This window comes from Semicossyphus pulcher, unplaced genomic scaffold, assembly GCF_022749685.1.
Source record: "Semicossyphus pulcher isolate SPU_LCO1_2020_fin unplaced genomic scaffold, fSemPul1.0.p SCAF_17, whole genome shotgun sequence".
NCBI lineage: Eukaryota > Metazoa > Chordata > Actinopteri > Labriformes > Labridae > Semicossyphus > Semicossyphus pulcher.
Window position 1 is genome coordinate 7,852,894 of NW_027211681.1, and position 63,630 is coordinate 7,916,523.

At 41.3% G+C, this 63,630-nt stretch overlaps 2 protein-coding genes across 2 annotated transcripts; one reads left to right on the forward strand and one right to left on the reverse strand.

Annotated features, from left to right (window-relative positions):
• Nucleotides 1-5,524: 5,524 nt before the first annotated feature.
• On the reverse strand, nt 5,525-27,751 carry ugt8 (UDP glycosyltransferase 8). Its single transcript, XM_069666130.1, has 6 exons — nt 27,575-27,751; nt 22,848-23,680; nt 18,834-18,976; nt 9,246-9,322; nt 7,312-7,531; nt 5,525-7,002 (listed from the first exon to the last, which is right to left on the reverse strand). Exons 2-6 carry the CDS (start codon nt 23,676-23,678, stop codon nt 6,621-6,623), a joined length of 1,653 nt encoding a protein of 550 aa, XP_069522231.1. The 5' UTR covers nt 23,679-23,680; nt 27,575-27,751; the 3' UTR covers nt 5,525-6,620.
• Nucleotides 27,752-40,882: 13,131 nt separating this feature from the next.
• spock3 (SPARC (osteonectin), cwcv and kazal like domains proteoglycan 3) lies at nt 40,883-59,022 on the forward strand. The gene is made up of 11 exons (XM_069665693.1): nt 40,883-40,989; nt 41,137-41,259; nt 50,493-50,532; nt 53,023-53,131; nt 53,751-53,859; nt 53,984-54,092; nt 54,356-54,469; nt 54,574-54,795; nt 55,313-55,375; nt 55,478-55,615; nt 56,776-59,022. The coding sequence occupies exons 2-11, from the start codon at nt 41,137-41,139 to the stop codon at nt 56,931-56,933; spliced, it is 1,185 nt and encodes a 394-aa protein (XP_069521794.1). The 5' UTR covers nt 40,883-40,989; the 3' UTR covers nt 56,934-59,022.
• The last annotated feature ends 4,608 nt before the right edge of the window (nt 59,023-63,630 follow it).

The window sequence follows — 63,630 nt, forward strand, 5'->3', positions numbered from 1 at the left end:
GCTGCGGAGCCAAGAGATTCAGATAATATTTGTGATATATTTCCAGGTGTAAGCGCACATAAAAACGCAGAAGTGGAAGGTATTTGGCTGGAAAAAGTAAGTAATTATAGGAGGTTTAGCGAGGGCAGCAGTGGGTGTTATGTTTCTAATCAAGCATGGCATTGACTTTATGTTTATTTAGTGCTTATTTATTGTTTACTTCGTCACATTACCCTCTCCACTGTGCCCCTGCAGTGACACAGCTATAATTCACTCCTATAATTAAATATCTGGCTCAAAACTCAAAAGCCTGATTTTCTCCAATTGAATTCCCAATTCCGCACAGATACGCTGCATCAGCTTACAGATTCACTCAGGCTCCGGGTTGGACGGCGATGGCAGGCATGCAGGGAATAGAAGTGAGTATAGAGCGAGGGAAAGTGGGAAGGAGCAGTAGGAGGAGGGAAACGGGATTCAAGAGGAGTAAATGAGACAGAGAGAAATGGATCACGGAGAAGCGAAAAGATGTTGATTTTCGTGCCAGGACAACATTTGGCTAGCTCTCTCCTTCTGGGTGCTGTCCAGCCACTTAGAAATGGGTGACACACACTGGCATCTGTCTATTTGTGTGTCAGAGCTTCATGTGTGTGCACGCGTGTGTGTTTACGTGTGGTCACTGGAGTTTGGAGATTGCGGCGAGAGGTGAGGCCAAACTGACAGCAGCTGTTGACATAAAAACCACATGACATTGATTTATTTTTGATTCCGGCTTAATACCCTCTCCTAACCCCGTAACTTACCGACACACACTCACACACACGCGCGCGGTTATAAGTCAGTATGATTGATATAAAAGCTGTCATTCTCTCTCCCTCCCTGTCAGGCTTCTCTTATCTCCATGGAGACACAGTGACAGGGTTCCATCTATCTTTGACACACACGCAACGCTCGCAAACACACACACACACATAAAGCACATGCCATTTTTTGCTTGTTGTTATTATTTAATACTTTTTTTCTTGCTTTGTTTTATCTGTTAGGCTGCTGGAGGGGCCCTGTTTCTCCTCATGGATCATTTAACTTTCATTTAATATCTTACAAACACACGCCGCACTTGAACGCCTCTTTTGTTTGAACTGTTTTTTTCTACTGCTTCTTGATGCAGAGTTTGGGATTCGGATGGGCGAGGGGGGGGGGGAGTTTCATAGAGTTACGTCTGGGTTTATACCAGGTCAGATTGACAAAAGCAGCTTGACTCCTCCACACAAGAAACTACAGGAAGCGACACACACACACACACACACAAGTTTGAGATATTGCAAGACCTTTGCATCAGAGCCTCTTAAAGTTGACACTTCAGTCAACAGGTCCATCAGCTGTTGGTGGAAGCAGAGAGGCAGAGAAAAGCAGGGAAGAGAGAGTGGCTGATAAAGAGAGACGCATAAAGTGTCCAGAGAAGGTTGATTATGGAATACTACCTCCCTCTAGTGGACATAAGAGGACCCTGCAGGGTTATTCCTCCTTCACTTTGTCTTTTCTTTGCCATGAACTTACACACCTACACCTAGAACTGGAAACACACTTGAAAGCCAGTGAAAGACTAAGAGTTACATAGGACCAAAGAAAAGGCTTTTGTAGAGTCTCCCACAGGCCCACAATGATGAATGCATGAGTCATTACATGCGTGAAGACCGTATTCTTGTTCCTCTAGTCCTTATCCCGGAGGTGACAGGGTAACACGCAGTGAAGCTTAAGTGCTCGGTGATTTTCAGAAGAAAAGCAAATATTTTTAGCTGAAAGAGCTGGAAGATGCTGAACACACAGCAGCACCTTGCTCTGCTGTAACAAACCAGCAAAATCCAAATATACACGTCGAGATTTGAGGTATTTTTGTTCAAGGGAACAAGTGTGTTTTACGGATAGGCAATGCAAATGTGAATGATTCAGCAGGAGGAAAATCCAGGGATGTGTCAGGTCGATCTCACTTGAGAGCTGTGCAATGTTGTCACCATCGAATTGAATTAATTGATCTTGTTAGATACGTTTCTTTGTTCAAGTGGGCAAGGTGATTATTTCAGTGTTGAGTTAGTGATAGGAAAACTCTTTCCATCCCCTCAGATAAGTTACATCTGGGCAGTGTCTGACTGAGGCTGTTGGAGGGGCTTTATTTGTTAGGGAGGCAGCATGCACAAAGTTGTGGTACATCTATGTGTTTTCTTCATTTCAACCGAACCAATAAGCAGATCATTTTTTCCCCTATAGAAGGACACCTGATGGGATCAGTTTTTCTTGCACACTGGGCCAACATAGAGTGCACTTCAAAAAGTGGGCCACCTTAGAGAACAATATTTTTTCTGTAGATAGGGGGGGGCGACTGAGAGGGGATTTTTTTTTTTTTTTTATGTTTTTTTTTTTTCAAAATGGGCCACCACAGAGAGCTGTTTTTGTTGTTGTTTTGTTTTTAAGGGGTGGGGGTGGGACACCTGAGAGGGCTTTTTTTTTGTTGATATTTCGGGTTTATTAAGTTTTTCCTTGCCAATGTACCGAATGTTGCTAAGAGCTGCTCATGGTGATTCATGTTGGGCCTCTCTTTAAATAACATAACAAAGAGTCGGTCTCTTTGTAAAGTGTCTCGAGACAACTCTGGTTGTGATTTGGCGCTATACAAATAAAATGTGATTGATTGATACGATTGATTTTTTTTTTTTAGATGTTTTTTATTTTATTCATTTATTTATGTTTTTGCAAAATGGGCCACCACAAAGAGCTGTTTAAAAAAAAATGGGCCACTTTAGGGGCAAGTTTTCTTTTTTCACAAATCTTTTCTTTTTTTTTTAAAATGCGCACTGGGCCACCGTACTCGGCATGTCATGCTTTCAAACCACAGGGACATCCAAGAGGGCACTTCTGCTGCTTTTTTCCCCTCTGACTAGTTGGGGATTGCCCTCCTACATCTACTAGTGCCTTTTGGCAGATCCATATGTGGACATCTCGGTATATATGTGCTGTGACAGAGATGAATAACACTGAAGGGAAGCCTTGATAAAATAGGTCAAACAAATGAAATCAACTATTGTAAAACTGGGAGGGACCCTTAGGCGTGTCACTCACACAAGCTTAGTCCTTCATCCTCAGTGAAGTGCACACTTGAAATCACCTCTAAATCCTTTCAGCCTTCACTCACCTGAAGATGCTGGATGTCAGTGTGCAGGGGATTAGAGCACACCCTGTTGTCAAACTATTGGCACATCCATCACTTAGATCTTGAGCAAAGTGGGAGGACTCTGACTGCATACAGTGAGCCCACTTAGTTCAGCATAAATTGGTTAATTGCTCCTGATGATCATCCTTTGAGGTGGAGAGGAAAGGTAGATAATAGGTACTTAGAAGGTCTGAGGAGGGAGGGCTGGCTGAGGATGAATGAAGGATGTCATGAATGATGCCCGCTTTGCTTTCTGTGATATCAGATTCCTCATCAGCAGAAGGCCGGCCCTCCATTTCTTCCCCCCTTCCTGTCTCAGTTAACAGAGCAGTGCCCGATTTGGCCACCAGCGACAACAAAAGAAAAACAACTTCAGGAACGTAAATTAAACATACCTGCAGATGCTTTGGGCCGCGAGTGTGTGTGTGTGTGTGTGTGTGTGTGTGTGTGTGTGGTCTGCAGGCCCCTGCAGGCGGTGTGAATAATTAACAGGGCCAGTGAGCGAGGCAGGGTACCGGGCGGGGTGTTCGGTTACCCCCGCCTCACTCAGCACGAGTATACAGCATTAGATAACACTATCTATCCACCCGGCCTGTGTGCTTGTGTGTGCAGTTGGCTACTTTAGATGATTCGACCATTTGATACCTACAGAACCTCTCGCTGCTTGGTAACAATTCCCGACAGAAAGCCTATACATCCCTTATCAAGCGGAGACTGGCAGCTTCGTCTGCTGTCATCAACATCAGTCATGTCGGCGTATAAAGGAATGTGGAGTAGACGTAGTGTGAACATGCAATAATCAAAAAGACATTATTATAGTCTAACCTTTTTCATCTGTCTTCTTTAAACCTCAAACATAAAGACGATCCAATTTGAGAAAAGAGTTGCAATCATCTCTGCAAACAAAATATGTCATTTTTATTCAGCATTAGTATTTTGTTTACATCGTTCTATTTACAACATGGACACACATGACAGGGAAATTGAGGACTTTATGTCATTTTAAAATCAAAGTAAAATGAACGCTTTCGTTTTAGAAAAGCAAGTTAAATGGAGACACTAATATTAAGGGGGTGGACAAGAAGGAACAAGACAAGAATACAAAGACATGCGGAAAACACCAGGAAGTCAAGAGCGAGAGAAAGAGGTGGACTAATGGAACGAGCAAGTGCACTATTGACGGCGGAACAAAGAACGTCTTCAAGCTGATGAAATACAAACATGACAGGAGCAGAGACGTGTCAGACTTCAAAGTAAGTACGGACACATACGAGAGACGTACAGGATGGGCTTTTAACTAACATTAATACTTAAATAATAACGGAAAAAGACATCTTGAAAAATATTTTCTTTCCTTCCTGACTCTGTTCATAGCTTGCTCAGCACCTGCAGGCCCGCCCACCTTTTTTATTTTTATTTTTTTTTTTACAACAGCTGAAGTTGTTACAGGTGATAATGATGATTCAAGTATAACAGTCTGTGTTTTCAGCAGGGCTGAGTCGGACTCTGCGGGTGTGATTGTAGCTCACAGAGAAAGGAAGCTTTTCTTAAGTATCGTACAGGATGTGTAAACATACTGCAAGCATGTCTGTCGGATGTTAGGTCCTCAATAGCTTTGACAGGTTATGTAATAGTATTTCTTTACATTTACATTGCTATATTGTCCATGTGTGAGCAGTTCTTTGCTGGGATGTTATTGTGGTTGCACTTTGCAACGTTAAAGAGCAGATGATGGACAGTATGTGTGGCCTGGTGGTTTGAGGAACAGGAACTAAGATACCAAATCCCCACACACTCCAGAGATACTCTTCCAGCTCGCCCTGCACTTTGATCTCCTTTACGGGGGTTCAAGAAAAGAGAATTTCACTGCAGGGATCAGTGTCACTTTGACACATTAAAATTCAATGTAGAAGTGGTCAGGTTTGCCTTTGGTGTAGGAACTAAGTCACTTTTTCCCCCTGTTTAACACTGTCCCCTTATTTGCATTGAGCAGTAAAAGACATAGTGGCTGAGAAACAAGAGTAAAATAACGGAGTCATAATAATAAAAAAAAAAGCTTCATACTGATGAATCTTATAACTTTAGAATCCTTTGCATGGGCATCATGACTTCACAGAATAGCAAAAAAAAAGCCAGTGGATGGTTTTACATGGACCTTCATAGTTTCATTCACCCATTCAGTCTAAAGCTGTACAGGTCTATTCAAGCATACTTCATCCACAGCCTTTAAAAAGCCCACATACACAGAACTCAAAGTTAATATGATTACATTGTCAGCCTAGTTCGTACAGGAACATCTAAACCTCACATTCTTACAGTATGTTAAAAATGAATTGAAGCACAGAGGAATGATGTAAGAAGTAAGAACTAAAAATGGCAATCAAGTGGTGAATCCTTCCTCATGAATAAATAAATAAAAGAGGGATGCAGAATTAAGATATGGGACCAGCAAAGCGAGTAATCATGAATCAATAATGCTCTGACTCATCCCTGATCACCTGACTGGAGCGGCCCGAGCACATCTCTGTTCCGCCTCGGCGCAACCGCGGTATCCTTGGTAGTTATTGTTATAATAATAACACAATCACCGTTTTCACGCTGACGAGCCAATCAGATTTCAGTGGCGCTATTATCTGCCAACACAATCTGACACATGTAGTCACGGGTTGGCACTACCATGTGAAAAGGTAAGAATGAATTTCAAAATAAAGCTACCAAGAATACCAAGGATAACGCCACAGCAGAAAAGAAAAGGTGCAGGCTTACAATGACTGCTTTTCATCAATATGAAGCACACAAAGTTAGCTAAGTGGATGGAGTGCACATCTACCATCATGCTAGCACACTAAAGAAATAAATTAAAAATAAGATTAAGGTTAAAAGGTCCATCATTAAAACGCTTTTGTACAGTAATAAATAGATTTGTCCTCTATTTACAGTTTACCAGACGTTTTTTTTTTCAAGCAGATCTGCAGTTAAAAACATTAAAATCCTAAATAATTCAAAAGTTATCTGTTTGTTTTCTTGTTCTGTTCTGAGGATGAGGGGTTGGCGCTCAGGATTTCCCCTCTTCGTCGTCCTTCCAGTGGTTGAGGAAGACAGAGAACACGCAGGAAGGGAAGACACACATGAAGAAGCAATGTCCTCCACTGTGTCTTTCCCCTGTTTCATCCCCACTCCATTTTGGTGTCGTCTTGCTGTAGCTGCTGCTGTTAGGAGCTTTCGTTAAATTCGCCTCAGTGCACTCATACACATACATCAAACACACACATACACACACAGATTTTGAGCACCCATTGCCTTGCTCTGTCACCCTACTGCCTCTCGACGCAGACCTAAGAACAGCTTTCTCTCAAAGCTTTTATAAAACCCACTTAAACAATCCTAGCGCTGAGTCCTCGGGGCAGCTTCCTCCTCGTCCCTCTTGGCCGTTCCAACATTAATTTATCTTCTTTTCATTTTTCAAGGAGCCGTTGCGTTTGTGTTTCCCGTTCACCATGCTCTCGCTGTGACAATGTCCATTAGCAGTGTTACCATCATCCCTGCTAACGCCGCCGCCTCGGCCCTGCACCTCGACGTTCCCCCTCAGCAGCCGCGCCAACCGTCGCAGGGCAAAGATGATCAGAGCTAAGGCAGCCGCTACAGCGAGCAACACATCCACCAGGAAGTACTGGTAGGGGGAGACGTCGTATACGGCGGAGCGCAGGTGGTTGGCACCTTGGTGACGGAGGATGTAGCTTATCCAGTAGACGGCTCTGGTCACTGGGTGGCCTGGCTGGTCTTTGTGAATATTGGAGAGTATATGGGCTTGCTGACGATACCTAAATGAGGAGAGATAGAGCGATGAAACAAGGATATAAGGAGGCAAGGAAGCTACAGTTAAGACTACAACAGGGCACATTAGAGTCCTACCATGTGTGAAAGACCAATAAAGATTTATATTACACATCTGTGTTGAAAGCTCAAATCTGATTGGTCAATTACAGAATTCAAGAAAGAGCTGAAGGGACTATTTTTTTGCGTTCCATAAAGTCACAGAGTCATGATTCCTTATATGGTCACCAGGTGGAGCTGGTAACAATAACACCAATATAACAAAGCATTTGTGTGTAACTGTGTGTAACTCCTACCTGCTGTCTTTGATGATGCTGGTCAGGGCTGTGTACAGGTCTTCCTCGCTCATGTACTTCCAGTGCAGCATGATACCCATACCTTTGGCTGCCACACGAGTCATGGTGTCATAGTGGTCACCGAACAGGGGCACACCGACCACCGGCACCCCATGATACATGGCCTCATAGATGCTGTTAAGGCCACCGTGGCTCAGGAAGGCCCTCGTGTTGGCGTGGCCTGGATGACAGGAGGGATGAGGGATGTAAATTTGCAGGTTAGGTTTTATTTCTCTCATGCACAAGAAGGGGTACATTTCGATTTTTTGATTATTTACTTTCTCCATGTTAAAGGTCCTATATGTAACTTTCAGAAAATCCTCATCCCTAGCGACACAGTCGACCGTTGAGGGAACTGCGGTCAACCGTCTTCTACACGCTCGGGCGGACACTCGCACGCATGAACGAGCATCTAGGGATTTTGCCAAGGACACACGAAACTGAGCATGCTCAATCTCGGAACTCATCGGCTCTGTTTAGTTTTCACTGCCGAGCCGTGTTCATTGACCAGTATCATGTTGCTCAAAATCAGCACTGTTTGTCATAATACCGAAGTTCATATCATGTTAGGTGGCGAAGTTGTTTGCCAAGCTAGACTGACAACACTGTCATAACGTTAGCGAGCATGCTAAGGTTAGCCAACTAGCTCTTACATAAATACCCTTATTTATACAGTCTGTGATAAATACACTGCATGACTCTGGCATTGTTCTTCGTAACCAAGCGGCAAATTACGCTGGCGAACCAGCAAATCATCACAAGCTCTTGTGCTGTGAGAGAAAAAACAGTGCACCCGGTTAGAGAACGCTGCACCTGCATGCGGGTTTTGTTTCTATGACAACAATAAGTTGGGGGTTTGTTTTGATCCCTAACGCAATCAAAGGTCTCCATGATTTGCATGCCCTGTCGATGTTGACTCTGGTTTTCCCCCTGACATCGATCACATTCCTGTTTGGCCGGACGGGCTTCACTAGATCAAACTTTTAAATTTTTTTATTATTTTGTGTAGTTTGCGTTGGTGTTGTTGTGGGTGCCGGTCGTCATCCAGCTCTATTTCACAGCTTGCATTGTCTCGTGTTGTAGGGGCGGAGAATGAGCTCTTGGCAGAGGTACTCGCGAATGCGCAGACACGTCACATCCTCTTGTTTCGCAGAAAAACCAGCCCAAGTGCTTGACATAAAAATCAGCCCACAGGTTGTTAGGGCCATTGGAGGAAGTTGGTGAAGGTCTCAATTCATCAGTTCGTCAACTATCCCTTCACACATTGGCAATAAAAAAATATATTTGATTGATAAATATATGTAAAATCTTACATTAACCCCTTTAAGGATGTTAAAAAAAAAGATACATTTTCAATGCGGCAAAAGACAGATCTAAAGGAACCAATACAAGCACTATAAACTGTTCCTTTCTCCTCAATACATATAAATCAGTTAAAACTCGCCCAAAAATTAAGAGGGTAAAAGTAAATGAAGATGCTTATTTATGAAATCCATTACTATCGATGCCAACAAAAGCACAACGGTGGAGTGGTCTGAGACAGCAGAAGGATAAGGCTTATAGTTTTTGGTGTGCTGTCACTTTAAAATGCCAGACAGAAATAATGCTCCAGTATTTGCAGCCTTGGCTAACAACGGTGCTATTACATAATTACAGAATACAATGCTAGCTGTCAACATGAATGTAGTTGTACATTCCTCATTCATAAAATCAGCAAAGTTGCTTACACAGTGTCATTCCACACATCACCGAGGTTAACAAGCAGGTATGTGAGTACCTCAACACACAACACTTAGTCTGCAAAATGTCCTACAATAACTTCTGTAAGAAAATGTCACTTCAAAAGAACTACAAGTTGAAGAAAACATAATGTGGTGTCTCGACAATGGACTCACCTAATAAGTCATTCTGAGGCATCCAGTCAACAAGCTTGGTGTTGTTGCCAAGGTTACTGGGCGGAACTCCGGAGAATCTAAGAAAGGAAACAGGAAAATAATGAAGAAAGGAAGCAGCTGAGACAATGTGTCTTTGTAACTTTTTAGCAGGTAATGCTGCACCACAGAGTGTGAACATCAAGTGAACATCGTAAACAGTCATATTTCATTTCACTCATATCGAGTCAGATCAGCTAGTCATGTGGCACCACCACTGATCTAGGGAGTGTTCAAATACCACTTGGCTTTGATACAGATATTGTTTCATACAGCACAGACTAACAATATGAGTTGTATTGAATTTGTTTTCTTTTGTTCTGCTTGGTTTCAGGTGAACATTTCTTGCAACTGGCGACCTTTAAGGATAAGATTCAATAACAGTTGAAGCTTAACTGACACGTTACAGCAAGTCTTTTGTCAGATCTTTGACGAGCAGCTTTTTTGATTTACTGCCTGAATAACCTTTTGGAGAAGAATTGTTCGTACCTTTTTATTGTAACTGATTTGAGACTGTTAATTTGTTGACACTTTGGAACTATATGATTAAACAATAAGCTCCATATCTCACTTTAACACACTTTCATAGAAACAACTTATTTAAGGTTGTTGGCATTGGTTCCGCTAGGCTAATTGTACTTCATTGAGCTGGCACCCAACACTATGTCTTTAAAATAAGGTCTGTGTAAGTTGAAGCAGAGAAAAAGTGACACAAAGGTCAGATGGCTAAGGCCACTTTGTGTCAACTACTCAGTACAACTGGAAGTTTGCTGATTTCACAACACTTCCTCTCAATCGACCACAAGATGTTTACCCTGAGGTGACTACTGTTAGCGTAACCTTACTGAGATTTGAACCATAAAGTAAATATGAAGCTAAAGCTAGCAGCAGATTAGCTAAGCTTTCCTGACTGTCCCAAGATAACAAAACCTACAACTTTCAGCACCTTTGAAGTTGAAGTAACAAACGACAAATGTTATATTTCATTTGTTCACCGAAACACTAGTGCAAAATTAGCATGGCACAGGTACAGGAAGGAGAGAATTGAGTGCTGGACTATTTCAGAGGCAAGCTCCATTACTTTCAGGGGTCTCTTTTTGTAGCCTGGAAACGTTATGGTCACCACAAGACTTTGGAAAGTTACTTTAAACTGAATTAGTATTTTCCCCAAAAAGTGAAAACTTTTGCTGTAAATTGATGTTTCTTGTCAGCAGTTTCCTGCTAACCAAGCTAGCTACTGTCTGAGGCTAATGTGTTGCTAATAAAACATGCTAGGAACTGTTGGGCTAACAGGGTGTATTTTAGTCTCTTATCTTTTGCTCTGGTGGACTCTATTTGTTTTTTTTCCCCCTTTGATATTCTTATAATGAGTACTTAATGACGATACTGCAATTAATGATATTTCATTTTTTTTAAAGACCTCCAATCGCTATCAGTGTATTTGTGTATGTGCGTAATCTAGTAATAACGGTACTTTAGTTTTAAAATACTACAAGTAAAAAATAAAATGAGGGCCGAACATGCACTGTGTGGACAAAAGATACAGTATACAGAAGCTTAGTGAATCTATTCAGTCGAACATTTACATGATGCAGAGTTCAGCAGAGGGAAACTCAATGTAGATCTCTTTATCCCTGCACAAAAAGATGAAGGGCTTCTCTTGTTCATGCAGACATTTAGGTTTTAACCCTTGTCTTCTACGGGTCATGGTAAATGTGTACAGTATTGTGTGTGTGCGTGTCGGTGTGTGTTGTAAGTGTGTGCGGAAGCATTTTCCAAGAAATGCAACACACAATACATATGCATGCTGCATTACAACCCCCATCCGTCCATCTCTGTCTCCTTCCCTCCCTAACTCAGACTCTTTCATCTCTCTTTCTGTCCTCAACAAAGCACCAATTCACTGTCCTGCCAATCAAAGCCTACATTCATGCAGCCAATTATCAATGACACGATTCATTTGGCTCGGTCCCTGTCCCTCTTATCGGCCCTCTTCCTTTTTCATGCTCTGAGTTTGGAACGGTCACAGAAAGTCAGATTACAATCGAATATCACATACAAAGTCTTACATGAGGCTCTTATCACCTGTAAACCTACATGTGAAGCAACACTGTCTGATAAGTCCCTATAAAAGGTGGGTGTACATCCAGGATTAATAGACAAACCACTTTGACCTCAAAAAAATGTCTGCAGAGGGATCATGGAAGTCTGAGACGTGTGAGGATATCAGTCAACAGCAGAGGATGAAAGGTTGCACGTAGTAAAACAGATTTACTCTAAGCTTGTGAGTCTTTTACATTAACTGGGATATAAAGCTATCATCAGAAAGCTAGGAGGGAGAAAAGTCAAGCAGGTGTGGAATATGAGCCCTGTTGTAAAGCATCATACCAACATTTTGACACGCCTTGCCTTTATTAACACAGAAGTTAAAGTGTGTGTCTGCTTTTCGTTCTAGCTTGTTGTAAAAAGCTGTGAACGTTCACCACCCGTAGCAGCCTGCTGTTGCATGTCAGGAGCAGGGTTAAACAAGTTGGTTATGTGTCCTGTGCTGTGTCTAGAGTAATAATAATAATAATAACTTTATTTATATACCACCTTTAAAAACAAAAGTTTACGAAGTGCTTTGACAACCAAGCAAAACAAGCACATCATAAAACAAGCAAATCAAAACCAGCAAATAATCACAAAAAGAAGCAAGCACAAAATCAGCAGATCACAAAACAATCAAAGCACAAACTAGTTTAATAAAAAGCAGCTGTGAACAGGTGAGTCTTCAGGGTTGATTTAAAAGAAGTGAGTGTTTCAGCAGACCTGCATGTTTCTGGGAGTTTGTTCCAGATATACAGAGCATAAAAACTGTTGCTGCTCCATGTTTGGTTCTGACTCTGGGGACAGAAAGCAGACCTGTCCCTGAAGACCTGAGTGGTCTGGATGGTTCGTACTGTGTCTGTAGGTCACAAATGTATTTTGGGCCTTGGCCATTCAGCGCTTTGTAAACCAGCAGTAGTATTTTGAAGTCTATCCTCTGACAGACAGGGAGCCAGTGTAAAGACCTCAGAACTGGAGTGATGTGATCTACTTTCTTGGTCTTAGTGAGGACTCGAGCAGCAGCGTTCTGAATCAGCTGCAGTTTGATTTTTTAGGGAGACCTGTAAAGACACTGTTACAGTAATCAAGTCGACTGAAGATAAATGCATGGACCAGTTTTTCTAGATCCTGCTGAGACATAAGTCCTTTAATCCTGGATATATTCTTGAGGTGATAGTAAGCCGACTTTGTAATTGTTTTAATGTGGCTTTGAAAATTCAGGTCTGAGTCCAAGACTACACCCAGATTTCTGGTTTGGTCAGTGGTTTTCAACACAAATGACTGAAGCTGTGCACTGACTTTTAATCGCTCCACCTTAGCTCCAAAAACAACTACCTCAATTTTGTCTTTGTTCAACTGAAGAAAATTGTGGCACATCCACTCATTGATTTGTTCAATGCATTTAACCATCCGACTTCGTCTTAATTCCCATCCTAATTGGTTGTTAAGGACAAAAATGTCCACCTCCCATAAAACTACATAAAAAATACAGATTAATATATTTTTCTACTTTTTTCTGCATAAATCTCTCAAACAACTTCAGTCCTTCTCAAAACTAAACATTCAATAATTTTGAGAAGTTTTTAACCCTTTAAATGCCTGTTTGATTACTCGATATCACTGTTATTATTTATGAAAAAAAGCAAAAAAATGAGCTATTTTCCATATAACAAATGTTGGGTGGCTGGGGCATTTTTTTTTTATCAGTCTTGGATATGTCAAGGATTAACCAAAATATTGACTTTGATGCATTATTAGTTTTTGTGTAGCATCAGATTTAAAATTTACTACCCTATTTAGACATTATGGACAAAAATGTCCACTTACAAGAACTGCTATAAAAATAGTACAGATTAATATTTTTTTTCTGCTTTTTGGGTTAAATCTTTTGATCAACTTCAGTCCTGATCAAAACTATCAAATATTGAATAATTATCAGGATTTTAACCCTTTAAATGCCAGTTTGAAAAATGAAAATCATATTTCTTGTGAAATAACACACAAAAAATGGGCTATTTTCCATATAACAAATGTTGGGTGGCTGGGGCATTTTTGTTTAATCAGTCTTGGATATGTCAAGGATTAACTAAAATATTGACTTTGATGCATTATTAGTTTTTGTGTAGCATCAGATTTAAAATTTACAACCCTATTTAAAAGTTAAGGACAAAAATGTCCCATTAACTCCCATTCAAACCACATTTTTTTATCTCAAAGCCATTACTGATTATAATCATGCATTCTGTAATGTTAGGGTTTCATTTTTGAGAAAAATAGTAAAATCTGTCATTTTTACTGTTCACCTCTAAAATCAGCCATTTACTCATTATAGGCCTATGCATACAATTCTTGTTATTTCTTGGTGATAAAACCTATGTAAAATACTGCAGTAATACTATTTCCGCTTTTTTTCCACGTTTCCACTGAAATAATTTTTAAATCAGCATCAGATCTTTCAATTCTTATTTATTTTACATATTTGAACATTCAAATTGAACATTCAAAACAGAACAATATGTTACAAAAAATAAAATGGATGTACAAATGATGAAAATAAACTGTGTGTGTGCGTGTGTGCAGAAAAAAGATGGATGTGCAAATTATGTAAACAAACTATGTACATTTTAACTTTTAGAACAATTTATAGAACAAAAAGTGTGTGTGTGTGCACCGTCAGCAGCTCCAGCAGCTCCAGCAGCTCCAAAAAGAGGGGGCTGTGCTCAATTTGCACAGGAAAAAAAAAAAAAATCTACACCTGTTGCATCAGGTGTGACAACTTTGTGTGCAAAGAGCACACAGTCTCATGCTGCAAGTTCTGCTGGGAGGACTAATCTTGCCTCCACACACACGCGCACACGCACACACACACACACACACACACACACACACACACACACACACACACACACACACACACACACACACACGCACACGCGCACACACACACACACACACACACACACACACACTTTTTGTTCTATAAATTGTTTTATATATATATTATTTTTTGTAACATATTGTTCTGTTTTGAATGTTCAATTTGAATGTTCAAATATGTAAAATAAATAAGAATTGAAAGATCTGGGGCGCTGTTTAGCTCAGTTGGTATAGCAGGCGCCCCATGTACAGAGGCTGCAGTCCTCGTCGCACTGATCGCAGGCTCGACTCCCGGTCTGCCGATCATTTGGTGCATGTCATCCCCCACTCTCTACTCCCAACATTTCCTGTCTATCTTCAACTGTCCTATAAATAAAGCCAAAGGCCAAAAAATAATCTTAAAAAAAAAAAAAAAAGAATTGAAAGATCTGATGCTGATTTAAAAATTATTTCAGTGGAAACGTGGAAAAAAAGTGGAAATAGTATTACTGCAGTATTTTACATAGGTTTTATCACCAAGAAATAACAAGAATTGTATGCATAGGCCTATAATGAGTAAATGGCTGATTTTAGAGGTGAACAGTAAAAATGACAGATTTTACTATTTTTCTCAAAAATGAAACCCTAACATTACAGAATGCATGATTATAATCAGCAATGGCTTTGAGATAAAAAAAATGTGGTTTGAATGGGAGTTAATGGGACATTTTTGTCCTTAACTTTTAAATAGGGTAGTAAATTTTAAATCTGATGCTACACAAAAACTAATAATGCATCAAAGTCAATATTTTAGTTAATCCTTGACATATCCAAGACTGATTAAACAAAAATGCCCCAGCCACCCAACATTTGTTATATGGAAAATAGCCCATTTTTTGTGTGTTATTTCACAAGAAATATGATTTTCATTTTTCAAACTGGCATTTAAAGGGTTAAAATCCTGATAATTATTCAATATTTGATAGTTTTGATCAGGACTGAAGTTGATCAAAAGATTTAACCCAAAAAGCAGAAAAAAAATATTAATCTGTACTATTTTTATAGCAGTTCTTGTAAGTGGACATTTTTGTCCATAATGTCTAAATAGGGTAGTAAATTTTAAATCTGATGCTACACAAAAACTAATAATGCATCAAAGTCAATATTTTGGTTAATCCTTGACATATTTAAGACTGATAAAAAAAAAATGCCCCAGCCACCCAACATTTGTTATATGGAAAATAGCTCATTTTTTGTGTGTTATTTCACAAGAAATATGATTTTCATGTTTTCAAACTGGCAATTAAAGGGTTAAAATCCTGATAATTATTCAATATTTGATAGTTTTGATCAGGACTGAAGTTGATCAAAAGATTTAACCCAAAAAGCGGAAAAAAAATATTAATCTGTACTATTTTTATAGCAGTTCTTCTTAAGTGGACATTTTTGTCCATAACGTCTAAATAGGGTAGTAAATTCATATCACAGTGTTCTATTGGTCTATAGAAAAATGTATATTTGAATTCCAAAATTCCATACTTCCAAAATGTTGTTACAAAAAAATTGTGCCATGTGCATTAACACAGGCAAAATGGTGGCCAGACGACAAAAAAAACTTGCAAAAAATGGACAATAATGTCCTTAGAGCCTCAGAGGGTTAACTAGTGCTTGTATGGGGCCATGGTCCCTTGGTGACATTGTGATGTAGATCTGTGTGTCGTCTGCATAGTTATGGTAGCTGATTTTGTTGTTTTCCATAATCTGAGCCAGTGGAAGCATGTAGATGTTAAACGGAAGAGGCCCAAGAATGGAGCCTTGGGGAACTCCACATGTAATCTTTTCTCTGCTCAGATGTAAAGTTACCTATAGACACAAAGTAGTCCCTGTCCTTTAAATAAGAACCAAACCAGTTTAGTACTGTGCCAGAAAGTCCAACCCAGTTTTCCAGACGGTCGAGTAATATCTTCAACTGTGTCGAATGCAGCACTAAGATCGAATAGTACAAAGACTGAAATTCTGCTACTGTTTGTGTTTAAGCGGATGTCATTAATCACTTTGACAAGAGCCGTCTCAGTGCTGTGGTGTGGTCAAAAGCCTGACTGGAAGACATTAACGCAGTTGTTCACCGTCAAAAAGTGGTTCAACTGTTGAAAGACAGCCTTTTCGATTATCTTACTTAAAAATGGTACATTTGATATAGGCCTATAGTTCTTCATCAGAGACTTGTCTAGGTTGTTCTTTTTTAACAGTGGCTTGATGACTGCTGTTTTCAATTCAATTTTTTTTACAATCTGTATCAGATCTGATGCCATGGCTTTTGAGACCTTTTTGAAAAAATCTGTAGGCATAATATCAAGGCAGCAGTGGGAGGATTTTAGGTGTTGTATAATGTCTTCCAGGTCTTTATTGTTGATTAGATAAAATTGTGTCATGGTGTTTAAATTGTTTTTAGTTGAACACAGCACATATCCCGAACCTGATACTGAGTTACTGGCTGCTTGTCTGATTTTCAGATTTGTTTCTGTAAAGAAGGAGGCAAATTCATTGCAGGCCCTGGCTGAGTGAAGTTCAGGTGCTACTGACACGGGAGGGTTTGTTAGCCTGTCGACAGTAGCAAACAAGGCATGTGTGTTATTATTGTTCTTGGTGATGATGTCAGAGAAGAACGATTGCCTTGCATTCCTCAGTTGTGAATTATAAATGTGAAGTTTCTCTTTATAGATGTCATAATGAATGTGAAGATTTGTTTTTCGCCATCCCGACTTCAGGCGTTGAATATCTTCCTTTAATCGTGAGTACTGCATCTTACAGTCAACACACGCAGCCATTGCTAGCTCCAAAAGCTAAAAACAAGCCGAGTTAGGCTAGCAGCAGAGTTCTTGTGGCAGATTCCACGAACAGGACGATAAAACTCCCGATTTGAGCACCCTGCGTTTAAGATGTTAAAACACACAGATAAAACAGTAACAATCCACAAGTCCAGAATAAAAGTACAGCTTAAAAACTTGATAGAAATTATTATGCCAGTGCTTCCTACTGGCAAAACGAAATGCTGACGCATGTGCAAATTAGCCCCACCTCTCACCATTAAAAGTTGAGGGTAGACGTACGTAGGTTTCACAGACAAGTCAATGGACTGGCCAGAGTTTAACCTTAATTCTTCAATAAGCAACTTTAAAAGGCTCATTTGCCAAACTTATGGCACAACATATTATCCTTGAAAGAAGTTAATGTTTACAAAATGTTCACTAAAATAAAAAAGAGAGGCCAGAGCCAACAACAGTTGACTAATCCGTATCCATTATGGAAATTAAAACACACATTTTTACCTTTAAAACTGACACAAATTTAAATGTTAAGAATTTTCACAAAAAGCTTGGAAGCTTGAATCTAAACAGACAAACCTAATGAAAGGTTACCTGGCCTTTCTCTCAGGTATGACATCATTGTAAGTAATGTGTTTGTATCAGTGGAAACCTCATGAGCCAGCCACCAACCTCTGCACAGACCTTCATGTTCAAACATTAACCCAGCAGCACCATATTCCTCAAGTCAGGTGAGAGGATGGGGTGTGTGTACAAAGGCAAAGGCTTTGTCTGTGTTAAACATGCACTATTTGGACATACCAGAATAGATTGTTACATGAAAAAATCAATTGTGTCAGAAGGGTTATGGGATAGAAATTATACAAAACTGTGTGTGACTAGGGTGGGTCAATCAAAAACTCTATAGAAATAAGAGTTAAGGATTAACAGGTTCATAGTTGGAATTACAAAGCGCTGTGGATCTCAGAGTCTCTTTGTTTTCTTCCTCCTCTATCAGCCCCACTTTTCTCCTCTTAGGTTTTGTGTTTTCCTTCTCGGGTCATGAACAATGGATCATTGCTGTGTCAATGATTATAGGAGATTAGATTTCAAATACACCAATCTCTCTTGGGACTTGGCCGGCACACATATTTTAGATAACTCTCTGAAGGACGTCTTGTTATTTATTCATCCTGAACACTTAAAAGGTAAACTCATATAGTGTCACATGCAGAACTACTGCAACTGATTAAGCCTACTTTGCCCGTCCTGTGGTTGCAGCAAATAACATGCAATGTCACAGACCACTGTCGCTAACCTTCATGCTGCATTCATGTGCGCTAGTTCACTCAAAAGTGAATCTGTGTGAGCTGAGAAACTGGTTTTGATGAATCACTTCTCTTATGTGACTTTGCTCAATTAAATAGGGCAAATTAAAAAAGGCAAAGGTCTATACACCATTAAAATGTGAAGCCATCACCAGTAGTTTCTGTCATAACTCTTCCTGAGATGAGAACTCTTAAAGGTCAGGATCCAATACTCCATGCTGTTTGATCATCTGGGTGACCTAAGATTATACGCCGGAGAAAATTTGAGGTGGGATCGTGGACTTTGGTGTCACGACACAGATTGTCAGAGGAACAAGGTGTTTCCTTTAGTGGGTCTATTAAAACCATTAATAAAGTTTCATATCAATGGAGCAAAGAAGAGAAAAGTTAGTTACTTTAAGGTCACTAGAAAGCCCTGTTAAATTCTGCCACAGTGACAGATGTGTAAAGTACGATTGAAGGAGAGAGAACTTTACCTCCAGACGACACGCTGGGGCAGCCTGGCGAGGGCTCCTGCCAGTTTGTGAGCGATGTCATGGGAAAGGTACTTGACCCCAGCACCAAACGACACAACCACAAAGCCATGCTCCGCTGTGTCATTCACCCATGCCTCAAAGTCCTGCAGAAATATCAGAGAGAGACAATGAGAGTTTATTTGCCCCAGAAAGAGATTTGTGATGTGGCTGTATGTTCAACTTTTTAATTCTAATTTCCCTGTCCTTTTTCTACCTCACCATTCCCTCCTGTCACAGCAGATTAATTTGTGTTTATTAAAAACATTCAAATAACCCAAATTGGACATATGATGTACCTGAACAGCAGAGCTCCGTCTTATCTCAGGTAATTCATAATGCATTGAAGATAAAGACCAATAAAACAGACCTTTTATAAAAGGTGTTGTCTATGTTTAATTGCTTTACAGCCAGACTTCTGTAGGTCATGTTTCTAGCAGTGACTCAGAAGAAGTTTGATATAATCACACAATCTGAATGATTTATGGGTTTACAGATAAACTTAAGATAAGTACTCATTACAGAGGAACTTTATTAATCAGCACAAATAAAAAAGTTTTAATAACGTAGATAAGCTGAGAGACTTCCAGGCTAAAAAACAACTCCCATAACAATTATATTATAATATCCTATCCCAGCAGGTGGTGCAGGTTGTAAGAATACTTGCCTGCTTGAATTTAAATCCAGGAAATGACAAAACATGTCCACCATACAACTGTTAAATAAACATACATATATTTAACAGACTGTTAAATGTACGAATATGCCTCACAACTGCAAGAAAGAATGTGATGAGCCTGCATTTTTCATGTTAATGTAATAACGTTAACAGTCCACAGAGTTACTGTTTGTAATTGACAATATCCTGTTCCAAAAGATTTTACTACTAGATTAACTGTTGAACAAAATCACTCTCTAGTTCATTGTGACATTAATTCTTTAAGGGATAATGTATAGTGAGCAGGTTGATATTTCTCCGCTATAATAACCTGCTGATTATACATTATCCCGCTTATTACACAGCTATTTACTTGTCAAATGATTATTTGACACAAAATATTGATTTGGAAATTATTATATTTCCATTCAAAAATCGACCGTCACACTCACAGTGAGAGCTGCGTCCATAGCAACAGTTAACTCTGTAGCCTTCTTAAAATCAGCTAACTGAGCTGTTTTACTCACATTAAAATGAGCTAAGCTAGCTGTTTTTACTCACATTAAAATGAGCTAAGCTAGCTGTTATTACTCACATTAAAATGAGCTAAGCTAGCTGTTATTACTCACATTAAAATGAGCTAAGCTAGCTGTTATTACTCACATTAAAATGAGCTATGCTAGCTGTTTTTACTCACATTAAAATGAGCTAAGCTAGCTGTTATTACTCACATTAAAATGAGCTATGCTAGCTGTTTTACTCACATTAAAATGAGCTATGCTAGCTGTTTTACTCACATTAAAATGAGCTATGCTAGCTGTTTTTACTCACATTAAAATGAGCTAAGCTAGCTGTTTTTACTCACATTAAAATGAGCTAAGCTAGCTGTTTTTACTCACATTAAAATGAGCTAACCTAGCTGTTTTTACTCACCTTAAAATGAGCTAAGCTAGCTGTTATTAGTCACAGTAAGTGGAAACATTTCTTCTGATGGTGAAGTGAGACACAGTGAACGGGGCAGCATGAATCAGTGCAGCACCTGATTGAGGTTTTCTGTCTCGTCTTGTCTCATCAGAGTCTGTTGACATTTTCTTTCCTGTTCACCGTCTTTAAACACTGCCGTATCCTGTACTGTGTTCCGTTTAATGTTTACTTCATGTGCTGTCGTCAGTTTTGTAGATCTCTCTGACATATTTTCAAGTATTTTAACCTTTATTGCTTTCTCTCCGCTATTTTGTCTCTTTTTTTCCCCTTCTGTAAACAGACTCAAGTCAAATTTACCAGACTTCTTTTGGAAGATTGATATGATCAAAGTATGATCCGGATTGTGTGATAAGACCTGCATCCTGAGCAAAGGTCTGTTCTTCATAGCAAAGATCTGTTATTGTAAAATAACAGACCTCGGAATGCCAAAAGGTAATAAACCAATCCGAATCAAGTATTTAACACAGCCGTGTAATAAATCTCCAATTTTCTGCTTGTTGCAATTTGTTTCAGAAATATAATATTTAACATTAAGCTGAACTGAAAACTTTGATAGATTGATGAATAAAATAGAAACATAAACGCTGGTCTGCTAAGGGGTATGATCTACTTTATTGTATGAGTGTGGAAACTAAGGTGTGTGCAAATTTTAGTATAATTTACAACACACCATAAAACTACACAACCCTCACTAGAGGAGCCAAATACAGAAGAAAGTTTCCACTTGCTGACAATAAAAGACACTCTTACAAACATTCACAGCCAACGCCCCAGTTACTTTGAGTAATCCACTTTCTTTAGGGACAATGTCTACATTAGAGTAAAGAGTAAAGTGATGGAGCCGACAGGAGACCTGTTTCAGGTTTTACTGAAAGAAGTTACCTAACAATATCCTGCCAGAGTGACCTGCTTTTTGGAACAGGACACAAAGTGCCACAACACAGCAACAATCAACGATAAAATGTATCTATAACAGTGGGTGAAAAGGGATCAGGGAGCAGCCATGTTGCAGGGAAAGAAGTGGAGGACAAGTAGAGGGAGGGAGGCTAGTAGTCCAGCTGCGGCAGCTAAGGTCGGCCCTGGCACGGAGCAACCTCAGGGGCACACTGGGCTCTACTGTCCCCACAACGCAGCCTCAGTGACCCCATAAAAGAGTCTCAGTGTCCCCAGAGCACTGCCCGGAACAATGGCCTCGTTCTCCCTCCACTTCCATTATAACTCCTTCCACACAACACGGCACAATGCTCCCTATTGGCCGAGACGGCATTCCTAAAACCCCCCGCAGTAGATACCGACGGTCCTTGCTCTCTCGCATCCGAACGCTAGCTGGACTAACCCCCGTCACCACCCGCCTCTGCTCTTCATGACTCCCCTCCCTCTCTGCTTAAAATCTACCGCGCCTATTCAACCCAAAACCCATCCTCACCCCAGCGTCATCTATGAAGGGTGGCTTTGTAGCAGGACGTGATAATAAGAGATACAAGTGATAAGAGAGACAATGGGTACAAGCAAGGGAGCGTCCAAAAAGACATTGAACTGTGAGGACAGGAGAGGGGAGGCGAAGTCAGGCTGTCAATCTAAAATGAGGGTTTGTGTGCTCTTTTATAGGATGTAAGAGTTAAAAAATGTTTTTCTCTTAACAGCTTTGGAATATTTAACGAACCTTTGTTCATATAAAACTGCTAGCTTTATTGCTCAATTAGAAAAAGAACAGACTGTCCCTGTGTCAAAAAGCCTTAAAATTCATGAGGGTGCACAAACACACAGAACAAACACATGCTGAGAAAGGTAATGAAACATTCATGTATGTGGACTGTTGCTAATGTAGTGGAAGACATGTAAATGTTCTCCCTAGTCTTACAATCAACAAAGGATAAACATTTGTCACGTCAGAGTTGAGCATAACATTATGGCTTCCCATCCTGCCACACAAACCACATGTTTTGCACACACATTACGTCTTAGTCAAACTTGGTCACCCTGAATTAACCATTGTTCTGCACTACCTTTGTTATCAAGGACACAGGGCTGTCACGTTATGTTCCAACACTCATAGTGGGCCCTGAAAGCACCACATGAGGTCATGTTAATGAATGCATTTTTTAACATGTAGAAATTAAGATGATGAAGTCAGACTCCACAGCTGTGCTGGATGATATGACAACACACGGTATATGAAATGTGGTGAGTTTATATACATTTGAGACTTTGCAATATACTTCACTGCAGATTTCACTACTGTTCTTTTAACGTCTCTGGATATATAAGGCCATGGTGGGCTATCTTTCATATCAATGAGCAGAAAAGATTAAGGTTGTTTCTTTGTGTGTACTGACCTGTGGCAGTGGGTTGGGGGGCTTGGTAAGGATGCCTCCTATGTACACCACATGAGGCAGTGTGGGTCTGGGGAACTCCAGAGCCATGTCAGTGCACAGCATCCACAGCCGGCTGCCCTGCACCAGGTCGGCCATGGCCGCCTGAGGCTTCACTCCATGCTTCTTCATAATCCGGTCATACTTGGGCAGTGCAATATAATGGACTCCAAAGCGCTGCACCAGGTAAACAGCTGTGTTGGTGATCCTCTGGAGCAGAGACATGCGGTCTGTCAGCAATGAGTTGAATTCTGGGACGTATGAAAGCGGGGCAGGGGCTCCGGCCTCTGCAGGGTACCACAGGCCTGTGCTGAACACGGCGTATCGCACACCCAGGATATGAGCGATCACAAAACCACACATCTCATTAGGGTCCACCAGCAGCAGGTCAAACTTGGCCTCCTTGAGGCGGGTCATTACCTCCGTGTTACCGACAACAGCATCGCAGTTCTGAGAGTAGTGGTCGAGAATGTCAAACAGTTCTAGAAATGTCAGGCGGCCTGAGAAGATGTTCGAGACTTTGGACTGGAGGAAATTGTCGGCTGTGGTGCTGTTAAAGATCCCTGGGTAGCGCTGTAATTGGTAGTGAGGGGAGGGGGGCACCTCACGACCCTCGGAGATAAGAAAATGGGTTTCGTGGCCCTCCTGGTGCAGTGCCGTGGCCAGCGTTTTGAAGATGTAGAGGTGGGATTCAAACATGATAGGCGGGACCACGATTACCTTAGCGGCCCATGATGCGTTTGGACTCCAGGTGAGGAGGCCGAGGAGGAGGAGTAGTGACGAGGGTAGTAGCATGGCTGAAATGACACATAAAGGAACCATGTTAATGCCTCACATGTACATTAGAACAAGACCATCGTCAAAAAACAATGTTGTAAATACATATTACATTTAATACAAGAGATGTTCTAATACCATGTTTTTCTTCCTGATACTGAGTCCTATACATAGACTTGATTATCCACCGATACGGAGTACCCCTCTGATAGCAGCAGGACTATAAAAAACTACATTTCATAGGTGGAAACACACTGTAGGCTGACATGTTGCGACATTTGACCTCAAATTTCAGGCTCCACCTCAGCCTCACATGAGTGTCGATCAGTCATATACACAGAGAAGCACTCAGAGGACAAACCCTCTCAGCATCTGTGCGGTTACATGTTTTATCCTCACCTCCCCTAATCAACCTTTTCTTGTCTTTCTCCGTATTTCTATCCCACCCCTTCATGCATCCACACTCACAGTGCGCAGCCATCACTGACATGGTGTGGGTAGCACCAACGTCATTCTAAACCTCCGGCCGCTCTATTCACAAACACAAACACAAAGAGCCATTATCGTGCCGCCATGTCGTAGCCTGTGCCCTATATGCCTACACACTCTCTCTTGGATTAATCATCTACACTGGAAACCTCTTTATGGAGCGCCATCAATTATCCGGCCTTTTAATCTGCAATGACTAACCCGCGGTCTCCTTTCACAGGGCGTTACACCTTAAGGGAGGCGCTGACCTTTGGGGGAAAATGTATATAATGTATAAATGACACACCATGATCTTTAGTGCGACTGAAGTCCATCTGGTGTTTCTTTTGTGGACTTTAAATGTTGTTGTGTTTGTGTGGATATGACACCACAATCTAAAGACAAAGCTGCGGATTAGGCGAGCAGGAAATTGAAAACTGTGCATAGGTGTGAATTGTTGTGCTGACCATCCCCCAACAGCATCTCTACAGGATTATATACTGTATCAGCCACCTGTTTATCCACAATATGAAGTTTCTCCACGCAAACAGCTGCGACCTGGTAGGAAGAGGACTCGAGGTGGCGGCCATTTTCTTTAGCATTGTCCTGAGGATAGCGTTACAAACACTTCTCAGCCCAGACTGTTGACGGTAACTATAGAAACCAGCCGCTGTCTACTGAGGACTGTGATGCGTCATGACTTAAGTTACTGACAGTGGAGTCTGGTTACGCTGCGCGCAGGGGGGGCTGGGGAAATTATCTAGATTAATGGAAGTGAAGGACGAGAAATGACAGGATGATCTGGGTGAGGACAAAGAAAGTGGATGAGAAAAAGGAACAAAAGTTCTAACAGTAAAAAAATATATGTATATAAAAAACTACCTCACCGAAGAGAAAAACTGTGCCCAACAGTATGTGTTGGCACTTGTGTGTAACCAAGTACCACTTAGCTTCCACTTAAACAAACCACATTTTGTCGATAATTACAATCAGTGCTCGTATCTCAGCTTTGTTGGTGTATTATTAAAAATCTAGCTAATTACAGCTTCCACAGGACTGAATTTCCTCCATTAACAAGCTGGTTATTATACAGTAATTATCCCCTTCTAATACCATCATCTAGACTAACACGATCTACATTTAGCACAGCAGGAAGAGCAGCCCTGCAGCCTGCACAGCGGGGGGTCATTATCACACTGCACCCTGCTGAGGGGGTATATTTGACGTCAAAGAGCTGATATTAAGTCAAACACAAGTCAGACCGAGCTGTTCATTAAACTCATATCTTTTAAATGGAGTGTGACTAACTTATCTCAGGATTGTTTCCTGCAAAAGAAACCAAATGGTGTTCCTCGAAGTGCAAATCTGGCTCGACTACAGGTGAGTATAGTGTTATTACACAGACAGAATAGGCTTTGACAGACTGTTAACTTGGCTTCCAGGTCACGCAAGTTGTGGACAGATTTGTACTCTTGCAAATGCTGAAAAGGAATGCAATTATAAACTGGAGCATGCATTTTTTATGAAATCTAAGATGTCAACACACATAGCTTGGCCTGGTGGCAGCATTCGGATGTCTGTTAAATGTATGTCAAAGATACATAAGCTCAAAGTGTACACACATATGGTTAATGATGATGAAACTTCTCCCTCGTTTTTTGATCTAAGAAGAAAGGTGGAGCCCCGGGCACTTCATAGATAAGGTGTGACAAGGTTAAGAGCCTTCAGATCTTGAATTTAAGTGAAAACAAAAGGAAAGTGGAATCAAAACATTTGACTTTCCCTTGCCAAGGCACATGAAAAGCTGTTTTAACATGGAACATCATTTCATCTACTTAAATCAGCAGGTCTATTTTGGATATAGATAAAACCTAATTGTAGCCTGAATATAATCTGATGAGTTTACTCCTCATACATAGAGGCTATGGAAATGTCCTTCCAAGATGGCCTAATTGGCCTTTATGAACTAAACTACCCACATGAACGCAATCAAACCGATGTTTCTTGAATGCAACATTAGCAGACAATGCAGTGTTCCACCTATAAGCTTTCCTTCCTCACCTGTCACATCTTTCTCTGCATGCTCTTGGCTGACTTTAAAACTATTTCCTCTCATAACTACACACAACCGCAACCATCAACAACGAAGAACAGGTCAGACAAGCTCTCTTTTCCCCAAGAGTTAATAGATATTGTTCCAAATAAACAAACAAACTATAGACTATTAGAACGCAGCAAGGTTTCAAGTCACCATCAACAAATTATCTAATTAACTTAATGCACTACGGATACAGAAGCACAGAGGAATGTAAAGACAAGCATGTAAACGTCAGTAAAAACATTAATAAATGCTTTAAATTAGCCTTACACTGTATATTTAGCCCACAGTCATACCTCATGAAATGACATTTGTTATAAAACTAAAATTGACAATCCTAATACGTAAGTACACAAAACAATTATGGCAGGCAGTTTAAGTAAATGTGGATTTATCCTTTTGTCTTTTGGTTAAGCTTTGGGTAAAGGCACACCTCAGGATACACACACAGACTAAAGCTCCACCACAAAGGGTCTCTCGAGGACGCATTCATCTCTATCAACATCCAAGTCAGTCTGTTGTTGGCAAGTGAGGCAGAGACTTGAATTTATGAAAGAAGAGACTTCCCTCAGTATTCACCTGCAGAGTCAAAGTTGGTTTTTTTCTTTAAACCATCATGTGATCGTGTTGTGTTGGTGCAACAGGTGCATTCAGATACCGTAGTCTATAGGATAGTACACTGGGCATTTAAGGAGTTGAGGTCTAGTTTTAACGTACTAAAAGCTGATTAAGAAATTGAGTGCACACCTGTCAGAGCCTAACTCATAACAGGCCATATCTTTGCGATGTGGCTGTGTTTTATAACGCCGCTTATCAGGAGTTTGTCCAAACAACGAAGCGAGCGTTTGAGCGCGACTATTATGGTTACAAAAACTCACCCGGGTTTTCGCAAGAGATATAAAGTCCTTTTTATAAAACAGATGAGAAAACTAGCAACTAAAACACCTTAAAACTATACAATTAGTAAACAACAAAATTAAACGGCGGCTTAACAAAATATAAGACTGCCTTATCAATAATATAGAGGATAAAGTAGCTAATACGAGAATGAATCCACGATTGAATGGAGTAGACTAAACGCTAATGCTAACTTTTGATCTTTTTCAGGGTAATTCTCAAAGGACATGAACGCAACACAGCAACCTGCTACTCAGGTGCGTCTCTTGAGGTTTCGACTATGGCACCTGAGCCTTCAGTGAAAACAGCCAAACAGCACAGACTGGTTCCCAGCTGTCACCGCAATAATGATACATTACAATTTACAATGATAACCGTGAAAAAACGAAGAAAAAGGAGTCCACGTTACACCTGTTACCAAAAGCCCTTAGCTACCCTGTGTTGGCCTTACCTTGTCACTTTAATGTTGCTCAGGAGAGGTGGGGGGTGAAACTGCAGTAGTCCTAATTGTCTTGGATGGGATTTAAAGTGTCGGGGAGATAAAACACAAAAATAAAAGTGGTGAGGGCTAAAGTAAAATGGGTCCCCGGGTATCGAAGACGTGCAGAGGGAACATTAAACTCGCAGTCCCTCTCACAGGGGCGGTGAAAGGCGGGACTAGCAGTGTGTGCCGATGGAAGGAAGGCTTCGCCGGAGGGAGGAAAAAAACTGATCAGAGTGGTTGGTTGAGAAGGCAAAATAAGGGTGGAGTATCGGCTCATACAGGTGCTGTGCAACAGGTGACTTCATCCGTGTGGGCTATAAATAGCCTGGATTTTTAAATAGTTTGATTGATAGCTTCAGCGCTAATAAGTTGTTACATACTGAGCTTATGGTTAAAAAAGAATTTACTAATGTTTTAAAGATCAGGTGTACGCTATAACAGGAACATTTTGTGGGTTGCCAAGTTGTGAAAAATCCTCTGTTAGTCTGTTAAAGTAGTTTTTAGAGTTGGTAAATATTTAAATGTTATTGAAAGTAATTAACAAGGTGGTTTATAATGCCTCAAGTCTGCATTTAGATATGATGTGAATTAATTAATTCTGTTTCAAGTAAGTGGTCGAACACCTATAAGGGTTTTTTTTAAGACCTGGCAACCCAAAAGTTGTCCTTTAAATCCTCTATAAATAGTGTTTCATTACAAAGAGGTACCCACAGTAGTTCCTCATCCTCTTGTAACTTAGAGGAGTAAATATAAAATCTTATACCTGTAATCCTAACATACTTTTTTTTTTCTCCTGCTCACCTTTTATGTGTGTCTGTGTGCTCATGCATGTGTATTCCTCTAAAAGATGACTGAGGCTGGAAGATAAAGTTCTGGCTGGAATTCAGCACTTTGTTTTACGGCTGCCATATCTGCCAAAATGCTTTGCAATATATCTTTATAATCATCCATATAACTAGCTCTTCACTGCAAACTGTTGTGCTGAGCCATGTTATTACAGCTCCTGCGCCACACCTTTGTGTGCTAAGGCATGTTTCTCTGTGAGCGTTGTGTTTAGTGCTACGACAGAATTCCCACCCAAGTTCGAATGAGACTAGATGATGATTGTGGACACCCGATACTATCCTAAAATGTGGGGAAAAGCTGTTGTTGCAGATCACCTGCAGGGGTGGGTGGGAAAGGGGCCAGATGCTTATCAGGCAGAAAAAAAGGGGTGGAGATGAAGAATTTAAGAGTTCAGTTCATTGTAATTATGCTGACACGGAGGCCCGACTGTCACACAGAAAGGCAGGTCTGTTTACATGGTAAACACACACACCAATAAACTGGAGGGATTGCAAAGTAATTTAGAAGGGGGGAGGGGGCCGCGGAGTGGAGCCACGCTGTGTGTAGTTAAAGACAAATGGATATTTCTTCTCCAACAGTGAACCGTTTGTGTATGCATCTACAAACACACACTGTTCATCTCTTTCAATGCATGCACAGCCCTCGGCATCCCGTTTCCTCAGCTATGCCCTGACTCATCACAATATGCGGCTCTGCTATTGGCTGCTGGGCTCGGGCATCGACTCAGCCCTACAATCAAAAGAGCCGGTTGTTAGATTTAGAGTTTAGTTTCCTGCTTACTCGCCTTTTATGTGTTTACATGTGTCTCTTTCCCATTTTGCTCCTGTACACTTTTTCTCTCTGTTTCACTCTCTCTTTCCTGTGGCTCTTCTTCTGCTATTCTCTTTGTCCCTCCCTCCTCCCTGCCCAGCCCCTTCAGATATCAGGTGTGTCACCCGAGCTCTGTATCAATAGTTAATCACCCTGGGACACCCAATCTACAGAGCATGACAGAACTCTCCCGTGGAGAGTTGTGGTGGTCATATTGTGTCTTTCTGTCTGTCTGTCTGTCTGTCTGTCTATCTGTGTGTGTGGGTGTGTGTGTGTGTGTGTGTGAGAGAGAGAGAGAAGAGAAAGAAAGAAAGAAAGAAAGAAAGGGGGAGAGTGGGGATGCTAAGACTTGCACATTTTCAGAGAAGTCAAAGGCTGCTGAGAGAGCGGGGAGGGAGAATGGGCGAGAAGTCTGCAAACAAAGAGAGAGAGATAGCAGAAAAATGAGCAAAGATGAGGAAGCGGAGGGAGTTTGAATTATGCAGGACTATGCAGTAAAAGTGGAACACAAGGCAAACGATCTGACATATGCCTTCGTGTTCGAGGGAGCTGCTTATTCATCATAAACTAAATAAATAATAGTTTGTACCCGTCTAAAAGAGGGAAAAAACAGTAAGTACAAAGCAAAAGGGCTCCACAATAAAAAGACATGGACAATACGTAGGTTTCAATGTCTTTAGTGTGTAAACTGCGCTACATTTACAGACTCTTCTTCCAGAAGTGTTCTTTTCTGCGCCCCAGTGGCCAAACGGTGGTATTACAACTCAAGTAACCAAAAGTCACTTGTGATTGCAAGACAAAAAATATCAGATTTTTTGAATAGATTTAATGAAGGGGTGATGTCCATCAGTGAACAGACAGGTGTTGTAATGCACCACCACACAATGATGCCTTCACTCAAGTGCTGACATGTAAAAAGGGTCCCAGGATAGAACTGATGCCCTACGACAGAGGGAGTCATGCGCTACACATATTGCAAAGTCCTCTGAGTCAAAGTTGTGATCAAATAAAATTGACTTGACTGTACTTGAACGCACCTCCTGCCAGGTGATTAACTGATAACAGACGGTTGCAGGAAAGATGGAAAATATGCAAACAATTCTGGTTACACAGTAGTGACAAAAAAGCAATATAAACCCAATTCACAAATACCTCCGAGAGCTTTATTATACATATTTCCTCCGAGCATCTGATAAGGGAAAACTCCCCTAAAGGAACATGTGAGCTTTATGATTATTATGTCATGTCATTTTGTTGTGAGGGTGTGTAAGTGTCTCTGTGTCTGATGGTAGTGTTCCTTCATTCAGCTCTTAAACACACTCTGGTCTCAGCTTTTTTATTATATCAGTAAACCGGATCTCTTGCACGATAAGAGTTATTATTTGCATACGAACTGAACTTCCTCATGATGATGATAATGCTGATTATAATCCTGCAGGCCAGCAACATGGTGTGTTTTCAGCAGAGTGTATGTTAAGACTCAGAGTTATTTATAGGGCTGCCACAGCAGATTACATTAACCATAATATAACTGGTTAAATAAGATATACACAAGACATATTTTACAGATTATGAAAACTATTTTCTAATCACCATCTGACTCTAACAGAGCAAGCAGAGCAAAGCAGTGGGTGTGGGCGACATCTGTTTTGCCCTGCTGGCTGTGAGGGTCGAAGTGTCCTCTATCAATATTTAGAGTTCAGCTGGGGGCCGCAGGGCTGGGCATAGTTTCTCCTAGAATACACATGTATCTACAAATGGCTTTAGGCAAAGCAGCTGATAGTGTGAATAGAGATGTAGGTGCTCAGGTGTACCTCTATACATCAGTCGTGTTATATCTACCTCCATGACGTTCCTGTTGGAAATCTTTCAGGCGTATTTTGGAGGCAGCTGCAGTAAACTGGATTTAGACTGCAGTACTTTTAACCTGGGGTACCGAATAAACATTTATATGTACAGTACAGTAAAGAACAGTTTTTTTTAATCAGGGAGATTTGGATGGAGAGCTTCAGAGACAGAAGTGTGTTTTTCCGTCATGCTTTAACGGTAGTTTCTCAGTTGGAAAGTCAGGAGTCAGTAGTCATGACTTTGTGAAGCAATGACCGCTAGCACAGGGAGAGGACTGCCAAGCATCTGGTAGTGGCAAAATATGAATTAAGTGGCTCATGCGAAGCTGCTGGAAAATAGCCTGGAGCTCATAGGGCCAGATCCGCTTCCAACCTTGTACATGAGCTCAAGGACGGCATGCACTGCTAACCATTCCTGGAGAGTAGAAGAGGTCGACGTAGGAGAATTAGGGCAGGGTTAGTAAGTGGAGTTTGCAGCCTCTTTGATATTGCGACTTTTATGATGAAAGTTTTTTCTGTAGGTTTTTTTTTTTCTTACAGGCTAGACTTAATCTGTCATAAAGTTGTGTCTGATCCCTTGGGTGAGTTGAGTTAAAGATTAACCTATGAAGACCTCATTATCACTCTCTATGACAGTTTCATTGATAAACATGAGAGCACACTTCCTAATTTAACCAGATGTCCATGGCTGGCTCCCTTTTTAACGGATGTAACTCTTTATTTTCCTCGCTGACGGTCGACTATTTGCCTTCATCTGAGTGTCAAATTTGTTTCTTTTTCTTTGGATTTTCACTTATTGTTGAAGTTGTATCTGTAGTCATCGATCTTTTCTTTGTTTGTTCAGCCATAGTACATTACTGTTTACTCGTAACACTTGCAGAGACCGGAAAAGCAGCCGCTTAGCTCCGCCTACCCTCTCTGGCAGACCAACCACTGCTGGGTGATGGAAAACGCGTCACTAACTGGGCGCCGCTTGTGATTTTTTCCGTGAATGTCGCCACAGACACCCAGTTACTTTAGCATTTATTTACATGAAAATCTTCGAGATTATATCTTTAACATGCAGGATCAGTTTGGAGTTGCATTGTGGGTCATGCCAGGTAATAAACTGTCTAGACTTACATGAAAAGTTCCTCTAAGTAGAGATCAAGGTGTCTTGTAGAACAGGACTTTCCAGGGAACACCAGGGCTTTGTCTTCTTACGACTCATACAGCCACTTTGAATCAACAACATTCACACATTGTCTCAAGATGTTAAAAGATGACTTGGGCTACTACAAATACACGGCACAGTGTGCACGAAACATTTATAGATTTACAAGTTATTGTTGGTTAAGTTTATGAAATAAGCGTGCAGGTGGTATGTTGATTTTATTCCGGTTATCCCCTCAGGATTACCTACCTGTAAGTATCAGAACTGCCCAGACCCTTGAAGGTTTTAAATCGCTGCTTAAGACCCACTTCTTTGCGTTTTAATTCTAGTTGAGCTTGATATTTTATGCAGCCATATTTTTACTCCTAATTATTGTGTTTTTATTGTTCATTTTACATATATTGGTTGTTTTATTTGATATTTTCTTTTAAGCCTGTACAGCACTTTGGTCAACCATGGCTGTTTTAAATGTGCTTTGTGAATTAACTTTGACTTGACTCAGGTGAAAGCATTTCTGAGGAATACACTTTGAGAACAAGACTAGGTCAAAACCTAGTAGCCTATGTGTCTGACTGCATCAGGTCAATGTGCGCTTTTGTGGGCAATGTGTTACAAGGACTGTCCTTATGAGAACGTGTTTGAAAGCAGGTGCGCGTTGCGGATGTAGGTGAGGACAGCGGACGAGCAGCAGAGGAGCAGCCCCGCCTACTCCCCCGAACAAAGTATCCAGAGCAGTGTAGACAGAGAGTTGCGTCAGTGGAGGTCCAATATGCGCCATGATCCGCCATTGGGATGTTGCAACTCTCTCTCTCGATGGCTCTGAAAGTACCGTCACTCAGTCAGTCACATACTGACTCGTGTGTAGGGCTGACCCCAGCGCTCAGCCAAAAAAGCTCCTTTTAGTAATCAGATATGTGGTCTAAAATGAGCAAAAGCTTGACATTTGAGACTCCACAATGAATTCACCAACTAAAATAAGCTGATCGGATTTAATGCAAGCAGTTCTTTGTTGAAAGAATACGTCATCACCAAGCCGCCTGGATTTGTAAGACCTAAAGCATCTGTAAGAAAACATTTCTGGAAACAATATAAGAAGCATTTGTGAACGTTTTGACATTATGGAACACAGAAGATAATCTTACACGATGATTGAAGGGTGTTTGCTTTAGAGACAACATGGTATCTTGGACTCACACACTGAAGCCAGACTGGCCATTCAGCTGAACATATTGGGAGAGTTAGAGGCAGCCTGTTTATAGATTTAGAAAGCCAAGATAGTGTGCCATTGTTGTCACTATTCTGAAAGATGTCTCTGCAATTGTATAAAAAGATTATGTGAGTTAATGGATGAGTATTTTGTGTTTCAGTGTTGTACGAGCCAGACAGACGCTATAAGTGTGCCCTGACTTCGCCGTGTATGGTGCAGTTAATTAGGTACTACAATCTAATACAACAGCCAAGTAATAAATCCAACCTTTGTCTTATTACACTTGTTTTTCATGTTTTAAATCACCTCCGTGGTAATGACTTGTGTCGTATTAGATTGCATTGTACACAGCTCTACCTCAGCCACTCATGTATGTAAGTGGGGACTGAAACACGCCGCATATGATAAGCCTGGTAATATATTCTTTACACAGCTGTTAGATGAGTGCCCATCAGACTTCAGGAGTGTATGTAAATCAGGTCTGTCCGTTAATGAGCAATTGTTGATGACGCAATGTTTTGAAGTGTATTTCAAATCTGAAACAGGAGGACGAAGCATCTTTGTCTACAAGTTTACGCTTTCAACAACAATTATGTTAAGTGTGTATTTGAATAGAAGAACAAGAACATTGGTTGGATGCTCATCAGGAACTGTGCTGCAGTTTATTCTGAGGTGCCACGAGAGGGAAAGTAAGAAGGATTTGTGTTGCCCTGGTGAAAAATGTACAACAGTATTTGATCATAATACCAATACAAGAGAATATTAGACATTTGTTTCAGGCCATGTTTTAGTTGAATAATCAAGTGATGCCTCATAGTGGCCTATCTTTTCTGTGTAGTGTAATGTGTCATTATCGCCACAAGGGGGAGAGCAAACACCATGACCAAAAAATCTGCAGTAAGTTCCAGGTAGATTTGTGATATTCAGGTGACTCCATTACCAATCTTTCTCTATAAGTGAAATCATTTTTTATTCCTTACACCACATACAAGGTTTCTGTGTACACGCAGCATCTTTAACATGTTTCATGCAACTCTCCAGGCTGCAGATCAAAGACTTCCTGTTAGGCCCCATGACTTGAAATGTGGGACTGCACTATAAAAAGCAACCTATAGAATGTGCTCGATGAAAATGAGCTAACAGTTTGCACTTCTAAGTAAGTAAGTAAATTTTACCCTATGTTTTGAGTGAAGAATACCTAAATATAGCAACAATGATACACTAAAATAAATTACGTAGATTCTACTTAACATTTCTCGTTAGATTACACATTTCATTACTTAATAAAAATTTGTTATAATAACTCTTGACACATAGAGACAGACGACTTTTCACACTCACACTCACAGGTGATTTAGAGTTACCAATGAACCTATCGAGCATGTCTTTGGACTGTGGGAAGAAGCCAGAGTACACGGAGGGAACCCACGCATGCACGAGGAGAACATGCAAACTCCACACAGAAAGGCCCTCTACGTCCCAACTGGGAATAGAAGATGCTCAAATAAAAATAAATTATAATCATCAACATTAGCCTGCTCGTGTTAATTTACTTATACCTCTTTCCCACTACAATTAGCACATTGACGCAGGTTTTTCAGACCCGGGAAGACCGGCTTATAGATGCCAATTGTCTCTTTTCCCATTGCCAGTGAAGTATACTTCTTCAGTCTCTTTTCTGCCGCGTTAGAAACAGGGTTAGTAAAAAGTGAAGATGTTACGGTGGTTACATCTTTATTGTACCTATTACACATTCAGTCTGTTTATCAAACTCAGTGCCAACAAATTAAGAGCGCTGCTTGGATGAAGACAGACGGAATTTGTAGCTGAGATGACAAGTAGTCGCAGAAGTTACCGACGGAGCATAGCATTGCGTCGGAAAGGGGGCGGAGATTAGCACGTCGACACAGGTTTTGTGTTCCCATGTTTTGTGTTCCGATCGGAGCCGAGACGATAATTACCCGGGTCTGAATGCCTGTAATTGTAACCTTTCCCACTAAGCAAGCGGGTTTTCTGACCAGTGAGAAAGCAGCTTTACTAATATTCAGGAAAGTCAGCCAATGTAACCGCCAAAAGAGGGCTACAAATTAAAATTCCATGTTATATACAAACAAGCCGTCAACAAATCGTCTGATATATCTAACTAATAAATATAACACTTTAATTCATTCTAAGATACACAGCAAAATGTTAAACAGGAATGTTGACTTCTTATATGCTAAGTGAAATATAAAGCTAAAGCTAGATGCTTTTAGAGTTAGCACGTCATACAGATACCAAACAGCAGAGTCAAAAAGAGGCAGAGAGATGCAATATTTTCTACTTTTTGGGTCATAAAAAAGCCAGGTCATCCTCTTAAAATTTGCAGAGAATAATATAAATGTAACTTCCAGGTGATGAATGATCCCAAAGGTCAGATTATCCATCCACTTTCTGCATGGCTTATTCTGTTCTTTCTCCGACCGCCTATCTCTATCGTCTCTCTCGCTCTCTTTAGCATCTTTCCCTCCCTTATTCTCCCTCCCTGGCTCTGTAATCAGGCCCTTTCAGCGATGGCCATTTTGTTTCTGTCGGCCTTATCTCCTGTTTGCAGTTTCCCTCTCTGTCATTATTCTGCTATTAGCTTTTCATCCTGGGGCTAAAACACAGGACTCACACTGACCTTATAGTCGCAGCTATGCTCAAAACGTCTGCTCTGCAAGATAACACACTCACACCCCGCACCCTCTCTCGCTCTCCCTCGACATCTCTCTCTGTAAAACACACATTCACACTTACAGAGCCACGTTCTAAACAAAGTCACTCACATGCACACCCAGGCGTGCAATGTTCTGAACAAGTACAACCTACATCTTCACACAAAACATAATTGTTCCCTGAAACGACATCAAAATGAGTGACAACTGTTGAAGCGAAAGCAATCAAACCCAGATGATTCATGTCACTGAAGCAAAAAGATTAGAAGAAAATGCAATAAAAGATTAAGGCACACCTGAGTCTCTCTCTTGTTCAGGTTTGTTTTAATTGCTTTTCGTCTGACATCATGACAGACTGAATAAGAGAAAGAGAAAGTAAGACGAGGCCTATAATTGCAAAAACTTCTTCTGTCGCTGTAGGAGAAGCTAGGAGAGATATTGACATGTCAAACCAGGGAAACAATAGGTGTAGTTATAAACATTTATTGTGCCTGTGTTCCATTTTGGTGAGCCAGTTTGGTTTCATACCAAACATGGCTCACTTGAAAGACTTCCTGGTATGATCAATGGCATAGAGCCATTGTTATTGTTAGTAGCTTTTCCTGATATTGCTTTGTCAAATGTGTGCTGTGATAAAGGTCTGTTTCAGTGTCCCCCATGGTATTGTAAATGCAGCTTAACTGTCACAGCTGTAATGGCTTATGGGCACGCTTATAGACTAAGACATCATTAATATTATAAGGAACATCAGTACTTTTCCTGCTGTGACAAGTCAAAGTTGCTGTGGTGGAGAAGGCCCGTGTTTTCGAGTTTGTGTCAATGATAAGAATGTATATTAAGGTTACACAAAATAACCAGAAACTAGCTGTTTATTTGCATGCATTTAGTAGCATGTTGGCTCTTTATTAGTCCAAATTAAGCACTTCCTGATGCCATATTCTAGTAGGCCTACTTGTAGTCAATTAAAGGTATAATCTTGAAGATCTCAGTTTCGTTCTCTTTGGCAGCATCTATGGCGATTAACAGTAATTGCAGGAGCACACTTCCCAGATATCCAGATGTGTGATGTCCACAGTTGGCTCCAGTTGTAACTCTTGATTTTCCTTGCTGACGGTCGCTTTCCTTTTTAGACTGTTTGCCTTCATCTGTGCGTCAATTTGTTTCTTTTTCTTTGGATTTTTACGTATTTTTCACTTACCTTTTTCTTTGTTTGTCCAGCTGTAGTAGATTACTGTTTACTCAAACACTTGCAGAGACCTGAAAAGCAGCCACTTAGTTCCGCCTACCCTCTGACCAACCACTGCTGGGTGATGGAAAATGTGTCACTAACTGGGCGCCACTTGGGATTTTTTCCGCAAATGTCGCCACAGACACCCAGTCTGTAATAGTGCAAATGAAAAGGCTTTCATCAGTGGGCCATAGGCTCAATCACCATTGTGTTACCTCATTCAGCGATAGATTGTGACTTAACAGACAATTATTTACGTGTCATACAATCTTCAAGATTATTACTTTAAGGTTACACAAAATAACCATAAATGAGCTGTTTATTAGCATGCATTTAGTAGCATTTTGGATCTTCATTAGTTAATATTGAGCACTTACTGATGCCATATTCTACTACTACCAGTCCATTAACTCAGAGTTTTCCCTCAGAAACGTCCTCATTGCTGCTTCTTGATAGTAGGTGAGTCTTTGAACATGAATTACGACTTTAAAATGCTTTCCTCAGTGGGCCTTATAATACTGAACTCAGCATAGCATTGTAATTTACATACTTCCTAACTGACTGTCAATACGTGGTATTTTATGTTTGTGTATTGTGATGAACCCTGTGAATGTGTATTTTCGATTTTCACCATATAAACCATGCAGACCCCAAGGAAGACTAGCTTCTGCTATTCTACAGGTAATGGAGATCTTAATAAACAAACGTAATAGGCTTTTGAGGGAACACTCTTTGCTAGCTGTATTATACTGTTATGCTAAATAAGGCTTTAATATGTGCTTTATATTATATATTCACATTTTAAGACATCCATATAATATTACAACGTTGGACGTCCAGATGTCGTGGGTGAAGTTTCAAATCTGTAGGTAAAAGCATGTTGGAGTAATCCTCAGGCTTCTCACCTCAGTCTGCAGGCTGCTGTGAACGCCAGGTTTCACACAGTTTTTTCTACACGTTGTGCTTTGTGACATCACAAAGTGCAGCCTCACTTGTAGGGGCAGGGTTTCTTAAAGGGACAGAGCTGACTGAGTGGTTTCAGGCAGAGTCTGTATGAGGGCCTGTGTTCCGGCCTTCACAGAGACTCTTGTAGGAAGCTAATCTCCACAGCCAGGCTCCAAAATGTTGTGGAAGCCCAAAACAGTTGAGACTATGAAATATGAATGCCAATGGTTTTAAGTGAGATTTTGGTGGTGTTTCAGTGTCCACATACTTTTGGCTATTTATTGAACTATGCGAAATGATAATGTATTGCACAGAGGTATTTTCAGTGTAGTTTTTTTCCAAAATTCCTTGGAATAAATTCCTTTAGCAGGCTCGCCCGTTATTCCTTCTTGATGGATTTCGTACTCTCTGTTACCCCTCACCTCTCCTCCCTCTCTCCTCTCATTTCCTCCCTCCCACTGTCTCAGTGAGCAGGTGCACAGTGACAGAGTCACTGGGCTGTGAAATCTCAGCTCCTTGAGACGTTTCATGCCTCTCCCATCCTAATACACACACACACGCACCAAGACACACGCACAAACACATTGCATTGTTTTTCTCCCATTTTTCTCCGACTCCGTCCTTTCTTCACCTCTCCTTTTTCTCATCTCTCTCTTTCTGCCTGTGTAGAGATTGAGTCAACAACGTGTGATGTTCATGAATTTTACTCAGAGGAGGGAAAAAAAGAGAAAAATCAAACTAAAGCAGAATGGGCTTGTTTGTGTGGATGCATGTGTGTGAGCACTCTGTGTGTCTCTCCTGCATATGTCTCTGACCACATCTACATCTTTAATGTCTGAGACTGAATAATGTATGAACCCCTGGGCTGGAAGACACACACACACACACACTTGCACAAAACACCTCTTTTACTACTTTCATCTGCACAAATGTCACAAAGCGAAAGCTAAGAGCCGGCCATAAAAGAGTGGCCGCGTCATCCTCCGTCCTGCACACCTCCCTCTTCACAACTGTCCTGTCAGAACCGAGATGAGATCACGTTGTGTTGATGTGAGAGAACAAAGCACGCTTCAAAGTCGACCGGCTCTTCCTGCTCCTTTGAGCACAATACCTTTTCTACTACCAGTTTCCTGTTTACACGCTGCACACTTCCTGTTGGAGTGAACACAACACTCACATCAAACATTTTATTTACTCTCTGTACCTGAGTGTGTTTGTGCAGTTGACCATTAAGCATCTCAACCGCGCACAGCACATGATACACTCCCGCGTCCCTCTGATGCAGTCATGCATGCTTCATAGGTCTAATCTGACTTTCAAATATCTGCACGCTGTCATGTTTTCCACATGCCCACACACACACACGCACACGTGTCTCTTCCTTTGCCTCTTCTGAAGAAGATGTGAAGCTGAGGTCAAGGTTGGTTTCTACAGCAACTGTGCATAATTAAGGCCGTGACCCTCCTGACCATCAGGCCTCTCTGTGAAGAGCGTGGTAAAAATATTAATGCTCACCCAACTTAAAAATGCTCTCTGCTCTTCTCATCTATCATGTCGTTCAACTACTGAGAGAATGGCAGACAAAGTAAAATAAAACCCTTAAGAATATCTTTATCGGAGACGCTTCCGTCGAGCGCACGACAATGTCATTTTATTGGAATGACAATAGTTGAATCAAATTCTACAGGCCTTTGAGATAACTAGATTTAGATGCAGTCGATCATCGTTGGGAAACATTGACCTAAAATGTTTCACGGTGCTCTAAAACGACTACTATTGGAGATCAGAGACTTCTAGAATCTAAAACAAGGCGCATTGAATCGTCACCCATCTTTACATCTACCTGCGCCAGCTACACATTTCTCAGGAAGAATGTTTTGGGGCTTTGACTGTCCCAGAAAGCACAGACAGCTTGTTCCACCCACCTCTACAAATCATCCAGAGTGTGCCATTAAGGTGCATTTCTGATGGAAACCACCGTGTTATCTTGTAGCATCAATTTACAGTCCTGAGCTCACCTCTGCCAAGAATGTGTTTGAAAGTCCCCCATGAGTCACTACTGTACAAACAAGCCCGGGCAGCTCCCATATGATGGATGTAACAAATCAGGAGCATGTGAGAAATTATAACACACACACATGGACACACACACAAACACGGACTCAAATATGTTTATCTGTTTGTAGGATTTCTTTTGGAACACTACCATTACCTATTGACTTTACAGTATTTTGCTTGCTTTGTTTTGCTTATTTCACATGCTGTCAGTAAATGCTTTAATTTCCCCAACCTTTATCCCAGGATTGTCCAGTTATCTTGTCATAAAAGGTAATCAGAGGACACTTTAGCCGTGGCCTGATAACAGCCCACAGAGAGTCATCATGACTGTTTCCTCCGCACTGAGAAGAGGCAGAGGAGGGGGGGGGGGGGGGGGGGGAAGGAAAAGAGGCAAGAGAGCGCAGGGCGCGCGCACGGTGCCATGCGCAACCCCGCTTTCTGCTGCGCACAGACAGCCGGTGCGGAGAGAGAGAGAGAGAGAGAGAGCGAGCGAGCGAGAGATAGAGAGCGGGAGGAGAGCGCTGCCTGCTATTACTAGTGACAGAAAGCGGCAGCGAGCACATACAGTCTGGAGAGCGGTTGATGCGACAAGGTAGGAGAAACAAACACCTCCGCTGTGTGATCACATTCAGCGTTCACGATCAGCGTCCCTTGATACAGATTGTGTTTTCCACGCGATTGCGGTGTCCTCCAGCCTGCCCTGATGTCCTCTCTCCGTGCTGTTGTTGTGTGCCCGCAGATGCTGAGCGTCGCCTTGCTGTGTGTGTGCGCCGTCGCCTTTGGACACGTCTCCGCTCGCTCCGACAGCGGCAATTTTTTGGATGATAAGTGGCTCGCCGGGAGATGGGATAAATTCAGAGATGTAAGTCATATTATTAGCTCCTTCTCCCTCCTCATTATCTCATTTAAACCCCCCTCCACCCCCTCTCTTTTCCCTCCCTATGGCTACCCCTCATTGGCTTGTGATCATGCGCTCCTCGTTTTCTCGTTGTGTCCAAGCGACGCGTCACGGGGCCCGTTGTGTTGTGGTGTTTGTCACACGTTCGTATCTCGCTCCAGCGAGACAGTAAATACACTAACGACACTGGGATGGCTGGGAGTGTGTTTTAGCGATAGCATGGAGGTAGCTACAAGGCCTCTGCGAAACACACAGACGAACATCGCCATAGAGGGAGCACTGAGTCCCCGAATATGGGCCTAATTATGGGCAGGTGTGAGGGAGGGAGACTGCACTATAGAGGCAGCGAGGATGTACTGTTATACACCTGACACAAGGTAGTGGCAACAAACTAGTCCGGCGTGATGTTGTAGCCATTTTGCGCATGTCTGTGGTATTCTGTTTAAATGAGAGAAAGGCCCATATTCCTAATATCAAAACAAAAGCACAAGTTGTATCCGATAATCTAAAAGCTTATAACAAAACAGGAAAGACCAGATAGTAGAGCAGGTGCACTGTTTGCTCAAAGAATATTGCTGCACTGTGTTACTGTAGGGATTGTGTTGGTACTGGCTTCATTAGGCTGCTGCTCAGTGTCTTGGTGCTGTCAGCCACCATTACCCTGACTGACATGTTTATAAGGTGAGTAATGCTGCTGGCTGGCCGCTGATGGTCATGGCACATACTTCCTACCATGCAGCCTCCGATAGGGCAGGCAGCCCTGCAGGCTCACGAGGCTTAAGCTCTTGAATGTCTGCAGCAAAGCCTTGAATCTTGACCGTTGATCACGCATGACAGTTTGTTGGAGACTAAACCCCCCGATCAAAGCTGAGCAGGAAGGAACCAATGTGTTATAAACTAAATGGTTGGAGTCAAGCGAGCACTGATGGACAACATCAGTCTCTCCCTGGCTCTCCTATGTTAGTGCTATAAGCAGCAGCAGCATGGAGCAGGTAAACACAAAGCCCGACAGCTAGCTAAGTTTAGGCAGGTCTGCAACATAGAGAGTTGAGCAATCATTTTTATAATCGATTAATTGTTTATGTCGAGCATTTGCTGGTTCTAGCTTCTTAAATGTAAGGGTGTACTGCGTTGTCATTTAGGAACCGTCCTTAAGTTTGGACTGTTTGTTGACCAAAGATGCGATTTGATCACTTTGGGCTTTGAGAAATTGTGTTTAGCATTTATCACAATTTTTCGACACCTCATTGACGAAGCAATTAATTGATGAATCATGAAAACAATGGGCAAATCATTCATTAGTTGCAGCCTTGAATTTAGTATCCTTTTAGAGTTAGCAGCACATTTTGCATAAGCCAAGGCTACATGCAGACCTTCTCTAAAAAATTGGGAAGCCAGCCTCCTTCAAGAAACTGAAGTATTGGCACAGTTGTCAAGTCTGAGTCCAACCTGTGAACCGCCTGACTCACCCTGCCTTCTGTGGGTCTTAAACAAGGCCTCCAGAGATGAAGCAGCTCATCAGTTGCGCCTGAATACATAGAAATACCCACATTGAATGGACAATGGCAAGCTGATGATAACTGCTCGTGTATTAGCTCTGAATTTTGAATACAGAGTGAGTGGAAGATCTGTTTAGAGCTGGAGGTAGCACTGTGACCCTATTAAGGCATCTTGTAGAATGTATTACTGTGAGATGTTTTTGGCTCGTAATGAAATACTTATCAGCTGTAGATTACAGATAACAGACAGTGGAAGTCACTACTATCATGTGGCGATTGTTGTCTTCAGTTACAAGGAGTGTCCATCAGTATTTCAGTATATAAGTGCAACGTATGTTTCAGATGGAGTGCGATTCAAAGAAGGATATTTTGCCCCTAAGCACAGTTTGCAGTAAATGGATCTACACAAGCAGAAGTGATTGGTACACGCTTGCACTTGCGCTCATTCACGCACACACACAAGCAGACACACACAAAAAGAAGCAGGCGCTAACAATTACGCACACACACATAAATTATGAGAAACAAAGTTTTACTTTGACGGTGCTTCAAGAACAACAATGCACCAGAGAAAATACACTTTGCACTCAGACCGGCTCTAATGAGTCGTTTTACCACCGCGCTGCACACACAGCTGGATTTTTTTTTTTCCCTCTGAATTAGAGCCCTTGATCTATTTGATGTCAGAGAAAGAGAGGGAGACAAAAGGAGGAGCAACTTTCTCTCTAATATAAGAGCGAGCGCTGTTTCAGATGTAGCAGCCTTTTCCTTTCCCTGCCTCTCCCTGTCACATTTAAGCTGCGTGAACCCAGCCGGCTCAGGTGGACACATGTGATACACCTCAGGTTCAACTATTGAGCAGGATTTGGATTATGCAAATTGAGTGTCAGGAACAAGTGCCAGAGAGGAGATGTGATTGGCAATGTGCTGGGCTATTTAAGACCATCCAATGTGTGTGTGCGAGAGAAAGGAAAAGTTAAACAGATAGGGAGGCAGATAGATAAATGAGAGCAGAGTGACTGGCGGCGAACTATAGGCTCTTTGTGTGTTCACGTCTGAGTTTTAACCTCGAGGTTCAGGCATTAGACGTATAGAGGTAGAGCATTGTCTGCTCTGTATAGTGTATATGTGCATGTCTTTCATTTCCTGTTTTAGTGCTGTGTCCCAGATTGTCTGAGTGTCACTGTGCGCTCGTGAATTCTTTCACATAAGAGTTTATCCGTACAGTGTGCAAAGGTCTTCTACTAAACAGCTTAAAGAAGCAGCGACAGATGCTTTCTACAGCTAATGTACGCTGTAACACCTAACTGGCATGAGGTTTTAATAAGTGGCTTTGTATAGGTGCAGTAGAATCTGAATTTCTAGGCAGGAAGTCAAGCGTGTTTGGATGAATATACAGTGGACAATGCTTCTGCAGGCTCAGTACCAATCAATACGTTTCAACATTAATAGGTTCAATATCTATACATTCGTGGAAGTGATGCCAAACTGATTTAAAAAGTCACGCCTAAGCGCATAGCATCCCAATACTGTCACAGAGTCACGCACTGCATGCACTGTATAGAGGTTACAGCTCCAGGGGCCATTTTGCATTAAAGGGTGGTAACAGTTTGTCATGAGACATGCTGCGCTGGCTGTGAACGTGTAGGACACCAAATTGTACTTCTGGGACACATATTCAGTGTATAGGGGTGTAGGACTGGGGTCTACAGAGTATACATTTTTAAGCCCCTATCTTTCTAAGTTTTAATTTATCCTTATTTTACTAAGATTGAGTGGTGATTTACCCATCACTTAATTTAAACAGGTTGTACAAAAAAAGTAGTTGTTGAGAAAAAATTAATTGAATCTAAATCTATGCTAGCCGCTAGGCGCTGCCTAGCTAACGAAACTAAATGATTAAGCTAGAGTTAGCTTGCTGTAGAACATGTTTAGAGTGAAGAGTCGAAGAGACTAAATGATATGTCATAACACACAATTGAAAGGCAGACAATGAAAACCGGAAACATTTTAAATAACATTTTACAAGCACGCGAAGGAGTTCAAATGACAAGCCAAATCACCTGTGTTAGCTAAAACAGTTATTCACTTACGTCAGCTGAATCATGCAGGTACTCCCTCAACAGTGTGAATTTAGTGTGAGTTTATAGCTACTCCTAACCCTGAAACATACTTCCTCATGTCTGCATTATAAAACAAAGTCATACCTACAATTGACAAGGGTTGAAGGTTAAGTTTAGCATTTGAAACAAGGAAAGAGCAGAGGCACACACAAGTGTTAGAGAGGTACACTACTAACTAAAGAGGAGCATTAGCATGCGAACAATTGTTGCCCACACGTAGCCAACACGCAAAAAAGGTTTCAATACTTTATTCTGGATAACTTTAGCATTTAGTAAATTTTTATTTTTGCAAGTTACGTAACACCTAGTTATGCTAACTGCTAACAATGCTAATTGCTTTTGAACTACAGATGTTTCCTAGCAGCAGATTTACAGGTTGTTATAAGCTGTGTCCTATACCAGGGGCTGCAGCCTTCGTATGCCTTATTTGAAAGCCAATTGCGTCACAGCGGCGCATCGAAGGCTGTCACAATTTGAAGGCTCCTTCAAATGCGGCCAACAAATGCGTACCTCTTTTCCTGTATCGTATCGTAACGTATCCCGAGAATTATTGCGCGCCAGTTCAAACAAGATGGCGGATTCTTACGCGGCAGAAGGATACACTTGTAAATGTAAAAGATTTTGGTTTCAACTTTATCTAATAGCTAGCGATACATGTTTAAAAAAACAAAAGGGCCCTTGAAACAAATGATCTTTAAAATAATAGGTAAAGTTAGGTAACATTAGTTATGCTAGCTAGTTAGCCCATTAGCTACCTGTTGCAAGGTGACATGAGCGGCGTTTGGTGACACAAGGGTAAGGGCGGGGACAGCAGGTGACGCAGACAGAAAATCCTCCATAGACCAGACCGTCTCATTTCAGATCAGCTTTGACGGTCTACACCAGGGATAGCTAACCCTGCTCCTGGAGAGCTACCTTCCTGCATGTTTTAGGTTTCTCCGTACTCTAACACACCTGATTCAAATGTTTCCCTCGTTATCAATCCCCTGAGACGCTTCAGTTGGTTGATAACGAGCAGATCATATAAATCAGGTGTGTTAGAGTGCGGAGAAACCTAAAACATGCATGAAGGTAGCTCTCCAGGAGCAGGGTTGGCCACCCCTGGTCTACACAGACTATGAATGGAGCATGCTGCGTAAACCACATCCTTTGGACGCTGCAGTCCCTGAACTGGGACACAGTTATAGTCTCAACTAGCAAAGATATTTCTTACACTTTAATGCCACACCAAAATGTAGGCCTATAGATATATAATGTAAAAATATATCATGCTGGTAGTTTATAGATAAGTTTGGGTATTTTTTGGGGACTAAAACTCTGTTTTCACACTTCCTGTGGTTAGCAACATATTGTAATCTTCACTCAAACGACAGTACGGCACAGTTCTTATAATTTTACTTTATTCTCTCACGGCTGCAGCAAAACCGTCAAATAAAGCTACTTTTTAATCTTATGTGCTGATATTCTGGGCCAAGCTCTGCTTTCCTGCGATTTAAATTTTACATTTTAGGCATGTGCTGTCGCTTTCATCTTTCAGCGAGACCCATAAGTGGGTCTCCTGTTAAGTGCACTAGATAGGATCTTGGCCGCTGATTTACTGTACGTCCTGTAAGGACGGCTGGAGGGGCCTGGGGCTCTCTGTGCTGCACTGGTGCCATCTCAAGTTTTTTTAGACATTCTGCTTCGCTTGCTGGACCTTGGCTGGCTTTCAGCATTGCCACAGAATAAAGAGAAAAGATGAGGAAGGAGGAAAATGAACGGACAAACACGATGAATGTTGAAGAGAGTGATGCGTAAATGCTGGGTATAGGAGTGAATATTGTTTAGAACGTCTCTATTAAAGCAGATTACACCTTTCATCCTCTTGTCTCCGCAGCTTTTTGTGCGATTTGTACCGTGTGTGTCCGTCCTGTGTTGCTCGGGTTGTGGAGGGTGAATGATGTAGGGGAGGTACAGAGCTGGAGGCCTTTTCCACTTCAAAGCACCTCAGTGTGTATTTGTGTGCGTGCATACAGGCGACAAGCTTGAGCAAGACAAGCAGAGCCAGTACAATGAAAACATGCACATATTTCTCCTGTTGGAAGTTAGGGGGGAAGGCAGCAAGGAGTCAGGGAAGGTGAGAAAAGTGGCAGCTATAGACATGCAGATAACTCAAATGAAAACCTGTGTGCACATTAGCATTAGAGGTGTTCAAATACCTCTTGTTACTGAGTTCTCCTCTGATACGAGTGCACCACACTGTTGTTGTCACATGATCATTTACCTAAAAACCAGATGATTTCTCGGGGCTGATGGTTGTGGTATTGAATGCGTAGAATGACTAGAATACTCGGAAATACCTGATACCGCATTTTAGGCAGTATTGGAGGCCGATACCGACACTGGTAGTGGTATCGATACTGGTATCGTTAAAACTCTAACTTGCATATTAGGATGTCAACATGTGTTTGTGTGCCAGGAGAAAGGGAGGAACAGAGGTGGAAAGAGATGGAGAGATAAATTGAAAAGTATCTATTTTTATCATCACTCAGGAGGCCATTAGACCTGTTGTTGATTTTTTTTGGGTTTTCTGTGGTTTTTCGAAAGTGGGCGGCTGGTAGCATGCATGTGCAGTGGAGTGCATTCATCCGGTTATTTGATGTTTTGTAGCCCTGACAGATTCTGGCACTGCAGTCAGTGTTGTGGTGATAAGTTTGTTTGTTTATGTGTGTGTGCGTGGATGTGCACACGCGCGTGTTTCAGTGTGCCTTTGTGTGCGTGCATTTGCGTGCATCCGTTGATTCCATTATGAAATCTCACCGGGAGCACTTTTGTTGTCTTGACTGGTCTGGAGGGCCCGGCCCCATAATGCAATGTTCTCATTATTCAGACTCCGTGGTCTGCAGTGCTGGAGGGGAACCATCCTGCACAGTTAGAAAAGTACCTCTCTGTTTTTGGCTTTATCTTTGCAGAGCTTTCAGCATGTGGGTTTTGTTCATCTAAGGATGTTACTGTGCAGAAAGAAAGGACAGACATTTCTTTCTTTACGTGGACCTTTAGAGTGGAGGGTGGAGAGGGAGAGATGATATAATGAGCAATGAAGAGCGTGTAGTGAAGGTGCGGAGGGTTAGAAGGTTCCAGCAGTGAGGGAAATTAATTAGAGCTGAGAAAAAAGCAAGCGACGACCCCGTTCAGCTGATGAAGTGCAGGACGTGAGACAGAGGGAGACTCCTTGACAGTTAAATCATACTGTTTGAAAATAACTCTTATTTTGTGCCAAAAAGTGTCTGGGTGTGTTGCACATACATGCACAAGCGCACACGCAACCTATGCAGAAATGCAGACATCTAAACATGTGCTCAACAGAACCAGTTCAGGCTGGTTGAGTTGCAAACATAACAGCAAATGAGGTCATGTGCGACCTCTCAGACTAAGCAGCGTGTGTATCGATGGAGGTGTAACAGATCATTAACTGCAATGACATGTCGGGTATCATCCTCATTCAATTAAAGACAACTGATTTAATTACTTCGACAGTTAAAATGAAATTGTTTAGTCAACCAAAAAGCATCAGTGTTATGAAATGCGGGACAGTAAGTCTGTCGTTGTTTTTATTTCCTATGTGGGTGACGAGACAGGAAACATTACTGAAACTGCAACTCACAAACTAGAGTGTCAGACGATGAAGGTGTAAACACATTTAAGCTGCTGAAAGAAAAATGACAGCTTGTTTAAATTAAAAAGGCGGACAACCTTGGGGCCACTTCAAGGACTGTTAAAAATCGTCTCAGTGCATGTGAGAAAGATATAATTGTGTCCAAAGGAATGATTGATATTTAGGTGGAAATATCTTCAGTATAACAATGTACAAACCTGCAGCACGAGGCTGTAACGGGGTGGATCAGACTCTCATCTCCGTAGAGCCAAACCGTGGGATTTATGCCGATAAAATGTGTGTTTTTTTACCTCTCCTGTTTCCCTCCCTTCCTATTTGTTCTGGCACATCACACAAAGAGAGAGAGATTTTCAGTTTTCAAAGCTGTGTGTGCAGGTTAAAGTAATATTTTGATGACAGTAATCCAGGATGAAACTAATTTATTATGAAGGATTAATAATTAGTCAATCAAGCAAGCAACTGTGTAATACTTTAATGGGCACTGTTATATGCATATTGATTATTTTTTATAAGCTGGGGTAACTTAACTTTGTCATTCACTTCCAAAGTTGCGTAAATGTTCTGATTGTTCGTGTGTGTTGGTGTGACTTAGTTGTGATGAAACACAATGAAAGCAGACAGACGTGACTAAGAGAACAGGTAATCATTGAGACAGACTGAGTGTTGGGAGTGAATGAACAGAGACAGTGCTGCTAGTGAGCCAGCGAATGAGCTCTCAGCACACACACACACGCACACACGCTGTTTCTTAAGCTCCTCATACGTTTGCATCACAGGCCAGCACCCCTGGGTGCATCTCCCTCTCGGCCTTCTATTAAAAGCCGACAAATCACTCACCTCTGTGCTCTCCTTATTTAGACTGTTGAAACGCAGCGCATGGCAACGGATTGATCCATTTGACTGTCTAGGGCGTTTTCTTTTCAACTGTTCACTTTTAAAGCAAGAAAAGATTAAAGTACTTTTTTTATGTGGAAAGCAATGCTCTTAAGTATTAATATGATTCAGGGTCTTTATATGCAGAACATTTGAAAGCTCTTTAAGTATCCCCCTTAACTCCTTAAGTATACTTTTCCAGGAAGTCTCAGGAGGTATTTGTGCTGATGATTCAGCTTCTGATTAAATGGCTTTCTTATATTAAAGGTGCAATCTGTATCTGCATGTAGCAAAGCTTAGAGTCTGATCTAATAGATTAATCAAGAACATGTTTCCACCTTGAAGTACCTTTTCATGCAGACTCCTTTGATGTTAATAAAGACTTCACTCAGATGATTATTACAGTAAATGAGGCTTTTTTCTGTATTTCTCCTTTGCAATGCGATGCAAATTTTACCGTCTGCTCGTGAATTAAACCTAAAAGGGATTTTTGTGACATTAAAGCCAGCTTTAACTAATTTAAAGCCTCGTGCTTTCCCTTTTCTGAGAAGGCGGAAATAGTCCTGGAATGCCCCTCATGTTGCATTTTTCATGTCCGAAAAATAAAAGTTAATACTTCTTTCATATCTCTGAAGTGTTCGTCCTGTTCAGTTTATTTCTCTGTAACAAAAATCCATTAAGCAATACAAAGGAGGACGATAAGCATCACATGCACACACACAAAGACACACGGGCCCCTTTTATGCACGACGACATAAAACTGCTGTCACAACATTATCTTAAATGAATGCATGCTGCATGCGTTTACACTTGATGTTGTCTTGCTGTTTGTTTCTGAGACTTCCACCCGTTTATTTCATTGTGCAAAAGTTCCACTCAAAAAAGAAAACCCTAATGAACTGAATTCTCTCTCTCTGTAATGCTTTCTTCTAAAGGAAGTGGAGGTTTGTATGGCTGCTTTATCTGTCATGTATTTTTTAATTTTTGTACTTGATGTCTTTGAACATTATTTTCATGATTGTGTTTATTGGTTAACCTTGTTTTCAGGAGCCTGGAACATGGACTCCATCCAAGCCCTTCGATCAAGGTGGGTGTGAGGAAGAGAGGCTCCAGTGTTTGTGCTGCTGGCTTTGTGATCAAACAAAAACACTAGAAAGGACTAAGAGAAATCATGCTGCTCCCCAAAACTGAAAACTTCTTGAAATTCTCTATTTTACTAACAGACCATATTTAGTTAAAATGCTGAACCCTTATATAATGATGTCCACCTGCATCAGATGGTGGTCATTATTTTTTGACAAAGCTACTAAAAATGATGTTGGACTATAACAGAGGGGGTATTGCAAATGAGTCACACTACTTGCCAAATCCATCCATCCATCCATTATCTATACCGCTTATCCTGTCACGGGTCACAGGGGGCTGGAGCCAATCCCAGCTGTCATTGGGCGAGAGGCAGGGTTACACCCTGGACTGATCGCCAGTAAATCACAGGGCTGACGCACAGAGACAGACAACCTTTCACGCTCACACTCACACCTACGAGCAATTTAGGGAACCCACGCATGCACGGGGAGAACATGCAAACTCCCCACAGGAAGGCCCACTTGGTCCAAACCAGGATTCGAACTAGGAACCTTCTAGATGTGAGGTGACAGCGCTACTCTATATTCCGTTGAAATTATGGTTGCTACTTTAAAGGGCCAGTTCGCCGATTTTCAACCTCAGTCCTATCATGCTATCATGGGGAGCTAATGCCATTATGGTAGGAAAAAATGCAATTTGGCTCTGTGCGTTTGGAGGACGCTATCCGCTTCTCCAATGGGCCCTGGAAAACTTCCTCCAGATTACGTAAAACGCATCATCTGGCAGAGGCCAGTGAGCTCGCTAAACTACACTTCCTCAATCTAGGACGCCCGCCTCCGATGTCATATCGCTTTCAAAATCATCAGATTTGAAATGTAGACTGCAGACCAGAAGATCTTTTAGATGATCCACTGGTAAATTCTAGTCATATTTCGGATCCTGCACCGCTCTGAGCCGTTGCCTGCAGCGAAAACTGTAGTATTTCACTCCAGGGTCTCTCGCTGGGCCGTTCCTTTCAGAGGGAGGAACGCAATGCATGCTAGGTGTTGTAGGAATGTAGAAGGGGCGAAACGACAAGCTGTTTTTACAACTTTCTCCACAGCTATGGCGCCATTTTCAAATATTATTGCTTCTATCGACTACAGAGAACACCAGCTTTGACTGAAAGTGGCTTTTTCCAGGGGAGAATTGCTCCATTAACTGAGATCTCAATGCACCTTGGGTGCATTCATACCTTTATTTAAGGCTGTCCACCTGTAATCAGATCATCCAAAATGCATGATAATGCTTACAATGCTAATGTAAACAGGCTCTAACAGACACAGACAAACAAGTGAGAGCATACACATAACCTCTCTGAAGGTAACTTAACATTACAGCCCTGTACAAATGTACAAATACATCAAGTGAACCCTCCTTAAACCATCACGTTCCCCAGTTGAATTCTGTTCCCTCAATTTAGACCCTCAAAAACATTTTATTACTGGAAACATGTTGTGACCACTTGGCATCAGCCCTGTGACTCATTGTGGCTCTGTAGATAACAAGATTAGAAGCGGGGAAGAAAGGGGAGTGAACATGTGACAACCTTTAATTAACAGATTTTGTCACTTGGTGTACAAGTGTGGGTTTTTTCAAGCTATCGACATGTTTACTACACAAACCAGTTGTTTTATGTGGCTAACATTTACTGTAAAAAATAATCATCACGTGTCTCTGTTGTATTCAAACTGCGATAAGCCCATACACACATTCACTCTCACTGTATCTGCAAACACACACACACACATCACATGAACACACCGACATGTTAGTGAACAATAGCATTAGACAGTGCGTTGGAGGATGGAGGCAGGATAATCTGCCAAAGCTGCTCACGGATTACAGTAAGGTTCTTTAAAGCAGAGGTCATTCACAAACTGCTCTCAGATCAGCTGATGGCCTCAGATCCTGCACACAGGTCCCACACTGACGGCCGACACGCGGTCAGAAAGAGCCGGCTCTTCTTTACCGGCAAAGATCAGCACCCTCAGATCTAAAATCAGCTCTCGCTTTGAAAAGACCACGTTCGGCCTTCAGCTGTGAGATCTGATCCCAGATCGGTTTGAAGCTCTCGGCAGAGAACACAGGAGAGTGACACTCAGAGCAGTGTGATGTAAGGCCAGAAGTAGCCTTTAAAACCAGTCCCATCTGTTTTTAGCTGTAAGTGTACTTAAAGGTATTACGGCTTTGAGTTCAGCGGGAGAGAGACGGTGGCTGGATTTAACACACACACAAACACACACACAGATCTCAAACACATCTCATTGATCGAGAATTTTAAAGAACAAAGGTAAAAGTAACCTTGGAGGAATTTTCTCAGCGCTAATGCTCTTTCTCTTTCTCGTAAGATCTTTAATTAGAGAGGCTGTGATTTAGCTGCACTCACATTAAAAGTATAATTCACAATTAAAAGTACTTCTCATCGTATGTTTCTGTGTTGTGTTTTCAGGCCTTGATCCAGCCAAAGACCCCTGTCTTAAGATCAAATGCAGCCGCCACAAGGTGTGTGTGGCCGAGGACTCAAAGACTGCCACCTGTGTCAGCCAGAGGAGAGTTAGGTAACAACACACACTCAAAACTTTGCATTCAGTTTCATGTTTTCTGTGACAAAGGCAGAAACGAAACTGCAAAATAACAGTGGATTAGGAGTAAATCGAATGTCCACACCAGAGGAGTGGGCTGGTTTTCTTTTCTTTTCTCCCAGCTGGTCTACTTACTGGTTGCCCCGGCTCTCTTGTGACTGTTGTGTGACATTACTTTTTAGTCCAATTACCCCAGCACTGGCACCAACTTACAACGGACACGAAAGTCCTGCCAAGTGATATGAATGGGCTTTGTATGTTCGTGTGTGTGTGTGTGTGTGTGTGTGTGTGTGTGTGTGTGTGTGTGTGTGTGTGTGTGTGAGTGTGTGTGTGTGTGTGTGTGTGTGTGTGTCTGGGAGACTGCAGACTGGACAGAGGACAGAAACGCCATACTGACCTCAATTCCCAATCTAACAACGGCACTGCCACAACACAGCGCAAAGAAATCCGAAAATAATCAGACATAAATCCAAATCCTTGTCTCGTTTCTGAATTTGATGTAAAAAAAATGAAAGAACACATCGCAGAAACCAAATGTTCAGATAGCATTTATTTGAAAAAAAGAAGTTAAGATTATCTCTTTTGATCTGTGCAGTTTCAAAGATGCCAGTTTGTACCAGAGTCCGGGGTCGAAGTGCAAACCCTGCCCCGTGGTTCACCCCTCTCCTGTTTGTGGAACAGACGGGCACAGCTACTCCACCAAGGTACCAGCACACACACATGCACACACACAATTTGACACCCTTAATAATAATAGACACCCCACAGTCACATTTCCTCCTGATGCGATGCACATCCTGATTTTACTTCCTCTTCTGTCTCCGTCAGTGTAAGTTAGACTACCAGGCGTGCATCACAGGAAAGAAGATCGCTGTGAAGTGCCCCGGCATGTGTCCTTGCCCCGCTCAGTCTGAACCGAGCTCTGCGGAGAAGAAAGGTACACGGGTCTGCACACATGACTGCACACTGCAAGCTGGGGCGCTTTGCAAGAAGAAAACAGTAAATTCTGCTTAATTAAAAGGTCTTTCAGGGTGTCAGAGCCCTTGTTAAAGCCCCCTCCTGACAAACTAAAGCCCCCCTGATACTGAAATCCTGCAACTTTCAGGACTGCTGACTCTGACTTTTCATGTCCACAAGGGATTAAGGGGGCAATAAAGCATCCTTTCATCATCATTAAGTGTTAATGTTATTGTTCCTCAGTGTGCAGTGAGTCTGACCTGAAGGAGGTGGTGAGTCGTCTGAGAGACTGGTTCCGAGTGCTGCACGAGAACGGCAACCACAAGAGAGTCAAGATCCAGAAACCAGAGAAGAACAGTGAGTCACTGGGCATTAATAAGTCAGAAACACATTTACTCACACATTATCAAACTCATACCTGGCTGCTTCTAACTTTTCTTCTTATCGTGTATTCTCTGCAGAGTTCGAGGTCGGAGCATCCCCTATCTGTAAGGACCCTCTGGGATGGATGTTCTCCCGTCTGGACACAAACTTTGACCTCCAGCTGGACCCATCAGAGATCAAGAGCCTCTACTTGGACAGGAACGAGCCATGCTCTGATGCATTCTTCAAATCCTGCGATACACACACAGACAAAGTTATAACCAGCTCCGAGTGGTGCACGTGCTTCCAGAGGTACACAGGTACGGTGTCCCTGTGCACTCACATGCAAATATAACACTTTAAATACACTTGGGTATACATGCAAACACACACGTCACTCAGCTTTGGTTTTTGTCTCTTGTGATATAAGACGTTGAGACTTTCTGATTTCAGACAACAACTTGGTGTTATTTTAATTGATTTCTTGTATAATAAGAATACAGACATAAATAAAAAATTTAAATTCACCCTCTGCTCAGCCAGAATGAAATATTCTCCATAAACACAATACATTAGAAAACACAATTAAATTCAACATAATAAAACTCAATATGATGCAGTAAAATGCCATTGTATGAGGCCAAGGAGGAAAATTACTTTTTTTTTTGGTCATAAAGAAGCTGCATTTACGGATGACAACTTTCTTTTGTAAAAGCAGAGACAGCAGAAAAACAAACAACACAACCAAAGCAAAAAAAAAAGCACACAACAGAAGCAAAGTTCACACGCACAGAAAAGCAGACTTCTGCACTTTGTTCCCTTGTCTCTTCTTTTCAGAGTCCCCGTGTAAAGCAGAGCTGTCCGGTATCAACAGAAAGCAAGCGGGGAAGAAACTGCTCGGTGAGACACACGTACTCAAACGCACAAAAATGCTAACACACAAACATAGTGAGTTTCCCTCAGTCATTGCATGTCTCTGTGTGTTTTGGCGTGTATGTGTAGGTCAGTATCTGCCATCCTGTGATGAGGAGGGTTACTACAGGTCTCACCAGTGTCACAGCAGCAGCGGCCAATGCTGGTGTGTGGATCGCTATGGAAATGAGGTGGCCGGCTCACGCACACACGGCCCTGCAAACTGCGGTAAGCAAACTCAGAGAGGAGCAGGGTGTCATGTTTCTATGTATAAGAGAACAAAGAGTGGATTTGGAGTTGAGGCGTCATTCATAGATGTGAATGTAAACGCACATTTTTCTTTTTACCATCATTTATTTTTAATTATAAATTTGTGTTGGTTAAGTATAACTTGACTTGGCTTGCTTAGAGACAAGATAATGCAACTTATCTATCTGTTCTTTTAATTTTGAGCTACAGCAAGCAGCCATTTAGCTTAGCTTAACATAAAGCCTGGAAACCGACATTGTGACTCTTGTTAAAGGTAATAAATCTGCCTACCAACACCTGTAAAGCTCACTAAGTGACACATTTCTTGTTTTAATTCCTAACATAAAAAACTAAGTGTCCAAATGAAAAGTTGTGGTTTACCATGAGGTTGTGTGCTGTTCTATTAACCATATTCACATGGTGGCCATTTTCCTCTTAAGTCATGCTTTAAGGTGTGAAGCTCAAATGCTGTTAAACTGTCGTTCCGCCGTGTCCCAGGTCCTATTAACATTGGGGAACTCACAAGTCATTAACATTCACTGCTTCTTGATAAGTCTGCAACTAAAAAGACAATAAACAGCAAAATCTGGAGGGACAGCCTATTAGCTACTGCACCTAACGTTAGCATTGAGCTACTTACTACACAGTTACATAAGTGAATGGAAGATACAGGAAATCTATAAATAAGGAAAAGTATACATTTCTAGCTAGTATTGTCAGCTAGGAATTCACTCTCTAGCTAACGTTATGTTAGCTAGGAAGTCATTGGATGCTAGCACTAGCTGTTGTCTAACGGTAGCTAATGGGTTATCTTGTATGTTGTTTAACCTTGAAATATGACCCAATGTACCTTTGAATTTTAACTGCTGATTAGTATTTCAGTTTAATCAAGAAGTGTTGAATTGATGAAGATTGTCTGAATATGGTGAATTTCTTGGTTGAGTATAGTTGTGTCCTTGAGCCTTGTCCTCAACACTTGGCTGCTTACTGCCAAGCTAGGCTAACCGGCTGCTAGCGGTTTATATTGACAGTACAGACAAGAAAGTGGTGTCAATCTCCTCATACACCAAGTGATTAACTATTTCCTGAAACTATTCCTTTAATTGTAAGGTTTATAATCTTCTCTGCTTTCTTGCTAGGGGTGGTTTTGGAATCTTCTGGAGACCTCGGCAGCGGGGACTCGCTGTTCACGGATGATGACGAAGACTCGTTCGTCATGAACGACCAGGCCGGAATGGACGACGAGGACGACGAAGATGAGGACGACGATGACGACAACGACGAATACCTGTCGTAATTTTGCATAAGAAAAGAAAAAAAGAAAAAAGAGAAAACTGTTTGTTTGGTCAAACTGCACGTTTCTAGGTGACTCCCCAGGCAGATACTTAATCGTACTAACAGCCTATGGACTACTCTCTGTGTATTGTTTGTTCATTAGTAAAAAAAAAAATACTCCTGGCAAATGTTTATGATTTCTCTTCCTCTCTAAGTATAAAATATGATTGGTTAATGGCACTTGTTCACTTGTGTGTCAGCCAACCAGAGAACATGACAAGGACTTTTTCGACAACCAATCCAGTGCTTTGGATTTGGTCACATGTGCAAAGACCTCTCCCTTCATTGGACAGTCCATGTCTTCTAGTGTGTCCTGTCCTTGTGCAGCACTCTGATGCCTGAGCGTGTTGATGCCTGAGGCGCAATGTTAAAGAGATTTCCCCTCCTTCATTCCTTCATCCTCTCCCTCCCCCCCTCTCCCTTCCCCCCGCCCTTTTGGTCCTTATCAAATGTTCCTGTGTATAGGTGGGATGTTGACGATGTAGATAAGAGAATATTGCACTCTTTAGGTTTCTTTTGATCTTGATTTGTAACTGTGACTGTAACTGTGTGGAAAAACAAGATAAGATTTAGACATGCTTCATTAGGAGAATTAAGGCAAAAAAAACCCAGTGTGAGTTGGATAACAATCAGAACCGGCATGCTCGCTGTTTTCACTGGAACACAAATCAAGTCAAATTATCTCAAAGGCTCAGCTACAAGAAAAGACAAATTACTGCTTGGCCGGTGGTGTTAGAGGAAAATGTTATTATCTATTTTTCTAATCCATTGTTGGATGAATACAGGAGATGAAACAGATTTGTCGTAGCATGCCTAATGCTGCGTGATGTTTCAGTCTGTAGAACCAGAGGCTAAAGATTTGTAGCACTAAGAATAAAACAGAGCTTGAGGCTTAAAATTAAAATTCCCTCAAAGGTTGTACAGTTTTAATCCGCTTGAGCCACAAGTTTGATGTTTGAAGTGTTATGGAAATGTTTATGGGCCTTTTAGAAAAACTTCATCACTGCTCACATCATGACACCAACTCCAACGAAACGTGGAGTGGATGTTCTTAAATTTTCAGATACGAGTCTTGGGCCTAACATGTAACCGAATACATCTCTTGCACAGTAATAAAACCACAGAGCCATGCAGACCTGTTGAAAACGTCTGGCAGGGGGATGATGGGTATGGTGTGCCTTTTATTGGTAAGGACGGAAGGAGGTAATAGTCGGAGAAGCATGCTGACCGGACTGACTTAAGCTTGTCTTTACACTGCATAAGAGCAGCTTTATGCTAAAGCTCAGATACCATTTGGGTTTCGGTATGGCTTGTGTTTTCTGGTCTTGTGACATAGGCCATATTTCAGATCTTTTGATTTGTGACATAGGATAGCTAGAATGTAGAGAAGCACAGATATACTAAACAGTTAAGGCATAAAAACACTTAGATTCTGCTGGATTTGAAACTGGTTTATATATTAGTACACCGGCTAGAGGAAGCTTTGGTTTAGACAGCTTTATATATTAAAAAAAATGATCATCTTACAGTGTTTTGCTTTTATTTTATTTTTTTTCAGAAGCTTCATTTGTACTTGATCTGCTCTATCTACTTATAGTGTATATCTGTCAGAGTTGATCCCAGATTTGTGTATTCTTGCTGAGTCCTGTGACTGTTTATGCAGACCTGGGATTTGCTGAGCACCTATGTTAATTTTTAATAATTAATCCGCCGTCGGGCTTCATTTTTTCAATCAAACATTTGTTGAAATTCCATGTTAAGACTTGTAAAGTGCCATCTAACTGTCTGATAGTTTTTTTTTTTGCTCCCATCATTCCTTTTAACTTGGAGTTTCAATTCACTTTTACGAACTGGGAAAGATTTCAGTCTTAAAGTGCTGTTTCCATGAGTGTGATGACATGCAAATCATTTTGATGACCTCAGACACTGTAGCCACTCTCAACCAATCACACACTGTCATCACAGCTCTGATAGTGTTTAAAGGTTATGATACAGATGCATTTTTTACAGTGTATGTATGATTTGCTGAAATAAAAGCTATATTGACCAATGTTTGCTTGACCGCAGAGTCATGAGTGTTACTTGGGCAACAGACGTGACTGCATGGTAAAGAAACATCATGTTTCCATGTGACAAAGTTTCTGTTCCATGTTCATTGTTTTCGCTTCTCTCTTAATGTGCTTATGTTGAGGAAAAGACCCTTTGCCGGGGTTTGTGCTGTAAAGGTTGAGGTTTCGATTTCTGAGCATGTAGGAACTGAGAAAACACAAGTTTCACAATCACAAAATGTTCCCCTTATTTTGAGGTGTGCACCTGAGGGATGCGGCGAGCTCTGAAGATGAAACGTAACATCTGACATCAGTGGAAGTATTTATGCATGACTTGAAGCCACATTTAAATAGAGCGAGCTGACAGTGGTCAGGGGTGACAAACTCTGCAATGAGTTCTGTGTGCAGGAACATTACTGCATTATGTAGGAGAAGAGCAGGTGAATATTTCATGAGCTGCCGTCAAACTCGCTCCATAGGTGCGTGAAAACACATCACATACAAGCACACGTACGAAAGCATGTGTAGAGCAAAACAAAGATGCTAAATGAATCACTAACGCAAATAAAGCACATGCATTGACCTGGAAACTTTTTTCATTTTGCAGAGAGGACTACATTTTTTCACACAGCCTTGTGTAAGCAGGCTGCAGGAAGTCGTACAATGCGTACAGTATTGTGTGTGTGTGTGTGTTGGCACCAGGGCCAGACAAGGAAGTCACTGAAATATCAAATGGTCATTTTCACACACTTTTCCTCTGCCCTTCATGTGCTGACCACAGAAATGTGCAGAGATACCATCTAATTTCCTCGCAGTGTGTGTGTGTGTGTGAGCTTGTTGTTGGAGAGCGTCCAACAATAAAAAGTGATCCGCTGGTGGACGGGGGAGACAGCATGACTGAGCGCTGATGGGAAATGCCTCAAATTGCAGGAAGCACTTACGATGTTCTGAAATCAGGTTTCTTGGATAAGCAACAATGTGTGACGCAGGTTGTTTTATCACTTCCACGCTGGGCTGCAGGATGGGGTTTAATCGCCTAATACGTTTGTTTTATTGTTGACATTGACATAAATTTAATCTTTTGGCTTTTGATCATATCGTCTTCCTCTTTAGATAGTTTAGATTTTGTAAAATGTAGATTTTCAAATGGCCATTTTTGGATCATTTTAAGGACATCTTCTTCTGATGTGGTGACATAATTTTCTCCCCTCCAAGTCCTAAAATGATCCTTGAACCTCAGCATCAATTTTAATACTTCATGGTGCTTTTTGACAGCAGGAATTTCCCCCAGGAACTCGGAACCTTTTGAGGAACTGTGTGTTTCGATAGCCGGAACCAGGGTCTAAATTTAGTTCAGGGGTCATTTATTTATCTCCTGAAAAGTCCCTGTTCGGGGGGGGGGTAGTACTTTCCAAAAGTCCAGGAACTTTCAGGGCAGAGCCTGCAGTGCTGATCGTTTATGATTGTTCGAGTGCTTGCAGCGTTTCACCCACCATGTTTGCTTCAGGATGGTTTATCCAACTTTAGCACAAGTTGATTCTCCTCCATGCTAACAGGCTAAAACTGTAGTGTCCCACAAATGTTGATACCGGCCCGTTCGGCGCGTTTTATGGCGTCATCTTTGCTGTATGGCCTTCTTCTTACCACCACCTACTGGACTGGCGGTGTAGTGTAGTTACTTTTGTTGTCATTTGTCTGATTTGCATAACCTTCCCAGAACTTTAGGCCGCGGTGGAAACGCAGACAACAATGGGCCACAGGAACTTTAGTTCCTTTAAGAGAAGTTCCTGGTATTTTTGGTGGAAAAGCACCTTTATGTGTGTTTTTGTATGCATTTATATCGCGTTATATTCTGGTTTATCTATATTTAAATATTAGTCTTATAACCACCATGCAGCAAATACTATATTACCACCAATTGCCAAGATGTACTGCATAAAACAGTGGTTAGGTGACGACTTCTGTCACTTGAGGGGCTAAAAACCTGAATTAAACATGCCCTATGTGGGGTGTGTTCCTCTCCTCTTCTTATGATAATGATTTTCACAGTAATTAGCTTCTATTGTTTATTTAAGAGCTCTACTCTCTGTTTGCAGGCTTAAAGCAGCTCTTTTCTTTGTTGAAGTCTTGTTTGTTTACTAAATATAAGCAGCATTGAAAAGGCCTGAGCTGAGCATCCAGGGCGAGCTGCTGAGAAGGCAGTATAGCTCACCTTAATGGTTAAGTCACTGTTGGTCAATACACACACACACACACACTCATCAGGCTCATGTTACAGCGCCTGAGTCAGCGCAAACAATAGACATCCATATAGGAGTGGGACAGAGCAGGTTTAATGGTTGTAAGCTATTTACCAGTCCAATCAGAGCTTTAGAGCTTCTGTCAAGATGCAAATGATTATTTCATACTCTGCATGTGCGGAGAACACTGGAGGGTGATATACAGCACCTATCATGCAAGGTAAATAAATAAACTGTGCATACACTTCAGGATATGTCAATAGAGAGGTGGGCTCAAAATACATGCATGTGGCACTCACTTGAAATTAAAAATAGGAAGCTAAAATAAATCTTCCTGCAGACACTGAACTACTGTATATGTGGCCTTATAAGAAAGAGAGGTCACTATTTCTGGTCAATGAACTCCAGCCAGTAACTCACAAATGTCTACGCCTGCTTGCATTGGTCATATTAATAACACATGTAATCGGAATCATAGCTATTCCAGCGAAAAAAAAAAAAAAAATTCCCCTCCAGGCTGTCAGATCTTGTTGTTTCCTGCTAAGGCGGCCTGCGGCACAATGTTTTCCTGTATTTCTATCCGGTGACAAAAGGCTTCCAGGAATGGTTGTGTTCTGTAAGTACCTCAGAAATCACTTAGGTGTGACTCACTACCAGCCATCGAGCTGTTTTCCTCTGGTTTCCTGCGTTTTATGGAGGCGGACAGCGGAGCACAGAGAGAGCTTTCCCATCAATAACCTCTAACTGCTTAGTGGCTTGAATCTTGTCTGGTCAATGCTGGATTGGACAGAAAGTAGAGGGGATGAGGCAGTGATCTATGCGTCAGTAGTCTGTGGATACACTCAAGGGGGATCAGATTTATGGCGGCTCAGTCGGCCTACATGGAGAATGCACATTTTGAGTTCGCTTCAAAAATGTACTTGAAATTTTGAAATTTAAAAACCCAGAATAATGAATAAATACGTTCCAGAGATGCTGTTTATGCAAAACAATTTTAATTAAAAAAAGAGTAAAGTAAAAGTAAAGTATTAAACATTTTACTCAGTGTCCCAGAATGTATAGACTACTTAATTAAAGTTTTATCTCTGCCAAAATTTTATATTTTCCTTAAAGGGCCACAAAGACTTTAAACTCATTAGTCCTTATATGAGATTATAAGTATTTTTTGTTCTCAAACGTTTTGAAGGACATGTATCATACAGCGGATACGCACTGGAAACCATTGACACCTATTTTACAGGATCTGCTGCCCTCTTGTGGTTAAAGTCGGACCTTGAATTTAGCTTCAACAGTTTGTGTTAATGAATCATTGTAAGTGTGGTGTAGGAGCCAATTAGCAATCCGGAGCATATATATGGGAACCGCTGTTTGTCTGGTCAGGTGTTCAACCCGGAAGCTAAACAGTTTTTGACCATACACACCCAGACAGACACACGCTACTGGTGGCAGCAGTTACTCGTGTTGTTGGATGTTTGTTGCATGGTTTTGTATCTTTGAGTTTATTGGACACTTACAGGAAGAGAAAATAAACGGAGGTATTGCAAGCAAAAGTTTGTCTCTCGGACTTTAATCAAACGGACATGCATCAGACCTGGGTAAGGTGCGGCAAACAAGTAACCCGTGGTGTAGCACCTCAGTGGCTTAGCCTCTATATGTGGTATATAAAGAAGATAGCAGACAGACGAAAATCTGTAAGGTACATTTTGTGTTAAGGTTAAATTAACAGAATCTAATAAAGAAAGTGAGAAATGTAACATAATGCATTTGTCTAATGCCTGTTCTATCTTAATGAACGGGATCTTAAGTTCCGGACTACTACCTACAAGTCCTTACCATTCAACTTTAAACATCATCACCATTGTAATGCAGTTTTGTCTGATGTTTTCTACATGTTTCTTTAAATCCTCAAGTAAGGACAGAACCCGGAAAGACTGACTTTTGGTTATTCTGCGTCTGACTCCTGGAAAAACATTCAACACAACTTTTGGACATTTTAGAAACTTGACATTAAACCTCCCTCTATTTGTAATTGGTTTACATAAGTGTACCTTATTTAATTATTTATTTTTCCCATTTTAATCACTGAACTTACTTAACTGTTTGAGTACATTTTAGGCTTTATCTAATACACAACATTTTACTTTACCTTTTAATTGTCTTAACTTTAATGTCAGAATATATCCCTTGTTCTGTGACTTTAATTACCTTTTTATCAATGTGTCTTCTGGCTCTTCAAATGCTTTGTTTGTCTTTTTAATTGTTTCTGTAACTACCTCATTATTGTAAATGAGGGTTGGCCCTCAAAGATTTCTCGAGTGTAAATAAAAGGTAAAAAAAACCCCCCATTTCTTTTGACTTCATTCAATTTCAT

Excerpts from the sequence above, each read along its gene's own strand:
- spock3 (XM_069665693.1), top strand. The coding sequence starts at position 41,137 with ATGCTGAGCGTCGCCTTGCTGTGTGTGTGCGCCGTCGCCTTTGGACAC. Across the intron at positions 41,260-50,492 it reads GATGGGATAAATTCAGAGAT|GAGCCTGGAACATGGACTCC; the intron begins GTAAGTCATATT and ends CCTTGTTTTCAG. Across the intron at positions 54,470-54,573 it reads CCAGAAACCAGAGAAGAACA|AGTTCGAGGTCGGAGCATCC; the intron begins GTGAGTCACTGG and ends TATTCTCTGCAG.
- ugt8 (XM_069666130.1), bottom strand. The coding sequence starts at position 23,678 with ATGCTACTACCCTCGTCACTACTCCTCCTCCTCGGCCTCCTCACCTGG. Across the intron at positions 18,977-22,847 it reads CCCCCAACCCACTGCCACAG|GACTTTGAGGCATGGGTGAA; the intron begins GTCAGTACACAC and ends ATATTTCTGCAG. Across the intron at positions 7,003-7,311 it reads AGCATCATCAAAGACAGCAG|GTATCGTCAGCAAGCCCATA; the intron begins GTAGGAGTTACA and ends CTCCTCATTTAG.